This window comes from Mesocricetus auratus, unplaced genomic scaffold (assembly GCF_017639785.1).
Source record: "Mesocricetus auratus isolate SY011 unplaced genomic scaffold, BCM_Maur_2.0 Super-Scaffold_100003, whole genome shotgun sequence".
Classification (NCBI taxonomy): domain Eukaryota; kingdom Metazoa; phylum Chordata; class Mammalia; order Rodentia; family Cricetidae; genus Mesocricetus; species Mesocricetus auratus.
Window position 1 is genome coordinate 8,300,769 of NW_024429188.1, and position 71,294 is coordinate 8,372,062.

Genomic DNA, 71,294 nt, shown 5'->3' on the forward strand with positions numbered 1-71,294 from the left:
GGGACACTAGCTCCTCTTCCGGTTTGTCTAAAGACTGCGCATGCGCACCACTGGCCTTTAAACGTGCACCGCTGGTCCATCCGGTAAAAGGATCCGGCAAACAAATTACAATTTTGTTCCTCCGCCAGTGATCTGGACTATTTTCTCTCAGTCTTGTAAATACTTTTAACTAACTACTCCCGAATAAGGGGCATATATCACCCGATTTATTTCAGTAACCACAGAATGAAGGCTTCCTAGGGTTTATTCTAACTCAAAGTAAACAAAACTCGGAGAGACATCTCGCGGAAGGATCTGGTTTGTTGTGGTGAGGTACGGAGCAGGGGGAGGAGACGCTGACAAACCAAGATGGCGGTGGCGGCGATGAAACCTGCGGCGACTGGGACTTAACTGTAGTAGCAGCGGCTGCAATAGTTGGGAGGCAGCGGTAGGGTGTGGAAGAAACGAAACGGGATTAAGGTCCGGTAATAGGAACCTCAGCCTGAGACTTTTAGAGCACGGCACCCGCCCCCCCCAGGCCCTTGACGGGCGGTGGCCGTCTTGCTTAGGGCCTAGACTCCGAGAAGTGCCTCGGTTCCAGACAGCGGCGGCGCCATGAGTCCTTAAGGGCGGTCTGAGCCCTCCCGATCTCTGGCCCAGTCCTCGGGCCCACCATGGAGCTGGGGTCCGACGATTTCCTACCGCCGCCGGAGTGCCCGGTGTTCGAGCCTAGCTGGGCCGAGTTCCGAGACCCTCTTGGCTACATCGCGAAAATCAGACCCATCGCGGAGAAGTCCGGCATTTGCAAGATCCGCCCACCTGCGGTAAGGCCGGGAGCTGATGGTCGCCAGCGGCGAGCTTGTGGGTGGATCAGGGTAGCCGGTGGTGAAGCCCGGGGCGGAAGGCAGCAGGTGTGGGACGATGGATTGGCTGGGATCTTTTGGATGCCTCGTGAATCGGAGAAAGGGTGCTGGGGTCAGGGCTTCTCTCGGTTTGTGGCGTGAAAGTGACCTGGGCTTTGAGCCCACTCCCACCCTGTTCATGAGACTTGTTCTTGGTACAATACACAGATGCTCAGTGGGCCGGGGAGAGTTCTCAGGGAGGCACGGAGAGTACATCTCTTAGTTCCTTTACCTCAGCTAGATCAAGGCTATTATACAAAGTAATGACTACTGCTCTGTCCTTTAAGGCAGGCTGTGTGGTGTAGTGGAAACCTTACGTCTTTAAAGGGAGACATCTGAATTTAAAACTACTTAGAAGGTTAGCATCTGTATGACCTTGGGCATGTAAAGTTATCTCTGAGCCTGTGAACTGGGTGCTGGGAGTAATTAGATTAAACTAGGTAACATAGTACACTCTGCTAAGTGGTAATTACTGTGACTCTGAAGGTGCTTGATGTGGTCATTGGTTTGCTCCTATGTGTGTTGACTCATGTGTACTCACACCCTGTCAGGCCACTTCATCTATGATAATACCCTGGCCTGATGGATCAGTCAGGAAGTCATTCTCACAGTGGGTTCTCTTTCTGGCTCATCAGAGATGGGTTTAGGAAATTGTTCCGTTTTTTCAGTCAGAACTTTCCTGCACATGGTCTCCACAGACTTCCTATAGAGAAATCTAGACCAGTTCACGTGGTATGCCCTTCTCCGAAGATTTCTACTTTTCCTCTGGCCCAGTATGTAGGTGATCCTTATATAAGATAAGGTTTTCTTCGGTTCCCAGAAACAGAGCGGAGCTATGGACATCTCCTTTGGTTCTGAAATGTCAGCAAAAAAGACCGTATCTTTGGTACTAGTTCTGACTAGACCAGAAGTTTTCCAGAGGCTAGGACAAGCTGCTGCCTCGCCGACACTGAAGGAGAAAATGACCAATGTTTAGTGACCACGTGGGATTTGGTAGGCTGGATTGAGTTTGCCTGCAACGATGTTATTTCTGAGGAGGTGGTTCAGGCTGGAGGAGAGCACCACAGGTCTCCTTATCCATCTTAATGTTTTTGGTGCCCTTCCACTGGCTCATTTTAGCTGGATCCTCTAGGCCCTAGAGTCTAGGAAGTGTTGGGTGAGCAAATTTTAATTTCTTCCTTGTTGGAGCTTGGCCACAGGTGTCTGAGGATGCTTTTCTGTGGTAGTAACAGGCCAGGAGGTCAGCAGAAAGGTTGGACTCTTGGATTGCCTTAAGGAAAATTCCTTGAAGTAGCCAGGAGAGGCATGTCTGACATGGGGATAATTGAGATCCGAATTTCCCTTTTTCTCCCTTGGGCTTTTGGGAAGGTTGGCCATTATTACCCTGCTTTGGGAGACCAAGGTGGAAGGAATGACATATCCATGGTGTGTGTGGCCACAGGGGACTGTCCTTTGGTAGGCTTCTTTTCCCTGCTCCAATAGCATACTTCTTTCCAGGCCAAGAGAACTGACTGTTTTTATTGTTGTTGATGATTTTGTATGCCCCCCACCCCCACTCCTTAAGCCACCTTTAGGCCCTAAAGCATCTGGCTTTCTTCTATTTGGGACTTGAATTACTCACCCAAGTAATGATTGGGCCCAGAATGCAAACCTGTGTGTGAGTAGGTATTGGAGTTTGTCTTAGAGGGGTGGTTTAGGGTTTGAATTTCAGAGCATTTGACTACTGCTACACTTGACTTGGATGAATGGACAATATGGGAGCATCACAACTTCTTGAATTGGATAGCCATCCTGTTTGTCACAGTATTCTAAATGCCATTATCCTGAGCATTGTACTAGTACGGGACTGAAGATGACAGGTTTGCTGGACCTTCCCCATCTGTTGCATCTATAGCTTCTGCTTTAGGATTTCAGCTCTGCACTCACCTGTCAGGTGCTTGATGTTGTACCAATTCTTTAGAACTTGGCTGAGCAGGAAAAAGGGGTACTGGAGTTTTGGGTTTGAGCACTTTTCTGTCTGGGTTATCTGTGCTGATGGGAGTGTTGTAGTCTGGTGGAAGGTGTGAGGGTATGGGGAAGTCCACTGGACTTGTCTAGTTTTTTTTCTCTCCTGCTTTACTTGACCTCAGGCGCTTTCTTTTTACTACTGCGGGTTGGGGAAGAACATGTGTACTTGCAAATGTGAATCCTCTGGTTCCTTTTCTAAGAGAGCACGCATGCAAAAGAGCACAACAGCCTTCTTTCTCCTTTCCCATTCCTTTATGTATTACCTGTGTGTATGAATGCTGGTAGCTTGGTGTAGTGCAAAGAACCCGTGATCAGAGGATGTGGGTTCTAGTGTTGGTTCTGTTGCTAACTAGCTTGTAATTTCTTCTCTGGGTCTTACATTCCCCATTTGTAAAATGAAGACATTGATCTAGGTTATTCTAGGGTCTTTTTACCACTTCCTGCACAACAGAGTTCCAGGAAAGAGGACTGTCTGGGGAAGTATTCATGAGGCTGTTGGGAAGGAAGGTCTTCATAGTTATCCTTTGGATAGAACAGAAAAAGCTCCAACTTGGCATGGTAAAGCTTTCCTTGCTTTCATTAATTTTTCTTGGCTTCCCCTCCATAAATCCTTGCATTTTTTTGCCACAACTGTTGGGCTTCCCACTCCCAGACTTCCTTCCCTGCCTCTTATATCAGCCAAGTATATGAGAGAGGATCCACAGGAAGCCTTTCAGACCTGGTGAGTGAGTAAGAGATGTGGATGCTTGTTCCTTGATCTTCCCTGCAGTGTCTTCTGTGACTCTTTGAGTGAGAGAATAGATATCGACAGCCTAAACTGCTAATCCCTGCCAGAAGCAGAGCTGAGCTACCCTGCATGGGTATTCACTGGTGGGATCAGACTTAGAGATCAATGTCTTGTGAGGAAGCCAGGGCCAGAATTCATGTGCCCACCTTACAGATAAGCTTTTAATCCCAGCACTCGGGAGGCAGAGGCAGGTGGATCTCTGTGAGTTTGAGGCCAGTCTGGTCTACAGAGTGAGTTCCAGGACAGGCTCCAAAGCAATGCAGAGAAACCCAGTCTGGAAAAACCAAAAAAAAAAAAAAAAAAAAAAGAAAGAAAACAGATTCAGAAAGATAAGATCTTGTAGCTACTAACTAGTAGAGCTACAACACGAACCCAGGTCTTTTGACTATAGGTCCTGTGTGGTTTGCCAGAACTCTGGGCTATGTGTCTTGCCTAGAGAAGGGTGATGGTGTGGGTATATGGAAGGTTTGTGGTTAACTTATTTGAGCTTTTTATATTTTTCAAAATCCTAGCACTTGGGGCTGGAGAGATGGCTCAGCAGTTAAGAGCACTGACTGTTCTTCCAGAGGTCCTGAGTTCAATTCCCGGCAACCATATGGTGGCTCACCACCACCTTGAATGAGATCTGGTACCCTCTGCTGGCCTGCAGGCAGAAGGCTGTATACACAATAAATAAAATATTTAAAAAAAAAAGAAAATTAAAACAAAAACAAAATCCTAGCACTTTACTGTTGGGAAAAACATAAAAGTTTAGCAGGGCATGTACATGAGGCTTTGCAGATGGTCCTGAAGTGCTCTTGTGTACTGTTTTAAGTCCTGGGGAAAGTTGGGAGTGGCTCCATTTGGATGTTTGCCAGGTTGATGGAGCTAAGGTGTCTACAAGTTTTAGGAAGTATTAATGGAGCATTGAGCTGCTTTAGGTGTCCTCTGATCTTGCATTAAAGTGGGATAACCCAAGTTCTTTTCCCTTTTCTATTCTCCTAGGATTGGCAGCCGCCCTTTGCTGTGGAAGTGGACAACTTCAGATTTACTCCTCGAATCCAGAGGTTGAATGAGCTGGAGGTGAGTTTTGTGGCTGATGATGGGGTTTGGAGAGGGTTAAGTGTGCTCAGGACATAAAAGAAGCTTTGACCTCCAAATCAATACAGAGAAACCCTGTCTCGGAAAAAACAAAACAAAACAAAACAAAAAAAAAAAAAAAAAAAAAAAGCTTTGAAGCACCAGGTGTAAGGGCAGGGACAAATCACTTTTTTTTTTTTTTGACTTTTCAAGACGGTTTCTCTGTGTAGCCCTGGGTTGTTCTCAAACTCACTATGTAGAACAGTCTGATCTTGAACTCACAGAGCTCCACCTGCCTCTGTGCCCCTCTCCCCCCATAGGATTGAGGGCATGAGAGACTGCCTCCCAGCCACATTTTTAATATAGCCCAAAGGCTGGAGATGTTCTTTTCTCACAAAACTTTTCCACTTATGAATTTTCCCTGTCAATACCGACCCTACCTGGGTCAACAAAAGGTAGCTGTGTGGCTGACTGAAACCTCTTCCTTGCCCAGCTCAGTGTGACCTCATATAAAATCCATGGCTTTGTGCTTCCTACTTCCTCTTTGATACTTGGTATAGTGGATTGTGGGGTTGAAGAGCACAATCAACACAAGAACTGGTCTGTGTCAGAGGCTAGAATGGTTAGAGACATGGACAGGGGTCAGGCAGGTAGACTTTTCCCTCTTCTTTTTCTTCTGTACAGGAAGTCTGGGCCCCGGACAGGTAGTATTTTTCACTGGAGCTTGAGAATGCCCTGGGATGAGACAGTGGGTATCCTAAAGTTTGACATATAGGCAAGGTCCTGGAGTTTCCCATAAAAGATACAAGTTAGGTACATGTTCTTTTCCCACTCCTTCCCATTAATATGTATATTGAGTCCAGGTGCATACCAATACCCTAAAGTTTGCATGTTTTTGAGACCAGAAATCTTCATCATTGGCACTATTGACAATTTGGATCAGATTTATTCATTCATTTCTTTATTTTGGTCATGGGGTACTTGTGTGTGGACGAATATGGAGCACAAAATTGTTCCTATTAATAACTGCTGCCCTGGCCGGGCGGCGGCGGTAGTGGTGATGGTGGTGGTGGTGGTGGTGGCGGCGGCGGCGGCGGCGGCGCACGCCTTTAATCCCAGCATTTGGGAGGCAGAGGCAGGTGGATCTCTGTGAGTTCAAGACCAACCTGGTCTACAGAAGCTAGTTCCAAGCCAGCCTCCAAAGCCACAGAGAAACCCTGTCTTGAAAAGCCAAAAAAAAAAAAAAAAAACAACAACAACAAAAGAACTGCTGCCCTAAACTCAGTCTAGATATTGTTCCAGTCAGAACCAGAGTAATCTGTTGTAAGTAGTATGAGTTCTTGGAGAAATAAATCTGACTAGGTCTGTAGCTGGTATAGCTGTGGTCAGGTATTACTTAGCACTGGACAAGGGCAGGTCTTCTAGAGAGTTCATGCTAATTAATGAGGGGAAGGAGGAGCCGGGATGAGGCCAAATTTGGAAAGGTAAGGGTTCACATAGAAGGTGGTGTTCTTAGCCCCTCAAGGATTCTCACTGATAAAAGCATATGGGGCTGCAGTGAGTGTGCTCAGATGCTCAAATGCAGCAAATCAGTCGTAGCAGAAAGAAAGCTAAGCTTAGAGTTATTTGATATTTAGTGTCTTAGTGCATGTTATGTGACTTAACTCTTCTGGCCCCTTTTCTTCATCTGTACAAGAGATAATAACACACAAATAACCTTGCCAGAATGAAGAGAATATGTATAAAGACTATTATGACCTTCTGGAAGATGAGAGAACGGTGGGGCCAAGCACTGTCGAGAGCCCAGAGCTCATTCCACTGGGAGCCAGAAGATGGGTCCCTGCGGAGTGGGGAGCGTGGGTGGGATGGAGTGTTGGTGGTAATGGATGGGTGGTGGTAGGAGGTGGCCAGTGTCTTTGAGCCATTTCTTCTTCAGGCCCAGACAAGAGTGAAACTGAACTATTTGGACCAGATTGCCAAATTCTGGGAGATCCAGGGCTCTTCCTTAAAGATTCCCAATGTAGAACGACGGATCTTGGACCTCTATAGCCTCAGCAAAGTAAGAACAGTTTTTCAAATATTCTCCAACCCTATCTCAATATAAACCCTTGTTACTCTAGGACCCCTTTTGGTTTGGATGTTGGGTCTCTGGGCTGTAATGGAAGGATAGACTGGTAGCACCCCAGTATATGTCTTCCCACCTCTCGTAGCAGTTGGAGATCGGGAGAAGGGGCGGCTCCTAGTGAAGTGAGAGGCTGCAGTTGTCTTCCTTACCCTTTCTGTAGGCTTGCTTCTGCGTGTTCACACACACAGTGCACCATGTCCCTTCTTGCTCTTCCTTTCAGATTGTGGTGGAAGAAGGTGGTTATGAAACTATCTGCAAGGACCGTCGATGGGCCCGTGTGGCCCAACGCCTCAACTACCCACCTGGGAAAAACATCGGTTCCCTGCTACGCTCTCACTATGAACGCATTGTTTATCCCTATGAAATGTACCAGTCTGGAGCCAACCTTGTGGTAAGGATGCCAGGTTGTGGTGGTGTAAGAAAGTCTTTATCCCCAGGCACATATTGGCACACTTTTTTTGTTTGCTTTTAAAAACTATTGTTTATTTCTATTTGGCATGGGGTCTTGATATGTGGCAGGCTGGCTTAGAATTTACCATGTAGCGGGCTGGAGAGATGACTCAGTGGTTAAGAGCATTGATTGTTCTTCCAGAGGTCCTGAGTTCAATTCCCAGCAACCACATGATGGCTCACAGCTATCTACAATGAGATCTGGTGTCCTTTTCTGGCATGCAGGCAGAACACTATATATAATAAATAAAAAATAAAATAAAAACCTTAAAAAAACATAGAACAGATTTTAAAAAAAAGAATTTACCATGCAGCTATTCCACTTACCATGTAGCTCAGACTGCACTTAAAACTCTTTTTTGGTGGGGAGTCCAGAGGTGACTAATAAGTAGGATATTTCAACTGCCATGCCCTATTGTCTTACATTCTTTTTTCAACACATGGTTTCTCTGTGGCTTTGGAGACTGTCCTGGAACTAGCTCTTGTAGACCAGGCTGGTCTCGAATTCAGACATCCACCTGCCTGTTTCCCGAGTACTGGGGTTAAAGGCGTGCACCACCACCGCCCAGCCAGATTCTTTTTTATTTTCTTTTGAAACAGGATCCTCCTATAGCCTAAGCTGATCTCAAAATTTGTAGGCAAAGATGAGTTTGAACTCTTGATTCTCCTGTTTCCACCTTCTGGGTCACTGAGATTACAGGCATGCCCTACCATGCTAAGTTTAAGCAATATTGGGGTTCAAACTCTGGCTTTGTCCTCAGATTCCTACCTTGAACTTTAGAAAATAATTTATGATGTGCGTATACATGCATGTGGAGGTCAGAAGATAATTTTCAGGACTTCATTCTCTTCTACCATGTGGGTCCTTGGGATTGAACAGAGATTCTCAGGCTTGACAGCAGATACCCATTAAACCATCTTGATGGTCCCTTGGCCTTAAACTCTTAATCCTGTTTTTTTTTTCTCAAGTGCTAAGATTACCAATGTGTACCACCACAAACTACTACTCTTAACTTTTATTTTAAGATTTATTTTTTATGTATACAGTGTTGTTCTGCCTGCATGCCAGAAGAGGGCACCAGATCTCATTACTGACGGCTGTGAGCCTCCATGTCTTTGCTGGGAATTGAACTTAGGACCTCTGAAAGAGCAACCAGTGCTTTTAACCTCTGAGCCATCTTTCCAGCTCCAGCCATGTCTCCAGCACCTATATTACTACTCTTAATAGGACTAGTTCCATGGACTGGATACTGGGAAAGTAGACTTTACCCTTTCCTAGTAATGCTTTTTTGTTTTTTGTTTTTATAGTGTCTATTGTCAAAGTCCTATAGTTAGTTATCTGTAGAACCCCTGGGTTTAGTACCACCAGAGGGGGGAAAAAAGGAAGGAAAAGCCTTGTCAGTGGCAGGAAGATGACTCATTGGGTTAAGATGCTTGCTTCCAAGACTGGTGACATGAGTTCGACCTGGAATGCACATGATAGAGAAAACTGACTTCCAGGGGTTATCCTCTAACATTCACATACTCACTGTGGCATGAATGCCACACACATAACATAGACACACACAAATATGTAAATGTTAAAAAGAAAAGGAGGCCAGGCGGTGGTGGCGCACCCCTTTAATCCCAGCACTCGGGAGGCAGAGGCAGGTGGATCTCTGTGAGTTCGAGGCCAGCCTGGTCTACAGAGCGAGTTCCAGGACAGCCTCCAAAACAATACAGGGAAACCCTGTCTCAAAAAACCAAAAAAAAAAAAAAAAAAAAAAAAAAAGAAAAGGAGAAGGAATTCCCAAAGTATATAAGGGGCTAGTGATAAAGACCTATTGGTGATAAAGAGCTATTGGTGTTGGTCAGGGATATAGGCCACATGGGTATAGGCCACAACTTTGACCAGTGGATGAAGGTGAAAGGAAGGTGTTACTTGGGGGCTGAAATTCCATACCCTGGTCCTTACTCTTTACTTATCTCTAGCAGTGTAACACACGTCCATTTGATAATGAGGAGAAAGACAAGGAATATAAACCCCACAGCATCCCCCTCCGACAGTCTGTACAGCCTTCCAAGTTCAACAGTTATGGACGACGGGCAAAGAGACTACAGCCTGATGTGAGTACTTTTCTTGCCACCTATGGGCCTCTGGGATAGAAAGCCTGCTGCTTGCTGACTGAAACCATGTACACTGTTATACTTTCTCTTGTTTTTTTTGTTTGTTTGTTTGTTTGTGTTTTTTTTTTGTTTTTTGTTTTTCGAGACAGGGTTTCTCTGTAGCTTTGGAGGCTGTCCTGGAACTCACTTTGTAGACCAGGCTGGCCTCGAACTCACAGAGATCCGCCTGCCTCTGCCTCCCGAGTGCTGGGATTAAAGGCGTGCGCCACCAACGCCCGGCTGTACTATACTTTTTATGTCTGCTCTTTGTGCTTAATTTGTTCCTTTCTGCTCATAAAGTAGAAGTCATCTTTTTTTTTTTTAAGATTTGTTTATTTACTATATATATATAGAAGAGTGTTCTGTCTGTGTGCCAGAAGAGGGCACTAGATCTCATTACAGATGATTGTGAGTCACTATGTGGTTACTGGGAATTGAACTCAGGTCCTCTGGAAGCGCAGCCAGTGCTCTTAACTGCTGAGATATCTCTCCAGCCCAGAAGTCATCGTATTTCTATACCCTACCTTCAGACAGAGGATTATGTACCATAGTTTTTTTTTTGGGGGGGGGGGAGGCACATGGGACAATAGAGAACACTATATACATTATGTGCTCATTGAGGGATATTAATTTAGCAAGCCATATTAATGTCAAATCGTGTTTTTTTTTTTCTTTTTGGGTGGGGGTGGTGAGACAGTATCTCACCTTGTAGTGTTGACTGGCCTAGAACTTGCTATGTAGACCAGGATGTCCTCAAACTCTCAGAGATCTACCTGCCTCTGCCGTTCAAGTGCTGGGTTAAAGGCATGTACCTCCTACACCCAGAAATGTTACTCTTTATTTACTTATTTACTCACTCATTTATTTATTTAGAAAGGTTTCTATTGAAGTTGACTTAATTACATTTCTTTCTTCCTCCATCCCCTTCCAGTTATCCTTCTTTAAAGCATGCCCCCTCTTAAATTGATAGCCTCTTTTTCTTTGAGTATATTTTTCTGAACATACATGCATATATGTAACAAATATACATATAAATATGATTTCAAAACTGATCACTTGGCATTGAGCAACCAAATAAAGGGGCTCATCCCTGTGAGACGCTAATTGTCCTCCTAGCAATCAGTATTTGCCTGTAGTTCTTTGTCTAGGGATGGGACACCATGAAATTTCCGCCCCCTCCATGTTAACATGTCCATTAAAGTGGTCTTACTTCTTTAGTCTTTTTTATTTTGTTCTCTGCGTAGACCAGGCTGGCCTTGAACTCACAGAGATCTTCCTGCCTCTGCCTCCTGAGTGCTGGGATTAAAGGTGTGCTGCACCACCACGCCTGGTTTATGCAGCTATTTTTAGGAGAGACTTTCACAGCAGACTTCTTGGTGTTCTGGCTCTTAGAATCTTTCTATCCCTCTTTCACAGTATTTCCTGAGCCTTCGATGTAGGAACTGTGATGCAGATTTACCCACTGGAGCCAGGCTCTCCACAATCCATTGGCCTCTCTTCGTTATGTCCTGTTGTGGTTTTCTGTGATGGTTTCTGTTTGCTGTAAAGAGGCTTTCTTGATAAGGGATGAATAACTGTTTTGAATTGCTACGCTTATTTAGAAAAGGTGGTTTGAGTACCACTCTATTTAAAATATGCTATGTCTAAGTTATCAGGTAGAAGTAATATTTTTATTTTATAGTTGGCAAAACTGAGATTCTGCTTTTAATTTTCAGTTTTCTTTTAAATTCTTAAAAACTTTTTTTTTCTTTTTAGAGTTTTAAAACATTTTATGTGTATGGATGGTTACCTGCATGTATGTATATCCATGGTGTGTGCCTGGTCCCCATGAATTCTAGAAGAGGGTATTGGATCCCATGGAACTGGAGTTACAGATGATTGTGAGCTGCCATATGGGTGCTGGGAATTGAACCTGGGTTCTCTGGAAGAGCAGCCAGTGCTCTTATCCACTGAGCCATCTCTCCAGCCCCTAGATTTCTTTTTTGATTATGTGTATGCCCATGTCCCTTCTACCATCTGGGTCTCAGAGATTCAACTGGGTTGTCAGGCTTGATGGCAAGCAAGCACCTTAACCTGTTGACTCATCTTGCTGAACATTTTAACGAAGAGACTTAGTTGGGACTTATCCCTAGTCTTTAAAAAGAAACTCTAAATTCTTGCCCTGGCCCATCTGTGCATGAGTTCTTGGCACAAACTTAGTGGTGTGTCTGTGTGTAGATATAGATATATAGAATTAGTATGAGCTTTTCTTTTAGGGTTGGGCAACCTGCTCCAGATTGTAGTCTTGACTCATTTTCTGCTTTCTTTGTAGCCGGAACCCACAGAGGAAGATATTGAGAAAAATCCAGAACTGAAGAAGCTACAGATATATGGAGCAGGCCCCAAAATGATGGGGCTGGGCCTTATGGCCAAGGATAAGACTCTGCGGAAAAAAGGTAAGGCCTAAGATACCGGGGATGGCTTCATATGGAGGGAGAAGGACTGCAAATGTCTCAGATTTAAATTTGGAACCGCTTTTCTGTCCTACAGATAAAGAAGGACTTGAGTGTCCCCCCACTGTGGTGGTAAAGGAGGAGTTAGGTGGGGATGTGAAGATGGAATCAGCCTCGCCCAAGACTTTCCTAGAAGGCAAGGAGGAACTGAGTCACAGCCCTGAGCCCTGCACCAAGATGACCATGAGGCTGCGAAGGAACCACAGCAATGCCCAGTTTGTAAGGACCCAGCCCTGACTTCCTAGAGCTCTGCTTCTCATCCCTTCAGTGAGCATTTCTCCAGCATGGCACTGGACTAGGTTGCATTAAGTAGAAAAGTGGGTCTAGAGGGCCCTGCCTGCAGGTAGCTTACTTAACCGGGGAAAATAAGACCAGCTAGTTTGGAACAAAGAACAAGAATCAGTAAATAGCTACTGTCCACATAAAGTGCTAGAAGAGTCCAGAGAGGACTCCTGTTGTCCAGTGCTTCGGTGCTTCAGGATAAGGCTAAAATTTCCATTATCTTCACTATCATGCATAGTCCAATTCCTGCTGATCTCTAACTTCATTACCCAGCACTGCCTACCTAACTTCTCTGCTATAGCTGTTCTGAATTACTTGTAGGTAGATTTGTTTTTTGTTTTCTTCAAGAGACAAGCCTCTAGTTCTTTTGTAATCCTGTATTCCTTACACATGGGGTTTCTCAAAGAATTTCTCTTTGTGCTCCGCTCCAGTTGCCAAGCACTAGCTAGCTTCCTTTCAAGTTTCAGTTAACTTCAAATGTCCCCTTCAGGGGAACTGGAGAGGTGGCTTAGAGTCAAAGCACTGGCTGCCCCTATAGGGTTCAATTCCCAGCAACCACATGGTGGTTCACAGCCATTTGTAGTGAGATCTGGTACCCTCTTCTGGCAAGGAGGCATACATGCAGACAGAATACTATTTCTATAGTAAATAAATCATTAAAAGTCTCCTTCCTCAATGTCCTCCCTCATCTTTAAGTAATATGAGTGCTGCTTCCTTTCTCTAGGTTCCCACAGTATTTCTTATTGGCTGCTATGGCAGTTTTCTATTTTTATGAGCACTACAGTGTACTGTGCTATTTGAAGACAGATACCAGATCTTTCTCATCTCTGTGCCATAGAATTCGATGTTTCTTGAATGGTTAAAATGAGAAGGTTGAAGATTAGTAAAACTGCTCTTGAAGGGTGGTAGTGGTGTGAGCCTTTAATTCCAGCACTTGGGAGGCAGGGGCAGGCAGATCTCTGAGTTCAAGGTCAGCCTGATCTACAGAGCTAGTTTCAGGACAGTCAGGGCTACACAAAGAAACTCTGTCTTGAAAAACCAAGAGAAAAAGAAAAGATAAGAAAAAGACTGCTCTCATATCTACTTGTCTTGGGGAGGTAGTACATGTATGCCACTGAGCCCCAGGTCTTAAATGACTCTCTTGTAAAGGGATATGAACAACCAAGCCAGCAAACACCTCTGGCTTCCAGTGGGGAACTCTCTGGAATAGGATATTGTCTGGTGTTTAATGACTGGGCAGGGCCTATATTGATAACCCTTTGGTTCTCTCTGGCAGATTGAGTCATACGTGTGCCGAATGTGTTCCCGAGGAGATGAAGATGACAAACTTTTGCTGTGTGATGGTTGTGATGACAATTACCACATCTTTTGCCTGCTGCCTCCTTTGCCTGAGATCCCAAAAGGTGTCTGGAGGTGTCCAAAGTGTGTCATGGCGGTAAGGCCTTTCCAGTCCCAGTCTACATGGGACATCTTATTTCCTTTGCATAGTCTAAGGGGAGCCTCCTACCTCAGCTGTAGTATTACATTTTGGGACTCTAGAGTAAGGCTAGGCTTTGTAGAACTTTATGAGAAAGAGGAAGAGAAAATGTAGTTTATGCTCCTGTCCTGTGGGAACTCCAGACTACCTATGGGGTATTACGATTAGATGGACTGTGGTGATGAACTATGTGTATTGACTTGTAAGCAGATGTTAGAAACCCTGGATTGTAGTAGTTGACCATAGGAAAGGTGGATTTGTTTGTTTGTTTGGTTGGTTTTGTTGAGATAGTGTCTCACTATATAGCACAGACTGGCCTCAAATTCACACCAGTCAGTCTTCCTTCCTCAGCCTCACAGAGCCTGGGATTGTGGGTGTGAACCACCATGCCCAGATCAAGGAAAGTTCAGAGTAGTGGTTAGTGAAGATAATCAAGAATGAGCTTTATATGACAGGGTTAACTATCTATAACAGACCATATAGCTATTTATTGAACCCAGGGCTTTGAGCATGCTAAGGAAGTACTCTCTGCTGATGAGCTATATCGCCACTTTGTGTCTTATTTTTTATTTTTGTTTTGAACTCACTTTATGACCCAGGCAGGCCTTAAACCTTTAGTCCTCCTGGCGGATCTCTGTGAGTTCGAGACCAGCCTGGTCTACCGAGTGAGTTCCAGGACAGGCTCCAAAACAATACAGAGAAACCCTGTCTCGAAAAACAAAAAACAAACAAACAAAAAAAACCTTTAGTCCTCCCAAGTAACTGGAATTGTGAGCTTGCACCATCAGTTTTGGCTAGAAATTAAAAAAAAATTTCTTTTGACTCTCAAGTACTTTCTTTTTTCTGTCATATATATGTGTATATATATAATTATCCTTAAGACACTTAAAATACTTTATAAAGACTTTTATAAGTTCATACCCTTTCTGTATTAATGAATTAAAAGATAGGAAGTTTTCATCAAGAGGGTATATTGATTACTTGCTTTCTTCCTGTTAGGGTATTTAGATGTGGTTTTCAGTGATCGAGGGTGTGGAAGAGGTCCATTGGTGTTACAGGCAGGGAGACAGGATTTTGCAGTGCCCAGGGCAGATAGGTGCAGTGTAGTAAGGAGGAGCCACACAAACAGCAGTGAGGCCCAGTACCCAAGATGTCTGACAGACTCATTTCATGTCTTTCCTACCTTCATATTCTCCAGGCTTATCTACATTTCCCTCTGGGTTTCTGGAGGGCATACATTGACAATCTTACCTTATTCTCCACAAGACAGGTGTGCAAGTGCATGCACAAAAGGGCTGAAAAAGGACTAGGACACTACAAAATAGTGTCGGTAGTCTTGGAGATTCTAATGGATAATTATGAATGCCAACAGTATTGTAGATGACGAAGACAGACTCTGTTTGCCTTTCTTCTCAGTAATGATGAGCCAGTGGACCAGACTGACATTTATTTTTCTTTCTTTTTGGGGGGTGGTAGTGGTGTTACTGGGGATTAAATTTAGGCCTTGTGCATGCTAGGAAAGTAATCTCCCACTGAGCTACATCCTTAGTCCTTTTTTGTTTGTTTGAGACAGTGTCTGGTTATGCAGTCCAGGCTGGTTTGTAACAAATTATGTATACCTAGATGGCATCCAACATAGATCCACTTGTTTGTGTTTCCTGAGCGCTGAAGCACTTGGTTTTTTAAAATCAGTTGTTACGTCTGGGAGGTGGTGACACATGCCTCCCTCACCTTTAATCCCAGCACTCTGGAGGCAGAGGCAGGCATATCTCTTGAGTTCAAGGCCAGCCTGGTCTACAGAGGGAGTTCCAGAAAGACTCTAAAACTAGATAGAGAAACCCTGCCTCGAAAAACCAACCAATAAATAAATATTTAAAATTTGGTTGTTGAGTAGCCCAGGTCATAAATCCCTTGTCTTGGATTTTCCAAGTGCTAGAATTAAGATGTGAGCCAAAGCACCTTCAAGTTGGGTTTTGTTTGTTGGAGACAGGATTTCCTTAAAAAGTATCTTGCTACATTGCTCAGGCTAATCTTGGGTTTGTGGGCCTCAAATGATCCTTTTGCCTCAGGATCTGAGTAGCTAGGATTATAGGCTTATGCGACTGTATTTGGCTTGGAGTTTGGGTGTTTGTTTCAGTGTTGAGGAATGATCCAAGAGTTTCATAAATTTTGGGCAAGTGTTCTAAAAGTTGTGTTTTGATGTCAATAAAAGTAAGGAGGAAAGGGACTAAGAGTATAGCTCAGTGGTAGAGTGCTTGATTAACATATATAAGGGTCTGGGTTCAAACCCCAGCACCCAGAAAAGAAACAGTATTGAAGGACATTCCCATGGAGAACGAACTCTGAGTATGATAATAACTTTCCCATTGCTATAAAGGCATCTGAAAAAAAGAGTTTATGTTTATTTTATTTTATATGTACGAGTGTTTTGCCTGTGTGTACCTTGCGTGTGCCTGGTGCCCACAGAGGTCAGAAGAGGGTTGTGGATCCCCGGGAACTAGAGTTGCAGATGGTCGTGAGCAGTGTGTGTGTTGGGAACTGAACCTGGATTTTGTGCAAGAGCAGCAGGAACTTTTTAACTGCTGAGCCATCTCTCCAGACCCTGGGAGAAACTGTAAAGGAAGAAAGATTTTGGCTTACAGTTGTAGGGATTTCAGTTCATCATGGTGGGGAAGTGTTTATGGTACAACTCACATTATGAGAGCAAAGATACTGACTCCAAGAACCCAACTCCTGACCTACTTCTTCCAACGAGGACCATATCCAAACCCTAACAACGAGCAGAAAGAAGTAAGATAGAAATGCTAGTGTGGCATGAGTAGATGTACCTCTATTTTTTTGACTTGTTCTCTCTCCTTTGGGTTTTAGGAGTGTAAGCGGCCTCCTGAAGCCTTTGGCTTTGAGCAAGCTACCCGGGAATATACTCTGCAGAGCTTTGGGGAGATGGCTGACTCCTTTAAAGCTGACTACTTCAACATGCCTGTGCACGTAGGTGATGGAGGGCTAGGGCAGTGCTGGGACTACTTTCAAGGGCACTGGTACTGTACCTCCCCTGAGTTAATGTGGGCAGGATAAAATGGGCTCACATCATCTGCCGTCTTTGTTCCCCCAGATGGTACCCACAGAACTTGTAGAGAAGGAGTTCTGGCGGCTGGTGAATAGCATTGAGGAAGACGTGACTGTTGAGTATGGGGCTGACATCCATTCCAAAGAATTTGGCAGCGGTTTCCCTGTCAGTGACAGTAAGCGACACCTAACCCCAGAGGAGGAGGTGAGTGGGTGATTATCATGGTTGTATATGTCTGTATAGTGTCTGAAAGATAATTATGCCTGCCTCAAGTAGTTGCTTTGAGATTTAGATAAAGTACTATATATAAAGAACACAACCTAGGTAGTATCTGAAATGTGCGTGTATAAGATGCTTCCCCCCCCCGAGCCCTATTTCCTAATTTGTAATATGGGGTATACCTGCCATGCAAATTTGTTACAAGAATTATGTGAAAAGTAGGTAAAGTGACCTAAGGACTGCTTGGCCCTTTCATATATATGTGTTCAGTAAGTAGGATTTGTATACACAGGTAGAATTGAGAGACCAGTCTTGACTGAGGGAAGAATGTATTTGGGTTCAGAGTTTTTGTCTTTATTGTTGTTTTGTTTTTTGTTTTTTCTTTTTTTGGCTTGTTAGGCTTTAATTTAAACTTGAAAAAATTGGGCATAAAAATACTAAATATAAACCAGGCACGCCTTTAATCCTAGCACCCAGGAGGCAGAGGCTGGCGGATCTCTGTGAGTTCGAAGCCAGCCTGGTCTACAGAGTGAGTTCCAGGACAGCCTCCAAAACAATACAGAGAAACCCTGTCTCGAAAAACCAATCAATCAATCAATCAATAAATAAATAGATAAATAATTTTTTTTGTGGAGTAACGTGATGTTTCTAAAATCTAAGCACTCAATTTTTTATATTCCACATTAGAATGAGATTTGCCTTCCTGTGCCTGGCTTATTTCGCTTAATGTAGTGATCGCCAGTTCCATCTGTGCTGCTACAAATAACATTTCATCCTTTTTTTAATGGTTGAATAGTAGTATAATATAGTGTATATTATATATTACATTCTTTTGAATGGTAGACAACTTAGACTGGTTTCCTTTTCTTGGCTGTTTTGTAAATAAGCAAGTAAACAAAGAACAAACTCCCATGTTACAGTAAACATGGGCGTGCAAATAGCTTTGCAACATACTGATTTTGTTTCTCTTGGTTATGTAACCTGTAGTGGAATTGCTACGTTATACGATAGGGTTTTTAAAAAGATTTATTTATTATGTATGCCAGAGGAGGGCACCAGATCTCATTACAGATTGTTGTGAGCCACCATGTGGTTGCTGGGAATTGAACTCAGGTCCTCTGGAAGAATAGCCAGTGCTCTTAACCTCTGAGCAGTCTCTCCAGCCCCCATTATATGATAGTTTTGTTTTCAACATGGTTTTAAAGAACTTCCATACTATTTTCCAGTGTGGCTGTACTGATTTATATATTTAAAGATTTATTTATTTATTATGTATACAACATTTTGCCTGCATGTATGCATTCAAGCCAGAAGAGGGCACCAGATCTCATTACAGATGGTTGCTGGGAATTGAACTCAGGTCCTCTGGAAGACCAGCTAGTATTCTTAACCACTGAACCATCTCTCCAGCCCCCTTGATTTATATTTTTACTGCAATATTCAGGGCTTCCCTTTTCTCCATATCACTGCTAGTGTTGATAATCATTTTGCTGTGCTGGAGATTGAACACAGGGCTTTGTATATGCTAAGTAAGTATTCTGCCACCTGTTTTCATTCCTTGTCTATTTACCTTTTTTAAAAAATTTACTAAAACATTGCTATAAAAAAGTTATAAAAATTATTACACAAAACTGTGGTTATGATAAGAGTCATTTTTACCGAAGCCAGGTAATATGTCATTGTGGGTTTGGCTTGTGTTTCTTTGATTAATGATAGAGCATTTTTCATATACTTGCTTGCTGCTTGTATGTCATCATTTTAACAATTATTGAACCTTTCCATTGTTGATGACTATTTATATCTACCTATTGTCTGTTTTAAAATCTGGTTATCTGTTTTGTTGTTATTGTTTGGTTTTTTCCCCTGTGGTTCATATCTTGTTAGGCAAATAGTTATGCTGTATATTGTCTTTTTGTTGTGTCCTTTTTGTGTTGTTGGGGTGTTTTTGTTTTGTTTTGCTTTTTTTTTTTTTTTTTTTTTTTGGACATAGGGTCTTGCTGTATAGCCCTGGTCTGGTTCTTAGCATAGGCTCCTGTTACACTTGTGGCAGTCTGTCTGTCTTCTTAGCCTTCTGAGTGCTGGGGTTGCAAGCATGTGTCTCAACCTGTCTTGCCTTGGTTTCCTTTGCTATACATAAGCTTTTTTAGTTTGTTGCAGTGACATTTATCTTTTTGTTGCTGTTTCTTGTGCTTCTGAACTTTTGTACAAGAAATAGTTGCCCATTTCAATGTCCTGTAGCATTTTCCACGTTTTGTCTTACAGATTCCTAGTTTTAAGTCTTATATTGAAGTTTTAATCTGTTTAGAGTTAAAATGAGATGGGGGCCTAGTTTTTTCTTTTGAATATAGCTACTCAATTTGTCTAGCATTGTTTATTAGAAAGACCACACTTCCCCAGTATGTGTTCTTTTGTTTTGTTCATTTGTTGTGTTGTTTTGTAGAGACCAGGTTTCACTATGTCTCCCTGGCTGGCCTACAACTCACTGTGCAGACCAGATTGGGCTTGAATTTGCAGAGGTCTGTCTTCCTCTGCCTCCTGAGTGCTAGGATTAAAGGCATGTACTGTCATGCCCAGTTTCCATTTTATTTTTTGACATGATATTTCAGTGTAGCCTAGGCTAGCCTCAAATTTGTGACCCTCTTGTTTCAGCCTCCCGATTGCCATTATAGGTATGTGTCACATCATGTCCCTAGGACTTTTGTTGAAAATCAATTGGCAGAGCAGGCCTTATGGTAGATACATATGCATAATCTTCCTGGAATTAAAGTGATTTCAGTTGAAATTTTGCGTGTGTGCTTTTTGGGAGAAGTATAGAAGACTCATACATTGTTAGGTATGATGCCAAACCATATACAAAAACAAATAACTTAAAATTTAAGGTCTTGTGGAGTGTGATCACTTACTCTTAGCCCTGCTCAGGCAGTGTTGTTATGACTTTGATGTTGGTCTGGGCTACAGAATGAGATCCTGTCTTAAATTTTAAGCAATGGGGCTGAGGAGATGGCTTAGTAGGTAAAATGAGTGCTGTGCAAGCGTGAGGACCCAAGTTTGGATCTCTGGCAATCACATAAAAAAGCCAGGTGGGAGCCGGATGTGATAGCTTGTCTCTATTACTCTAGTGCTGAGAGAAGGGGGGCAGAATCAGGGAGATCAGCAGAATCATTTTAGCCAATTGGTGACCTCTGGATCAGTGAGAGATCCTGTCTCAAATAACATAAAGAGTAATAGAGGAAGATACCTGATGTTGACCTCTGGCCTCCACATGTATGTTCACACATGTACATCCACAAAAACATACAATATACACTGTACATACACACATAAACACATACTCTCACACAGTAAATAAAACAAAAATGCTGGTCTTGGTAATTTAGGCCTGTAATCCCAGCTACTCAGGAGATTGAGGCAAGAGAATCACAAGTTCAAGGCCTGGCAGGGCAACTAATAAGACCCTATTGCAAAATAAAAATAGAAAAGACTCAGGCTACAGTGGTGGAACATCGCCTCGAATTTGTGAGGCCCAAGGTTCAATCCTCAGTACTTGGGAGAAAATTTCAGTTCTTTAGCATAATCCTCATCCTTCTGTACAAACGCTTGCTCTGACAGGAGTACGCTACAAGTGGTTGGAACCTGAACGTGATGCCTGTATTAGAGCAGTCTGTATTGTGCCACATCAATGCAGATATATCTGGCATGAAGGTACCCTGGCTCTATGTGGGCATGGTCTTCTCAGCCTTTTGCTGGCATATTGAGGATCACTGGAGTTACTCCATTAACTACCTCCACTGGTGAGTGGGGCCATGGTGAGTTGGGGAAGCAGTGGGGCATGCTCTCTACCTAACTGTATATATGACCATTGTGTATCCCCTTTTAACTTGAGCAGGGGTGAGCCAAAAACCTGGTATGGGGTCCCATCACTTGCAGCAGAACACTTGGAAGAAGTGATGAAGAAGCTGACACCTGAGCTTTTTGATAGCCAGCCTGATCTCCTTCACCAACTTGTTACCCTCATGAATCCTAACACCCTCATGTCTCATGGTGTGCCGGTGAGTACCCAGAAACATAAGCAAGGGATAGGAGTGATATGCTGATGACTTTTGTGGTAGTATTTGTAGTCTTCATTTGAGGTTTATCACTGCTCTTTCTTCTTCCTGTTCTTCCTTGATTGGGCTGCAGGTTTGATTGCTCTGAGATCCGTGGTCATCATGGTTGATGGGCCATGAGTTTGAGGGAAGTACCTTAGAGATACCGTATTATCATATCTAGGTTCCAACTAGTGAAGAGGGAAATGGAGGAAGGACTGGGCTAGAAAGTCTTGCTTTTCTTTTTAATTTTATTCATTTTTATGTGTGTATATGTGTGTCTGAGTGTCTGTATATGTAACACATGCATGTAGTGCCCATGTAGGCCAGAGAAGGCTGTTAAATCCCCTAGAACGGGAGTTATAGGTGGTTATGAGCCACCATGTGAGTGTTGAGAACCAATCTCAGATCCTCTGGAAGAGCAGCAAGTGCTCTTACCCGCTGAGCACTTTCTTTCCAAAACAAGAAAGAAAAAAGAATACAGGGAAATGGAGTTCTTATTCTGAATAGTCAGATACTACCTACAGATAGGAGATTCATGTTTTTATGAAAGAAGGTATTCAGTTCTTCTGCTCATAAAGAAATCATTTTTAAAAAAGATTTATTTATTGTGTATGCAGTGTTCTGCCTACATGTATGCCTGCAGGCCAGAAGAAGATGCCAGATCTCATTACAGATGGTTGTGAGCCACCATGTGGTTGCTGGGAATTGAACTCGGGACCTCTGGAAGAGCAGCCAGTGCTCACTGTGCTGTCTCCAGCACCACAGTATTTTTCTTGTTGATGACTTAACCAGCTTCTCTAGCCAGTTGCTGCTTCGCTGCTGCCTCTGAGTGTCTTGCCCTTCTTATAGACTGAGTAGTTCTCAGTACCTCTAGGCTCCTTAGATTGGCAGTATACATTTCAATCGAAATCATCTGAGTTTCATGTTCCTCCTTGGCAGGCTACAGCTATGTTTAGGTCTTTGTGTCATGTCATGTTGTGTGTGTTTCGCTTGCCTCCCACTACGCTCCCTTTGGGGAAAGGTCATTTCTTTTAAAGAATACATCTCCTTTCCAAAACATGGAAAATAGGCCATTCCCTATTCCCTCCACCCTAAACATTTGTTATATTTCTGTGGTTTTTTTTAAATGTAAAGTTTGATGTAGCAGTAAACTGAATTTTATAATCTCTTGTATATGTGATCTAGAACTGCAGTGTCCAATTTGATAGTCGTAAGCCATGTGTGGCCACTGAGCATTTCAAATGTGTCTAGTCCCAGATGAAACGTATGGAGCATAAAATGGATATTGGAATTCAAGACATAGTATTAAACAAAGACTATAAAGTATATCATGAATACTTTTATATAACACTTACATGATGTGATGACGACATTCTGGGTTTGTTAAATAAAAAATTGAAGTTATTTTACCTGTTTCTTTTTACTTTTTTAATGTGGCTACTAAAGAATTTTCAAGTGGCCAGGCTTTATGTTATGTGCCCTATAATCTGAACTGTTTGAGAAACTGAGTCTAGAGGATCCTAATTTCAAGGCCTGCAGCTTGGTAGAACATTTGTCTAGCATTAACAAGGCCCTGAATCCAGTACTCAGTACCAGGAAAGGAAGAACATTTTTTTCTAAGCACCTTTGTACCTGGTATATTTCTCTTGAACAGTGCTGCTCTAGTATGGTTTTATGACTACCTTTGTCTTTTTTTAAAATAGCTTTATTGCAATATGGTTTACATGCTATAAAAATCACCCATTTTAATTATATAATGTAGGTGTCCTTACAGAAGTTTTCTGTCATCACTGCAATCCAATTTTATAACATTTTGCCATCCCAGAAAAATACTTTATACTCATTTACAGTCTCTCTCCATTCTAACCTGTAGAACTAGGCATCCATTCAATTTTTTTCTGGTTCTAGATTTACCTTTCTTGCTATCTTATCATACAAGTAGAATACTGTTTGGTCTTTCATGGGAGGCTTCTCTCAATGGGTTTTCAAGGTTCATCCATGTTGCAGCATGTATCTGAACTTCATTCTTTTTATAACCCAATAATACTCACTTCACTCTTTGGGTTTAAATTTTTGTTGTTGTTATTTATTCATACTTCTCATTTTTGGGCCAGTGAAATGTCTTAATGGATCTTACCTAACCCAGCCTAGAGACCTGAGTTAGATTCCCAGGACCCACATGGTAGAAGAAAAGAACCATATTACCCCTTTTTAATAGCTGTAGAAAGGAATGACTGCTTCTTGTTGTTCATTTTTGTTGTCGAGAGAGTACTGCAGTGTGTAATAAAATAGCCCAGGCTAGCCATAAACTTGTTAGGTAGCTCAGGTTGTCCTCAAACTTGAGATTCTCATGGACCACCACATCTGGAAAAAAAATTTTTTTTAACCACCACATAGGAAACTAAATTAACACTGGCAAAATGGGCTTAAGAGGAAATCAGGAACATTATTTTCCTGGGTCTGCTGTCTGAAGGTTCTCTGGAACTTGGCTTTTCCGTCCATATTAGAGAATCTAATATCTGTTGATATTGCTGAAGTTCTTTCTGTGTGCAAGGCCACTGGTCACCACCCTGATGGTCAATAAAGCAATTCCTGCCTTGGGTGTGTACCATGAGTGGAAGACAGAGAACAGTAAACAAAATAAGTCGAGAGACATCATAGAACACCGAACTGGGCCACTTAGGACTGGAGTATCTGAACCAGGTTTCTAAAGGTATTTATATGTTTAATTTGTTTCCTTAAACAAGAAGTTTCACAACAATTTTAAAGATGAACATTCAGTGCCCAATGCACAGTCCTTGATAAGAGATTAAGAATTTGCCTGCCAGACTCCTGACTTCTTTATCCATGTAATCATGGAGTTTATTCCAGAGGAGTTTGGGTAAGGCATGCCATGGTCAGAGTTGGATCTCCATTTATTTATTTTGTTTATTTATAAAACATTTCTGGAGGGTTAGAGAGATGGCTCAGCAGTTAAGAGCACTGGGTGGTCTTCCAGAGGACACGGGTTCAATTCCCAGCACTCACATGGCAGCTCACAAGTGTCTGTAATTCCAGTTCCAGAGGCTCTGATGCCAATGCACATAAAATAAAGTAAAAAAAAAAAAAAAAAAAAAAAATTCTAGTGATTGCTGGTGAAAGCCATAGCAATAATAAAAGCAAGAAATGTTTCAAGACTTACTGCTTTAAAAAGAAGAAAATATGATGGTGATACACTATTAATGGGAAGATTTATATTAGATGTTGGTATGCCTCAAATTATTCTGGAATCCTAGCAGAGGAATTACTGGGCTGAAAGAAACTAGTTTCTTGGTATGTATAGCTGTGTATATAGCTCAGAGGTCACGGCTTTAATTGTTAGCACCAAGTAAATAAATAATAACAAACAAAGAAAACATGCTTTTTCTGGGAGAATTTGGTTCTTATCCTGGCACTTAATCCTTTTACTTCATGGTGACTAGCACTGAATGTTCTTCTTGGTTAAAGAAACAAATAGCTGGTGGTGGTGGCTCATACCTTTAATCCCAGCATTCAGGAGGCAGAACTCACACACAGATCTCTGAGTTCAAGGCCAGCCAGGACTACACAGAGAAACCCTGGTTGGGGGGCATGGGAGAAAGAAAGAAAGAAAGAAAGAAAGAAAGAAAGAAAGAAAGAAAGAAAGAAAGAAAGAAAGAAAGAAAGAAAATATAAATGGCTACTTCCTTCTTATTGGAGCCCAGTAAAATGACAAAAAGGAATTTTAAAAGATAAATTATAGAGGTAGAGAAAACAGGAGACAATGTTTAAATTCTGTTTTTTTTAAATTGACATTTAAAAATTCCTTAGGGTGTGTGTGTGTATGAAAAACATACACAAACAGAAAGTATGAGTGTTTTTTACTTAATACAGAAAGTGTGAGTATTTTTTTAAGGGGGTAGGGGAATTTGAGAATTTGACTAGTATAAGGAGAGAGAGAGAGAAAAAAAAACCTAGAATTTCCCAAACTAAATGGTTTAGCCAGATCATTCATCCTTCAGGGAAGCTTACAACTTGATAATGTCACCTATGTACTTTCTTGGAGCTTCCATTCAGTATTTTTTTTCCTCTTAAAAAATAACTAGGCAACTGAAGATTATCCAACAATCAAAATGAAACAAAAACCCTGGAAAAAAATAGAACCAAATAGTAAGAAAGCAACTTTGAGAAATAGACTAGGCAGGGAGGGGTAAGCTTTAAAAGGAAAACATTTGTACCTTCAAATATCTGTTATTGTGTTCTGTGGTTTTAGTTATTTATGGTCAATTGCAGTTCAAAAATAGTAAGAAATTCCAGAAATGTACAATTGTTTTAAAATGGCATTCTATTCTAGTAGAATGATGAGATCTCATGTTGCTATGTTCGTGAGAAAGATAAGAAGTCTGCTTACAGCTGGATGTGTTCACACACCTCTAGTCCCAGCACTGGAGCGGCTGAAGCAGGATTATGAATTCAAGGCTAGCCTAGGCTACATATGTGGTAATAACCCCATATTCAAAAGCACCCCCCACCCTCCCCCACACAAAATAAAGCCGAGAGACTTGTAGAAAGGTAAAAATTGTATAGGAAAAGGTATTTGGACTTCCACCAAAAAGTTAGGGCTCAAGTTAGTTGCTGTATAGAAAACTGAGCCAATTGAGAAAGTAGATGCTGTCCTCTGGAGCTGGACTTACTGGCAATTATGAGCCACCAGTGTGGGTGCTGGGAATCCAACTCAGGTCCTCTGTGCGCTGCTCTTGCAGAGGACCTGAGTGCAAGAGCAGCGCACATTCTTAACTGTTGAGCCATCTTTCTAGCCCAACAATGCTATGTTCTTGTTGTTTTAAGGCAGGGATTAAACTCGCATACCTCTATGCCTGGCTGACAATGATACTTTTAATGTAGTTTAGATCCTTACTACTACTACTATTATTATTACTTTGAAACAGGGTTTCCCTGTGTAGCCCTGGCTGTCCTGATGTTGGGATTAAAGATGTGTGCTGCCACTGCTCAGCCGAGATCCATATTATTTAGAATGGTTAAGGCTAATATTCAGATAATCAGAATAGATAAACATGGACCCTGGGAAAAAGAATAACAGCACTTGCTGGTTTTATGACCGGTATTATAGAAACATTTGATAATAAAAACAAATGAATATTAATGTGAAATCGTGGTCATCTTAATGCAAAGTGATGCTTATAATCTTATTAAAATAGTAACAGGAAAGTTGAAGTGATTTGATGCATGTTTCCTGTCTCTTGTGACTTCAATCACTTTTCAGAACAGAGGCCTGGGATTCTTTTGTCATACTCAGTTCTCTGAAGCTTTCCTTTGTCTCCTTTAGGACCCTGCTTTAGGTCAGGTTACTGACAACTGGAAAGCCTTGATTTATCTCAATGGTCTTAGCCTTTTTTAACCCCCTTAGGTTGTTCGAACAAACCAGTGTGCAGGAGAATTTGTCATCACCTTCCCTCGTGCTTACCACAGTGGTTTCAACCAAGGCTACAACTTCGCTGAGGCAGTCAACTTTTGCACTGCTGACTGGGTGAGTCTGGATCGTGGCGGTTGGTAGGAGAAGCGGAAAGGCTGTGGGGAAGCCAAGGCACCGACCGCCTCCTTCAGGCTTGAACAAGTTCAATTTTGAACCTGTCCACAGCTGCCTGCTGGGCGCCAGTGCATTGAGCACTACCGCCGGCTACGAAGATACTGTGTCTTTTCTCATGAGGAGCTTATTTGCAAGATGGCTGCCTGCCCTGAGAAGCTGGATCTGAACCTAGCAGCAGCTGTACACAAAGAAATGTTCATTATGGTGCAGGAGGAGCGGCGTCTACGAAAGGCTCTACTGGAAAAGGTGAGTGGTGGTGCTTTTGATCAGTCATCCTAGCCTGGTAAAGGTTGGGGAAGGAAGACCAGGGTAACTTCCAGGGATAGATGGAGCTTTTATTCTTGGAGTGTAGTGAAAAGAGCTAAGTACATCTGAATTGAAAACCACATTCTATTGTCAATGCTTCAGTGCCTGGCAACCTTACACAGGTCAGTGTACTTCACTGAGGGTAGGCTTTGCCATCTGAAAAATGGAATTCTATTTGTCTTTTTAGGTAGCTAAGTGAGCTACAGATATTTGTGTTTAATAATTGTAGGCTATGGTTATAGCAGCTATTATTACCCTTATGCAAATGACCCACTAAAGTAGACAGGCACATGAAACCCCCATTGCTTATCACTTTGGTCACTTCATCAAGTTACTTAAAATGTAAGTGATAGTCTCACTTTCCCACCCTGTAAGATGGTAATAAATTCCTAAGCTTGATTTTGTTTGTTTTCAAGACAGTCTTTCTATGTAACAGCCCTGGTTGTCCTGGAACTTGCTCTGTAAACCAGGCTATACTCTAACCCAGAGATCTGCCTGCCTCTGCCTTCCAAGTGCTGGGTTCAAAGGCATGGGCCACCACACCCAGCTTAAGCTTGTGTTAGTAATGGTGGTTGTAAAGCTTGAGTGAGTTGATGTTTATAAAAGAATCTATTATTACCTTTGCATTGTGGTAGCAGCTAATGTTAGTAATATTAATGCATGAAGAAAATGAAGTATGAGATGTTCCTTAGGAAATTCTATTTTATTTACTTACTGAGACGGGGTTTTGATCCTTCTTCACAATCTCCTGAGTCCTGAGATTAATAGGTATATTCCACCATACCTAACTGTTTTCAAAGATGTTTTGCTATTGTTATAATTTCTTTATGACTGAGTGTAATGCGCACACCTTTAATTCCAGCATTCCAGCAGCAGAGGCAGGCAGATCTCTATGAATGTGAGAACAGCCTGATCTCTATAGTGAGTTCCAGGCCAGCTAAGGCTACGTAGTAAGATCCTGCCTCAAAAGAGGGGAGGGTTCTCTTTCTTTTTTATGTGTATGGGTATTTTGTGTGCACTATGTGTATGCCAAAGAGGGGTATTAGATCCCCAGGAACTGATGTTACAGTTATGAGCTGCCACGTGGGTGGGGACTAAACCCAGGTCGTCTGTAACAGTTATATGCTCTTAACTGCTGAGCTGTCTGTCCAGCACCCCCAGCTATTTTCTTAATTTCCAATGTTTCATCAACTTGGGTAAAATAATTTTGTCTAATAGAAAGTGATCCTACTTCAATAGATTTTCCCTAAGCTTGTGTCAGTTGTGTGGCTGAGTGGCTTTTGCTACACCTGCCTGGTTAGGGAACTGCTGTAATGAGGATCCTCCATGAGATGATGTAGGAGGTTTAGTATTATTGCTTAGTGGCAGAGTGCTACCCAGCATGTGCAAGGTACTGGTTTCATCCCCAGCATTGCAAAAGAAAGAAAAGATTACAAAGGAATGCTGGTCCTAAGGGACCCTGAGAGGCCTGTTTTCTGGGGTAATGCATTTTTAGTTTAAAGTTCTTATGCAGGCTGACTGTGGCAATGCATGCCTATAATCTCAGCATTTAGCAAGCAGGGAGAATAGGATTGCCCTAAGTTTCAAACCAGCTCAGGCTACATAGCAAGACTTGTCTTAAAACATACACACACAAATACATACTCATAACTTTGCTATGTGTGTTAGCTATAGTAACGTTGGAAGTCTGGGGCTTCTCATTTGCTGTATTAGTTGGTAAATCTCCTGGCTTTATCATATATATACTTACTTTCTATGTTATTAAATGATGGCCCCATGCTATGCCACAGTATGAAAAGAAACAGATCAAGGTTGGAAGAAAAGAGAACTGCTTTCCCATTTGGACAGAATTTTGTACATTTGGCACTTAGCTCAGAGATGGGTTCTGGAAATCCTAATCTTCATATCTTTAAGATATGATGTGTTAGCCGGGCATTGGTGGTGCATGCCTTTAATCCCAGCACTTGGGAGGCGGATCTCTGTAAGTTTGAGGCCAGCCTAGTCTACACAGAGGCACCCTGTCTTGAAAACAAAACAAAACAAAAAAAAGATACGATGTGTTTTTGAGTATTTTTATGGAGATGATTTATGTATACATGTCTGTGAGCTGAAGAAATCGTAAGGGCTTCATCCTTCTAGCATTCTCTAGCTTTTGATTCAGAATTGTCTGCAGTCAAATCCTCACTTTGACAAGCTCCTGGCTTTCTTGGTTATCCTTTAGTAAAATGAGATGTGCTTATGAGATGCATATTCTTACCTAAAAACTAGAGCTAATATTTGTTGAGTACTTCTTAATTCATAGTGTTAATGTATTAAGGCCTTAATTGAAATACTTGGGATAATCGAGCAAGGATGATAGTTACTGCTGACAAGAGAAGCAAGCAGACCCAGAAGGATTTAAATAAGTTTCTCATGATGAAAGGATGATCACAGTCCCATTAGCAACAGCTTGTTTTTAAAGTTGGTTTGTAAGACAACTATTGGAGCCAGCATTTCTTCTTAAAATTGCTCATAATTGTTGTCTTTCAGTGACTCTAACCTATATGTATATTTGGCTTTTCTTCATTTTAGGCATGGAATGCTCCTTTTTTTTTTTTAATCAAAACAAAACATGCAGTTACGTTTCTATAAGTTCTATTGGTGCACTATGTTTCCATTTGCTAAGCAGTAATGTCTGGAACATAGTGAAAGTTGAGTGACTGAAGCCAGCATTGTTTCCTAGGACAGACCTTATGTCTCTATCTCTCTGTTTAAATCCACATTCTATCTCATTTACAGGCCTTTTATTCTCATCCTAATCTTTTTTTTTTTTTAAGATTTATTTATTATGAACACATCTTGACTCCATGTATGTCTGCATGTCCGAAGAGGGCACCAGATCTCATTACAGATTGTTGTGAGCCACCATGTGGTTGCTGGGAATTGAACTCAGGACCTCTGGAAGGGCAGTCAGTGCTCTTAACCTCTGAGCCATCTCTCCAGCCCCCCCCCTTAATATTTATTTATTTATTTATTTATTTATTTATGATGTATACAGTGTTCTGTCTGCACACATGTCTGCAGGCCAGACGAGGGCATCAGATCTCATTATAGACGGTTGTGAGCCACCATGTGGGTGCTGGGATTTGAACCCAGGTCCTCTGGAAGAGCAGCCAGTGCTCTTAACCGCTGAGCCATCTCTCCAGCCCCCTAATCTTTTTTTGTTTATTTTCATTTTAAATTTTTTTCTTTTTTCATTATCGGGTGGGTGCATGTGTAGTGGTGAGCCTGTAGAGGTCAGAAGACAACTTATGCGAATCCATTTTCTCTTTCTCCCTAAAAACATGGGTTCTGGGAATTGAACTCAGATTGCCAGGCTTGTGCAACAAGCTGGGTTATCTTGCTTGTCCTTGGTTTTATGAGACAACAGCTAACTGGCACTGGGTTCACTGTAATCCTTCTGCCTCATCCTTCCGAATGCTGAATTATCTGAATCTTACCCAGACTTTTTTCTTTATAATTTTTTATCCTGAAGTCCACATTGATCTGATCAATTGTGATCTGTCAGAGTTCCTACCTTGAGATTGTGGATTAGAAAGAAGGCAGATGTGAAGTTTGACCTTCCGATCTCCATGACCATCATCATAGTTCTTCTGTGATAGCTGAGATGGGGGTTTCTGCCGCCCTGTCTGGCTCTGAATAATGTATGGGTTGAATGTCCCCAGGGTATCACCGAGGCTGAGCGAGAGGCTTTTGAGCTGCTTCCAGATGATGAACGTCAGTGTATAAAGTGCAAGACCACATGCTTCCTATCTGCCCTGGCTTGCTATGACTGTCCAGATGGCCTTGTCTGCCTTTCTCACATCAATGACCTCTGCAAGTGCTCCAGTAGCCGGCAGTACCTTCGGTAAGTCTAGGGCCCACCTGAAGGAAGTAGGAGAGTGCGAACTTGGGCTAAAATGTGCTTTTTCTGGTCCTTTCCCAGATATCGATACACCTTGGATGAGTTGCCTGCCATGCTGCATAAACTGAAAGTTCGAGCTGAGTCCTTTGACACCTGGGCTAACAAAGTACGAGTGGCGCTGGAGGTGGAAGATGGGCGCAAGCGCAGTGAGTGATGGGCCCACCACAAGGGCGGTGAGGGTGGGGTTGGAGGGACTACAGCCAAGTTCTAATGCCTTTTCTTGTGTATTCCTGGCTTTTCCCTCTGCCTTTACATAATGCTGCTTACTCCTTGTTGTCTCGTTCTTCCTCCAGGCCTTGAAGAACTCAGAGCTCTTGAGTCTGAGGCCCGTGAGCGAAGGTTTCCTAACAGTGAGCTGCTCCAGCGCCTGAAGAGCTGCCTGAGTGAGGCAGAGGCTTGTGTGTCCCGGGCTCTGGGACTCGTCAGTGGCCAGGAAGCTGGGTATGTTGCTGTGAGCTGTTGCAGCACCGATAACTTGCTGCTACTGAAAAGTATGTTACAATGGGTGGGTTCTGAATACAGTTGGGTATGTGGAAATTGGCAGGAAATTGCCAAGTGGGAGATGACCTGAGAAGTACCGCAGAGTGCAAGGAAGACAGGCAACTTTTCATGGAGAAGAAAGCGCCTTAGCAATAAGAGAGCTTAGAAGTGTTTGCTTATCAGTGTCTAGAAGATTTGAGAGGTAGGTTGAGGGGTTTTGTGGGCAGGGAAGAGTGTGAAAGGTGTAGGGACTTGAATAGGACACAAACAAGAAAACCTGAACATGGTTGCAGCAGAGGGTAGATTGTAAAGTGTAAGCTCTGGCAGTGCGTGTAACTTAATGCTTACCTAGTATGTGAGGCCCTGGTTCTATCTCTGACTCCATGCCGGTCAGTGATGGATGTAAAGTCTGGTTTCTGTTACCATCGGTTAGTTTAGAAGCTCCTTCACCTCCAACTGTTTCCCTCTCTCCGTCTATCCCTTCATCCTATGAAGAACTTAGATTTAAAAACTCTCCCTGTAGCTTGGGCAGTTGCGGGAGCATTGAGGTACAAGATCAAAGTAGAACAAGATATGATGAGGAGTGGCTTTGGCACAAATGGAAGGAGGGACCTGGGTTTGAATCTGAAATCTCACACATGAAACTCCATAGCCCCGACAGGGTGGCTGGTCTACAGATGACCCTGGCAGAGCTACGGGCTTTTCTGAGCCAGATGAACAACCTGCCTTGTGCCATGCACCAGATTGGGGATGTCAAGGTGAGGAGAGGTGGGCTTAGGTAAGACAGAGTGCATGTGTGAGAAACAGTGGGAAGTGTGAGCAAGGGTTTAGATTTGGGGCTTGGGACAGGGAGCAGGGATGTGAGTGCAAGATGCTGAGTGAAGACAGTTTGCTCAAGGAAGTCAAACAGGAGGCTCTAAGGGTGTTTGTTGGGCCTGAAACAATGAATGGAGTTTATAAAAAGAAAAGGATGGAGAAGACGGGACCCCAGAGTGAGCATAAGGGTTTAATATATATAGCACAGTACTTCTTAGGGTAGAGGATCTCTTAGTGCTTTGAGAACAGAGTCCCATGTAAAGATAAATTAAAACTGCCTAGGGATGTACATTTTAATACATTCCCCAGGGCATCATAATGAGCAGTCAAGTGTTTGAGGGAACTACTGTTTTAGAGTTCAGCCCATGGTAGATTTCCTGTTCTCAGAAGGTTTAGTTGGGAGGTGCAGGAGCAAGGATGTGTAGTGGGACCTCTTAAGTGGCCTCAACTGAAGGATTTGCTCTTCATCCTATATTTTGGTAGGGTATTCTGGAACAGGTGGAAGCCTACCAGTCTGAGGCCCGTGAGGCCCTGCTCTCCCAGCCGTCCAGTCCAGGGCTGCTGCAGTCCCTGTTGGAGAGAGGGCAGCAGCTGGGGGTGGAAGTACCTGAAGCCCAGCAGCTCCAGCGGCAGGTGGAACAGGCGCGGTGGCTGGATGAGGTAAAACGCACTCTGGCTCCCTCTGCCCGAAGGGGTACCCTGGCCATCATGCGTGGACTGTTGGTTGCGGGCGCCAATGTAGCCCCTAGCCCTGCTGTGGATAAGGCCCAGGCAGAGCTTCAGGAGCTGCTGACCATCGCTGAACGCTGGGAAGAGAAAGCCCACCTCTGCTTGGAGGCCAGGTAAGTCCAGCCCTTCCCTTCCCTGCCATTCTTTGCCTTGAAAATGTAGTGGAGAATCTGAAGAGAATAGCTGGGGCTGACCTTGGGCATCACACCTAATCCCTGTATAGGTATATTGAGCTTCTCTGCTCTTTTGTTCTTGTCTCTCTCTTTTTTTTTTCCCCCCCTTTTAAGTCTGTGTACATAGAGGCAGAGGCAGAGGTAGGCTGATGGAAAAGCAGAGAACGGGGTGTGTGTCTGTGTCTATGTGTATATATGCTCAGAAGCACAGGAAACAAGTGAATGAGTGGATATAGATAAAAAGATGACAGACACGGGTGTCTGACAGACTTCAGCCACAGGATATGCAGTGGTTAGTATGTGAGCTTCTGGTAGGCTGACAGTGGCAAACATAGGTACAAGAGCTACGGTGGAGGCTATGTGCGTGCATGCAATCTGAAGAAAGCAGAGCCTGGCAACCATCTTTACCAACATAAAATCCTAGAAGTATAACAAGAAGGAACAAGAGCCTCAGCTCTATAGCTACTGATCAGGCTGGGCTCTGATCCATAGGCTGTGCCAAACCAGCCTGCTCCCCCTAGCCCCTTCTTTTGTTGTTTTTAGGCAGAAGCATCCACCAGCCACACTTGAGGCCATAATCCATGAAGCAGAAAACATCCCTGTTCACCTGCCCAATATCCAGTCTCTCAAGGAGGCTCTTGCTAAGGCCCGGGCATGGATTGCTGATGTGGATGAGATCCAAGTAAGAACCTCCCCATCCACACCTAGACCTTCCATGTAGCTGGAAGAGATCATATACAGGGTTGTGCTGTGTTTGCATAGCTAGGGAGAGGAATGAGGTACCACATATTGTGAGGAGGCAAAATGTGTTTATAGAGCAATGTTCTTGAGAGAGGGACTCAGGAGGCTGGCCGGAAGAAAGTGGGGTTCTGGTCAGGGTAAGGATGGTAGAACATGAGAATGGGAACGGACAGGTACCTACCAGGCAGTAGGTAGAAAACGAAGACCGAAATAACATAGTTGGTTCGCTGTACCTGAAGACTGGCTGGCTGCTCTGACAGAGCCAGTCAGTAGATGCTGATGTCGTGCATGGTAGAAGGTATTCCTGAGGACCGTATCAGTTGTCTGTGCTTTGAGACTGTGAGGACAGACCATCTTCCCAGCTCAGGCCAGACCTGGAGAATTAGTAGATAATTGCAAGTTCATCTTGCCTTTCTCTCTCGCCTGTTCCTAGAATGGTGACCACTACCCCTGCTTGGATGACTTGGAGGGCCTGGTAGCTGTGGGTCGGGACCTCCCCGTGGGGCTAGAGGAACTGAGACAGCTAGAGCTGCAGGTACTGACAGCACACTCCTGGAGAGAGAAGGCCTCCAAGACCTTCCTCAAGAAGAACTCCTGCTACACATTATTGGAGGTGAGGCCTAGTACTTTCACCTACACCCTCCTTTTGCCTGGACTGGCTGTTTAAAGGTAGTTTATATGAGAATAAGAGTTTTTGAGGGGGCACGGGAGAGGGGCGGAGAAGATACGGGAGGTAGTAGGGAAGCCTGGTCATTTGCCTCTGTCTGCCTGCCTCAGGTGCTCTGCCCGTGTGCAGACGCCGGCTCAGACAGCACCAAACGCAGCCGGTGGATGGAGAAGGAGCTGGGGTTGTACAAATCTGACACAGAGCTGTTGGGGCTGTCTGCGCAGGACCTCAGGGACCCAGGCTCTGTGGTAAGAAGCTTAGATACAGATGGGTAAAGAGCCTGGTGATGATTGTCTGAACCTTGTGACCATGGGCAGACCACTTGCTCCTTGAGCTCAGTTTTCCTGGTTTGGGAGTGGGGTGTTGAGGCTAGAAAACGAAGGAATCAGGTTGTTTCCATTCTTCCCCTTTCTTGGGCACGGCAGATCGTGGCCTTCAAAGAGGGGGAGCAGAAGGAGAAGGAAGGGATCCTGCAGCTTCGTCGCACCAACTCAGCCAAGCCAAGTCCACTGGCATCATTGACCACAGCCCCCTCTACAGCCTCTATCTGCGTGTGTGGGCAAGTGCCAGCTGGGGTGGGGGCTCTGCAGTGTGACCTGTGTCAGGACTGGTTCCATGGGCGGTGTGTGACAGTGCCCCGCCTCCTCAGCTCCCAGAGGCCCGGTCTTACCTCATCCCCACTGCTGGCCTGGTGGGAATGGGACACCAAATTCTTGTGCCCTCTATGTATGCGCTCACGGCGCCCACGCTTGGAAACCATCCTGGCACTGCTGGTAGCCCTACAGAGACTGCCTGTGCGGCTGCCTGAGGGTGAGGCTCTACAGTGTCTCACAGAGAGAGCCATCAGCTGGCAAGGCCGTGCCAGACAGGTTTTAGCTTCTGAGGAAGTGACTGCTCTGTTGGGACGGCTGGCTGAACTCCGCCAACGGCTACAGGCTGAATCCAAGCCTGAGGAATCCCTTGCTTACTCTTCAGATGCTGGAGAGGGCGCTGGCAATACGCCTAAGGTGAGCCCAGCTCTTATCCTCAGATTTCTGTCCTAGCCTGTGCATAGGCTCCAGCTCTCTCCCCGTGCTCCAGTTTTACCTCTCCTTTGGCCCTGCCTTTGGTTCCATCCTTTATCTGTCCACACTCCTAGACCCTGCTCTCTGCTGGTACCCATGTTTGCCCTTCCTCCAGGAGGTAGTCTTTCAGGTTTGGCTGGGTGAAGGAAGAGTAGGGCCTGGCTCTTCAGTTCAGTTACCCCCTGCCTTTTCCTCATCTTGATATTTGATAGGTCCAGGGGCTGTTGGAGAATGGGGACAGTGTGACCAGTCCTGAAAAGGTAGCCACAGAGGAGGGCTCAGGTAAGAGAGGTAGGTCTAGCTGTAGTGTGAGTGGGATGTTGAATGGATATTACCAGTGTGGCCCCTGATGTCCTCAGCTCTGTTATAGTGGGATAGGATAAGACCAAGGGCAGCCTCTAATCCAGCCTATCTCCACAACTTTCAGATCTGGAACTGCTATCCTCACTGTTACCACAGTTGACTGGCCCTGTGTTGGAACTGCCTGAGGCAACCAGAGCCCCACTTGAGGAACTTATGATGGAGGGGGATCTGCTTGAGGTGACCCTAGATGAGAATCATAGCATCTGGCAGCTGCTGCAGGCTGGGCAGCCACCAGACTTGGAGAGGGTCCACACACTTTTGGAGGTAAGGAGAGGGGTCATGACATGAACAGGCCAGGCCAAGTAGACAGGGAACTCTCAGGCCTTGACTACTTGCCTGTGCTTGTCTTTTGGGGAGGGCGGGTATGGATAGGATGGTATTACGTAGCCCTGCCTGGCCTGGTAACTTACTGTATACTCCAGGCTGGCATTGAACTAATGGTGGTCTTCCTGCCTTAGCCTTGCAAGTGCTGGGATTACAGTCACTCGACACCAGGCCTTATTTTAAAAACCTGCATTTCTGCCTTCTGCGTTCACAGCTGGAGAAGGCAGAGCGCCATGGGAATCGGACACGAGGCCGAGCCCTAGAGAGGAGGCGGCGGAGGAAGGTGGATCGGAGTGGGGAGGCTGATGATCCAGCCCGAGAGGAGCTAGAGCCAAAGAGGGTACGGAGCTCAGAACCAGAAGCCGAGGAAGTCCAGGAGGAAGAGGAGTTGGAGGAGGAGACTGGGGGTGAGGTCCCTCCTGTACCCTTCCCCACCAATGGCAGCCCCAGCACCCAGGAGGACCAGGATGGCTTAGAACCAGTGTTAGAGGCTGGTTCAGGCACCTCAGCCCCTTTCTCTACTCTGACTTCCCGGCTGTTGATGTCCTGCCCACAGCAGCCACCTCGGCAACAATTGTGACAGTGGCTGAGCCTAGCACAGACCCCAACAAAGATCCTTCCTTGGCCTCAAGGATCCTTTCTGACCATCAAGCCTGCTTCTTGGAGGTGGGCGGGTAGGTGGAGAGACTCCCCCTTGACCACCATCCCCAAGACCGTGACTTTTATACTCTGACTCCAAGGTATTGTTCAGACCTCAGCTCCTGGGGGCCGGCCCCTGGAGTCCTGCGTCCTTGGTAACCTCTAACCAGCATTCCCAGACACCAGAGGCAGATAGACAGGTGGGCAGGGGGTCGACTGGGGCTAGGCCAGCACCATTCCAGAGACAAATCCAGGGCACATACAAACGGGGAGACCTCTCCCTTCTCCCTAGCTCTGGCCCTGGGTCAGGCCATGCTACACTAACCTCCCACCAACCCACACGCATTTTTGCCTCCCGCCTCCTTTTTACTTCCTTTCCCCGGCCATTTTCCCTTCCCCTTACTGTCCCACCCAGGAGGAGGAAACTTCACATAGCTGTCCTCAGTTTTTATTTTAAATGAATTTTGTTGGGGTTGAATAGGGCTGCCTATGGTCTGAAGGCTTTTGGTGCTTGTCCACACACCCACCTCAACCCTTCCTGCCCATCCTCCCCGTCTCCTCCTCCTGGGTTCATGCTGTAATAAAAGAAGATTGTTGGTGTGTAATTAATTTGTTCAAAAGGAAAAAAAAAGGCGAAACAAACTTTGTTCCAACTAAAGCCTATTTTAATTTTATTTTATTATTTTCCTCGTTAGAAATAAAGCCCTTAGGAGTGTTTTTTGGAAACATGTTTCTGAAGTGCATTTCTCTTCAAAAGGAGAGCAGAACCTTCCTCGCCTGCTAATGGAACAGCTACACGCTAGTGGTGGTAGTGCCAGGGCCGAGTCCAGGGAGCTAGGGCTCTGAATCTGAACTTCCCAGCTTCTCTCCAGCCTTGGAAAGATACCCTGTCCTCCCCCAAGCCGTTTCCGTCTTCAAACTGGTGGCCACTGGCCCTCTTGGCAATTTGCACAGCAGCTTTCCCTAGCTTTGTGCTCTTATTTTCCTATTCTCTGGGGAACTTTTTCTCCATGGCTTTATTGAAGTATAGTTTCCATGCTATAAAGTTGAGCTGTTTTAAATATGTAATTTGGTGAGTTAGACCATCCTTGATGTTTCTCTGTTAGTTTCTTTCTGCCCCTAATGAATGTGTGGTTAATTTGTAATTTCTGTGTTACTGTTAAACTGCTCTATTGAGATGAAATTTGGGTACCATACAAGTCATCCAATTCAGTGGCTTTTAGTATATTTCAGTCATTGAATGAACCTTCATTGCAAAACAATTTTAGGATGTTTCTATGACCCTTAGAAGAAACCCCACATTCCCTAGGCGTTCCCTCCCTGCTCCCATTTGTCTCTTCTGGACATTTTATATAAATGAGACTATACAATATATGATCCTTTTGTGTCTGCCTTCTTTGACTTGGCATAGTAGCTTCAAGCCTACTAATAGTCCCACAGTAGTTAGATTTTCACCCTTCTGAACCTGAAAGATGAAGGGACTGTGTTTGATTAGGAGCTGCCCTCCCGAAGTGTGTTTATACATGATTTTTGTGGGTATCTGTATGCATTCCCCTGCCCCAGTTAAGACCCACGAGGTTGCATCATATTTATTAAGGAACCATAACCCTCCAAAGACGAAGAAGCATTCTTTGTGGTTCTCAGTGATCTTTGTTGAGAGTTTATCTAGGGAATAGAGGAGGAAGCAAAAGCTTGGAGGTGCTGCCTCACTAGCCAGCTTCCAGGCATCTCTCACTTGTCCAAGGTTTTTCCTCTTAAGGTTGTATAAGGCATTAGAGGCTAAAATCAAGTCCCGAGCTCAGGAACACAGCACACCAGCACTCTTTCTTCCTCATTTATATGTTCAGAAGGACCATTTTGCTCCATTTCTCCCCTTTCCAGTATTTCCGGTTGCTAAAAATCTAGTGTTAGGAGATATCTCACCCTCTTTTGGTGGCTCTCTGGTGGGAGCATGGCTTAGGCCTGCCTCATCCAGTCTTTTAGTTTATGTTGAAAAGTAAACACCAGTGAATAGTAAATGCCCCTGCCCTGGGTCCATTTTGATCCTAAGTTGTGATCAAAGGGAAAAGGCTGGCCCTTTGCCCACCCATTGGAATTAATCCTGGTTTCCAGTGGGGGTTGGAGGTAGCAGAAGAGACACCTGGGACAAGTACCCAAAGGAGCTGGATCTTGACATTTCACTACCATTGTACTCCAAGCAGCCAAAAGAGGAAAAGGTGGTACCTAGAACCCACAGCGGCTCCTAGCCTAGTGAACTGCTTAGGACAAGGTAGGGGTCCTTTGTGGTATGGATCTATTGCTTACCAACTTTCAGACATCCTTTCTCAGCTTGGCACTTCCTGCCTTATCCCTCTCATAACCCTTTCATAGTATACGTATAGCCATCATGGATGCAAAACTGTTTTAGTTAGGGTTTATATTGCTATGATACAACACCTCACCCAAAAGCAGCTTGGGAAAGAGAGGGTTTATTTATTTCATCTTACAGCTTGTGGTCCATCATCCCGGGAAGTAGGCAGAAGCCATTAGAGGAGTGCTGCTTACTGGCTTGCTCATTGTGACTTGCTCAGCCTGCTTTCTTATAGCACCCAAGACCACCAGCCCAGGGGTGGCACCGCCCACAGTGAGCTGAGTCCTCTAATATCAGTCATCAGTCAAGGAAATGCACCGTGGACTTGCCTAAAGACCAGTCTGATGGCATTTTCTCAATTGTTTCCCTCCTCCCTTAAGAAAGCACCAAACAAGTGGGAAATTTTTACCTCAGAGTGGTTTAGTTTACAGATACCACCTTGTTACTACATCCTACCAGACAGATCCACTCCTGTCAGGATAGCACCTGGGTATGCAGGGTATGGAAAGAGGTACTGCTGCTATTCTGGACAGATTCCTCTTGCCCGCTCTTGCTTCCTTTCTCCCTCCCTCTCCTCTCCTCCCCTCTCTTTGAGACAAGTCTCTGTGTGTAGCCCTGACTACCCTGGAACTCGCCCTGTAGACCAGGATGATCTCAAACTCACAGAGATCCGCCTGCCTCTGCCTCCCGAGTGCTGGGATTAAAGGTGTGCGCTACCACATCCAGCATCTAAATGCCTCTCTTGTCCCAACTGTCCATTTCTTCCTGCCTCTAGCTTTTTAGTGCCTCCACTGTGCCTTAAATTATGGCCAAAACACTAGGTTTAATGAGTCTTCCCTCCTACCTGAAACTTCCTGTGTTGAGAGTCCCTGGAGGAAAAAAGCAAGAACCAGGCCTGAGTCCTCTGATACTCACTTCAAGGCTAGAAGTGGGGGTGGGAGTTTTGCATAGTCAGTTCAGAAAGAGTCAGCTACAAGCAACAGTTACAACCCTACACTGCATGTGAATTCTGTCCCTTCTGTACTGTATGGCGTTCACTGGTCCAGGATGACACTCTGGAAGTGGGGCCATGGTCACCAGAGCCCTGAAAGAGAAACATTAATCATGTGTCCTAGAAGACTAGAAATTACAGTAGCAAGACAGGTAAAGAAAGCACAGTCCTTGCCCCTGGGGCACTTAAATCCTGGGTGTCATGCTCCATGTAAGACACTTGGCAAAGTTCTTAGTAGGCACAAAAGGAATAGGTTGTGATTCTTTTTTTCTTTTTCTTTTTTCCCCCTTTGGTTTTTTGAGGCAGGGTTTCTCTGTGTAACAATGTTGGTTGTCCTGGAACTTGCTCTGTAGACCAGCCTGGCCTCAAACTCACAGAGATCCACTTGCCTCTGCCTTCCAAGTACTGAGATTAAAGGTGTGCACCACCACTGTCTGGCTAGGATTGTGATTCTTAATCTGTAAATTTAAAGCTCTATTCATATCACAAGAGCTCTAAGTAATTGGTGTACCACCAGGATATTGTTTATAGTGGAAATTTACTGTTAAGTAAACTGGAAACTCAGCAGTGTTGGCTTGATATGGCTCCGGTGCCTGTCTGCGCTAGGTATGCATTGCTATAAACAGTAGCTTGACTGGCTCATGTCTCTAAATCCAAGTCCTTGGAGGTAGGAGCAGGAAGATTCCAAGTTTGAAGCTACGCTGAGTTGTACCCTTTCTCAAAAACAAAAAGCCAAAGCTACCATAAAGCAATATTTGGTTCATATCCTTGGGTTAGAAATCTGGGTACAATTTAGCTAAGTTTATTAGGGTCACTCACAGGCATCAAAGTGTCAGCACCTCAGTCATCTCCAGGCTTACTTAGAAGTTATCATTGGCTACTGACAAGATTCAGTTTCCTACTGGCCATTGGACCGGGTCCATTTAGTTACTTGCTTTGGGGTGGATCTTTTCACAGGATAGCTCACGGCATGACAGCTTGCTTCATGAGATCAGTTAAGATGGGCGGCAGACAGAAATGAGTCTTTATCATCTAATCCCAGAAGTGACATTCCATTGATTTTTTTGCAATTGACAGTATTCATTAGTAGCCATTAGGAGGGAGAAGGGGGAAAGGTCTAGACTATATTCAGAAGGAAGGAATTAAGATTAAATGCTAGAGGGCGGCATTCATTGAGGGGCCATCTTGGAGCTGAATCACCATGGTTCATTCTCTGGTACTTATTCATATCCCTCCATATATAAAATATATTCATTCCTTAAGTCACATCCCATTACATCATCACCCCTAACGTGCTAAATATGATTGAATTGCTTTGGTCATAATCCCTACATACAGCTCAAGTACTGTTTTTCAATGTGGGTAGAATTGAAACTTATAAACAAGTCCCCCATCCCTAACACTTCCTAAATGTAATGGCGGGAAAGGCATATACAGGATATGTGTATACCTGTGGCACTTGGAAGCAGCAACTACTGGTCAGTAACAAGTGAAATTCAGCAGGGTAAATGAAGTTCCTTGATTTGACTCCAAGACCCAGAGATGATTTTTTTGTTCTCTAGGCTTTGCTTTCTGGGCTCTTGGTCCCATCTTCTGGACTTCCTTTTTCATAAGAAGTAGTATATGTTTGCAACTGAGAATTTTTTTCTACTGTTTCCTGCCAGAATTTTGGAGGACCAGTGGCGACAGCTTCTTTTTTAAAAATTTTCTTTTTTTTTATTATTATGTCTATAGTGTTCCGCCTGGATATATCCTTACAGGCCAGAAGAGGGCACCAGATTTTGGCGGATGGTTGTGAGTCACCATTTTGTTGCTGGGAATTGAACTCAGGACCTCTGGAAGAGCAGCCAGTGCTCTTAACCTCTGAGTCATCTCTCCAGGATCAGTGGCTTCTTGTAGTGTCTGTATAATCGGTTACCATTCAAGACTTAGAATTCTTTTGGCATGGTGAATATTCAGCAATAACTATAACCAGATTGGCCTTCAGAGCAGCCCTTAGAGCTCATGCCTGCCATCATGGCCACTTTGTTCAGGAACCTGTTGGTAAGAATAAAGGCGGCAGGATAGAGATTGGCCACATCCACAGAACGGAATATCTCTTCTGAGATCTTCCTCAGTAGTGGTGTATGTGGGTCATGAAAATTCTCACGTGGTGTGCTCATTCCAAGATGGACAGCCGTCCACATGGGCCCTTGTTCTCAGATGTCTTTTCAGCATTGCAGTCTTGTTCTTTCCAAATCCTTGACTGTATCAGCAGACACGAATCAGCTGACAGCTCCCTGTGCTTTTGATCACTTATATGATGCTATTTTTCCTACTGGGAGGATTTCCTACTCACTTTTCTTCAGAGTCAACCCAAAGTGGAGCTGTAACTCTGAAACTAGCCAATTCTAGCACATGCCAGCATGTCCAGCAGAGCATCTATAAGCCAAGCTTGAATATTGTAACCCTTAGTTGTCTGACCTTGAGGGACCCCCAAGAGGACTTGGATGGCCTTTTCACAGGTGAGAAAAGGATGACAATGTAGCAGGTGTGAGCTTCCAGAACCACACATAATTTAGTGGCCCTAGTGGAACAGTTAACACAGATTACTGTTTGATGTCATATGCTTAGACGTTCATCCAAAAAAATAATGCATCTCCTTTTCTATTTTTAGTTTTCATTGTTTCTGAGATCTTGCCACTTGCAGTTTTATCCTCCATTTTTGTTTTGTCTTTTAAATATGTTGTATCTTGGGCTGGTGAGATGGCCCGGTGGGTAAAAACACTTCTCAGGCCTGGTGACCTGATTTCAATTCCAGGGATCCACGTGGTAAGACAGAATTAACTCATGCAAGTTGTCCTGGTCTCCGTGTGTGCACACATAAATAGATGTAATAAAAACAATTTTTAATGTTGTATCTCTTTATTATTTTCTGCTAATTCCCAGAAATTCTTAGTCTGATCTTTCTTTTTTATTTTATAATATTTTTTATTTAACTTTTTACACATGTTACTCCCAGTTCCCTCTCCCTCCCCTCCTCCCCTGGCCCCCCAATCCCGCTAGTCTCTCACCCCACTCCATTTCCCCCATCCCCGCTCCCCAGGGAGAGTAAGGCCTTCCATGAGGAATCTTCAGAGTCTGCCATATCAAGGGCAGGGCCGAGGTCCTCCTCCCCCTAAACGTCCAGGCTGAGAGAGCATCCCTCCATGTGGAATGGAGTCCATTTGTATGCCAGGGATAAATACTGTTCTACTCTCCCAGGTCCCACAGATTGCCGAGGCCTCTCCTCTGACACCCAGGTTGGGGGGGGGGGGCTATGGATCAGTCTGAGTCCATGCGTTCCCCTTTGTTTAGGTCAGCTGCCTCTGTGGGTTTCGCCAGCCAAACCTATGGGGCACATTGAAAGTGTCTGATCTTTCACTGCTTGTTCTGCCATGCCCCTTGTGTTTGTTTTTCAAAATACAGTATTTTTATTTGTTCTTTGAGAATTTCATAAATGTGTGCAATATGCTCTGATTATATCCCCTCCACTACCCCCTCAAATTCCCCAATATAGCCACCTCCAAGCTTCACATCTTCGTTTTATGTGTGCAAGAGCCCTTGGGGGTCAGAAAAGCCATCTGATCCCCTGGAACTGGAGCTACAGATGGTTGTGAGCCACTGTGTGGATGCTGAGAATTGAACCCAGGTCCTCTGTAAGAGTAGTAAGTGCTCTTAACTGCTGGGCCATCTCTCAAGCCCTGTTATAAAAAACAACACGCCTTTGAGTAGGATTAGTGCTGCCTCGATGTGCATGGGTGTAGGGCCCCAAACATTGGGACATGAGCAACCTACAAGTAGCCATAGCAAAAAATAACTTCTCTCTTGGCATGGCCCTTCTGTATGTCATGTATATTGTGTGCATTTAAATAACGTATTCAGAAACTGGAAAAATCTGGGCCAATAAAATGACAGAGGACAAAACTTCATGTGTAATCTGATCCCACTCTAACTGGTGAACCAAAATGATAGCCTGGGCCATCAGAGATTAGCACAAGTAGGATTTACTTCGTTTAGGCTGTCATCAGTTTTGGTGCTAGGAAAACCATACTAAACCATTACTACAGTTCTACACAAGTTAATAAATTCTGGTTACTGCATGGCTCTGGTACCCATTATAGAAACCAAACTCAACCTGTTTCTGGAGGTGAACCTACAGTCTCCACTGAAATCTTCAAAGCATGGCGTTGCTGTAGTCTACATCCTAGTCATTCAAAAGTGGAAATGACCAAGTGAGAGGTTTTTAGGAAATCAGACACCGAGCATACCCAACTGCAGGGCACACTGAAATGTAGTCTGAATTTATTCTCAGGAAGGAGAGGAAAATGACTTAATGACTACCAGGCCAGTCTCAGCTATGCTTCATAATGTATTTCTTACAGTTCTTGTGAAAGGAATATTAATATAGTGAGTAAGTTGAATGATTTACTATGGTTAATCAACTCTTAAGAATTTTTCGCCTTAAGCATTTGCATTTCTCTATATTGTCTCACACAAGTTCTGAAATTCATTTTACAAACATTGTTACAGACAGTTGGACAATTGTAAGCTGTCATCGTATGGGTGCTGGGAAATGAAGCCAGGTCCTCTGCAAGAGCAATAAGTGCTCTTAACTGCTGAGCCATCTCTCCAACCCTATCTTTTTAAAAAACAGCAAATGGAGTATAATTAGTGCTGCCTGGGTGTGGATGGGTGTGGGGCCAATTACTGGAATATGGGCAGTCTAAAAGTGGCCGTACCCCCAAAGGAGAAATGCTGTGTATATTGTATATATTTAAATAATGTACCCAGAAACTGGAAAAATTTGGGCCAATAAAATGACTCGTTAACAAACTATTGTTGAGTGTAAGTTTTGGATAACCAATAAAACAACTTTCAGAAATACTCAGTGCCGGACATGGTAGCACATACCTTTAATCCCAGCACTCAGGAGGCAGAGGCAGGTGGATCTCTCAGCATGGTCTACATAGAAAATTCCAGGATCTCAAGATACATAGTGAGACCCTGTCTCAAAGCAAAAAAACAAAAAACCTCCAAGAAACAAAGAAATACTTATAGCTGCTTCAACTAATAAATTATACTTAGTATATATGTGTATTGTATATAGGATTGCTAATGTCCATCTCCATATTGAAAAAGTATCAAAAACAAAGATAACGCAAGAAAAGATGGTTACAGAAAATGACATTAATAGAGCAAAGGGAGAAAACATGAGCACCTCAGTTAATACAGAAAATACATTTCAGATGCAGGACAGGTGTAAAGCTAATACATTCCAGAAAGTTGCAGGATGCAAGAGAATAGGCAAACCAGTTTTTACATGTTACTGATTCAAAAAGACATTTAAAGCAATTCTATTTACAGTAGCATCTGAAAGAATGAAATACCTAGGAGTACACTTAATTATGGAGGAGTATGACACTGAAAAACTGTAAGACCTGGAGAGGTGACTCGGTGGTAAAGAACACTGGCTGCTCTTCCCAGAGGACCCAGCTTCTACACCCCCATGGCAGTTCACAGCTCCAGTTCTGGGGGATCTGATGTCCTGAGCTCCAAGGGCCCCAGGCATACAAGTGCACAGGCGTACATGCAGGCAGAATACTCATAAAATACTAAGACACTTTCTGGAAAATACTTACAAGGTGCTTGGATAAAAGAGCTAAAGAAATGGAAAGATACATTCATGGGTTGGAAGACAGTGTTAATATGTAACACTAGCCAAAGTGAGCCACAAATTCTATGCAGTCCTATGAAAATTCAAACAGCTTTGTTTAAGAAATGGTGTCTTGATGGGAGATGGCATTTCGGGGTTAAGGAGAAACTTGGTACCAGGGAAACTCCCAGGAATCCACAAGGACCCCAGCTAAGACTCCTAGCAAGAGTGGAGAGGTTGCCTGAACTGTCCTTCCTCTGTAATCAGATTGGGGAATACTCCAACTATCATAGAGCCTTCATCCAGTGAAACCAGATGCAGAGATCCACAACCAAGCACTCGGTCGAGTTCCGAGAGTCCTCCTGAAGAAAGGGAGGAGGGATTATACAAGCTAAGGGTGTCATGATAGAGGAACCCACAGAGACAGCTGGCCTAAGCTCGTGGGAGCACATAGACTCTGGACCTACAGTTATGGAGCCTGCATGGGACCGACCTAGGCCCTCTGCAAGTGTGTGACAGTTGTATAACTAGGTGTGTTTGTAAGGCTCCTAGCAGTGAGATCAGGACTTGTTTCTGGCGCTTAGCTGGCTTTTGGGAACCTGTTCCCCATGCTGGATCACCTCACCCAGTCTTTATGCAGGGAGGAGGAGCTCGGTTCCACCTCAACTTGATGTGCAATATTTTGTTCAAGCTCCTTTCTGAGGGGAGAGGGGGGAGGAGGAGTGGATGGGGAGGGGAGTAGATAGGAATGGAGGAGGGGAAGGAGAGGAGGAAGGCGAAACAGTGGTCGGTATGTAAAATAAATGAAAAATGTTAATTTTTAAAAAAGAAATAGAAAACCTAGTTCTCAAATTCACACGGACTTGCAAAAGACCAATACATTAAACACCCAAAATAATCTTGAAAAAGAACAAATGGTGCTGGAAGTTGAACTCATCTAAATTCTCCCAGCCAGCCATTTAGTCTCTGACAAGGTACACTACATAATAAGGAAGAGAATAGCCTCCCTCACATATGTGCTAGGGATTTCCACATGCAAAATAATGAAATTAGATCCTCTACCTCTCACCATATATCACTCAAAATGGATCGATTATGTAAATTTAAGAGATAAAACCAAAAAACCTCTGCAGGAGGAAATGTAGTTGGTCATGACCTTAAATTTGGCAATGGATTTTTATTTTGGTTTTGAGCCAGGGTCCCACTATATAGCCCTGACTAGCCTAGTGCTTGCTGTGTAGACAAGACTGACCTCAAAATCGCAGAGATCTATATACCTACCTGCCTCAGTTTTCCAAGAGCTGGGATTAAAGGTGTGTGCCATCATGCCTAGATAGCAATGGATTTTAAAATAGAACCCGAAAAGCATGAGCAACATCACATGGATTGTGCTTCATCAGCATTTGGTTTTACAGCAAAGGAAATTATTAAAGAAGTGAAAAATCAGCCTACAGGATAGTGCACAAGTGCGTATGTGTGAGTATGTGTAATTTTTAAGTTTTTTTTTTTTTTGGAGGGTGGTTGAGACAGGGTTTTTTCTAGCTTTGGAGGCTGTCCTGGAACTCACTCGTAGACCAGGCTGGCCTCGAACTCAAGAGATTCACCTACCTGTCTCTACTTTCCCTGTGCTGGGATTAAAGGTTTGTGCCACCTCCACCCGGGCAAGTTTTATTTATTTATTAATTATGTATACAGTGTTCTGCTTGCATGTATACCTACTCGCCAGAAGAGGGCACCAAATCCCGCTAGAAATGGTTTGTGGAGCCACCATGTAGTTACTAGGAATTGAATTCAGGAACTCTAGAAGGGCAACCAGCAGCTAGTGCTCTTAAATTTTGAGTCGTCTGTCCAGCCCTCAAGTTTTGTTTTTAATTCTGTGTCTGTGCAGATGCACTCGGAGACCGGAAGAGACCATCTGACCCCCCTGGAGCAGGAGTCACAGTCAGCTATGAACCACCCAATCAATGTGGGTCTTGGGAACTGAACTTCAGTCTTCCACAAGAGCACTAAGTTCGGACTCTTAACTGCTGAGTCATTTCTCCAGTCCCTCGAATATATTTTTAATTCATATATCTGCTAAGAATTTATTGTTTAGGCTATGAAACAAATTTATCAGCAAAAAGACATTACAATTTAAAAATGGACGAAAAAATTTGGGTGTAGCAGCATATGACTAATCCCAGTACTCAGGAAGAAGAAACAATAAGATCTCAGATTAGTAAGCCAGGGTGGTCTACATAGGACAAAATAAGGGCATGCAGGGCCTGGTGGCTCACACCTTTAATCTCAGCACTCAGGAGGCAGCGGCAGGTAGATCTCTGAGTTTGAGGCCAGCCTGGTTTGCTTAGCAAGTTCTAGGCCAGGAAGGGGTACACAGTGAGACCCTGTGTCGAAAAACAAAACAAAGTAAGCGCAATAATAAAAAGGGATGGAGGCTGGAGATATGGCTTAGTGGTTAAGAGCACTTGATGCTCTTGAACAGGACCTGAGTTCAGTTTCCCAGCATCCACAGACTATCTGTAAGTAGTACCAGTTCCAGGGGATCTGATGCCCTCTTCCGACCTCCACTGGCATCCAGCACACACATGAAGCACATACATGCATACAGGCAAAACACTCATACACATAAATAAATGTGAAAAAAATTAGGACTGGAGAGGTGGCTCGGCAGTTAAGAATGCCGGCTGTTCTTCCAGAAGATCGGTGTTCGAGCCTCAACATCCACAAAGTGGCTCACAACTGCTTGTATCTCCAGTCCCAGGGAATCTGATACCCTTTTCCAACCTCTGCAGGAAACGGGGCGTATACATGATGCACAGACACACATGTTGGCAAAACCCATATGCAAAGATTTAGATTTTTTTATTTTTTGTCATTTTTTAAAATGAATTTTTATAAGGGCAGACAATTTGAATAGGTATTTCTACAGAGAAGACATGAAAAATACAAAGAGGCACATTAAAGGATTCTTAGTGTCTCACACGCACATTTTCTGAGATGAAGTCTCTCTGTGTAGCTCTGACTGCCCTGGAGCTTGTGTATCCCAGGCTGGCCTTAGACTTGGATCTTTCTGGCTCAGTCTTCCAAATGCTGGGATTACAGGCACATAACCTACTTCTAATATACAGTCTTCTTATTTATTTATTTATTTATTTATTTATTTATTTATTTATTTATTTGGTTTTTCGAGACAGGGTTTCTCTGTATTGTTTTGGAGGCTGTCCTGGAACTTGCTCTGTAGACCAGGCTGGCCTCAAACTCACAGAGATCCGCCTGCCTCTGCCACCAGAGTGCTGGGATTAAAGGTGTGCGCCACCAATGCCCGGCTCATTCTTATTTTTAAGACAGAATTTCACTATGTAGCTCAAGTTAGCCTTGAACATCTGATTTTCTCGCTTCTTTCAAGTGTTAGAATTATGGGCATGTGCTTGCCTTGCCTGGTTATAATATATATTCTGGTTAAACCCAGAATATAGTAAGAACGGAAGATGACACAGAGATTGTTGGTGAGAACATAAAATGAGGCAGCCACTGTACAAGACAACAGTTTAGCTCCTCAGTATATACTTAAAATAACTGAAAAATGTAACACAAGTAGTTATATAGTGATGTTCAATACAGTATTATATACAACAGCCAAAGGGTGAAAATGCATGTATCAACAGATTAATGTACAAAAAAGTGTGTTATGTGCAAATACTGGAATATTATTGGGGCAAAAAGAAGAATGGGGAATCGAATTCAGGCACGTATCAGAAGATAGATGCATTAGTAATCAGCTGACATCTTCTCCCAAGCCTTTTCAGCTGTCCTGTTACTACCATTGATGCAGCTACCACAGCTTTTATGGAGACAGCATGTGCTTTGCCACTGTCATGACTCTACTGCCTCTTCCTTCTGCTGTCTCCTCTTCATGCTACTAATTTGGTCACTCTCCTAATGATCCAACAACAACAATAACCAAGCAAGCAAGCAAACAAACAAAAAAGCCCACACCAGTACTTTTAATGTTGCAACCCTAGAGGGACAGCATAGGAAAGTTTCCCCCTGATAATTTGAAAAATGAGCCAAACAGTTTGCAATAAGCATAGAGGGTGTGTGACATCAATCCCAGGCCTACTTGAGACACTAGAGGAGGTGCTCCCTCTCTGGCGTGGGTGAAGATAACTACTGGAGTTCACCAAGGCTTGTGATAATTAAAAAGACCAGCACAAACTATTAGAAAGCTGCTGGACAGTGTCTTCTGGGGCTGGAGTTGTCCTTCTGTAGCAAGTGGCTGTGTAGGTTCCTCTAGGCACCCATGGAGTTTTCAAAGCAAAGAGGCTGAGGAGAGGGTAAAGTATGCGGCTGCCTCTGTTTGCCACAGCCAGGCATAAGGGAAGGAAGGGCCTCTCAAACAGCTTGATCTCGAAAGTGTTCCCAAGTCACAAGACGTTAAACATTAAAGGTTTTTAGAATGAAGACTTAACGGAAGACTGGACAATTCCAATAGCATTTAACAGGATTGCTGACAATGCTTAATATGCTTAACACCATGCCTGAGGATTTCCGGGAGAGATGGATCTGTCACAGATGAACCTTGAAAAGCATTCTAAACGAAGTAATCCAGATACAAAAGAACAAAAATTTTGTGATTTCCTTTAAGTGATTATTATTTGAGCTTGCAGATTCACAAAGACAGAAAGTAGATTAGAGGTTTTAGGCTGCGAATATAGTGGATTGATGGCTTGGTGCATGCAGTTTCTGTTTGAGAGGTTTCTGTTTGGGGAGATGAAATGTTTTAGAGATAGATAACAGAGATGGGTGCAAAACGTTTTGAATATAACTATTGGCACATAGTTGTACAATTGAAAATGGTTAAAATGACACAAAAATGCTGGGCTCAATCTAGTATCATGTCTCTTTCTCCGCCCATGTCACCTTTCTTTCAGACTGTCATTATGTGTGTGTATATGTATATGTGTTCTCCCTCATGGTTTGGATTCTACTTCCGAAACATTCAGGATTGAGAAAGATTGCCAAATCTCTTCTGTTTTCTTTTTCTTTTTTCTTCTCTCACACAATGCATCCTGACTGCAGCCTCTCCTCCACCCACTGTCCTCCCTTCCTTCTCCCAACACTGGGATTAAAGGTGTGTACAACCGTACCTGTCTCCTTACTATTTTTATTACTTAACAAGTTCATATATCATACATATAATGTGTTTGTACCAATCAAATTCATCCCCGATTTCCCCCTCCAATCATTCCCTTCCCACCACTTTCCCTTCCCAACTTCATATACTTTGTTTTCAAATCCACTTAGTCCACTTAGTACTGCTTATTTGGGCATAGGAGTGGGAACATCTACCGGAGCATGGGAGCACCTCTAAGACACATCCCTGAAAAAATGCCTCTCATTCTGATAGCCAGATTGCTAATATCTTCTCAGCTAGGAGTGGGACTTCATGAGCCTTTCCTCCTTGCATGCTGAGATTTTTGCTAATTTGATCACACATAGGTCTTTAGCATGTAGTCACAGAAGCTGCAAGTTTATGTGTTCAATGGCCCTGCTGTTCCTGGAAAATACTGTTTTGCTGCTGCTAACAACTACCTCTGGTTCTTATACTCTTTCTACCCTCTCTTCCATGATGATCTCTGAACCTTGGGGGGTGGGGTGTGATATACATGTCTCGTTTAGAGCTGAGCATTCCAAAATCTCTTATTCTCTACATAGCTCTCTGTAAATTCTCTGATGAGGGATGAAAAGTTCCCTAATCTATAGGTATAAAGTTAAGGACTTAGGAGGAAGTTTATTATTTATTACTATGTTTATCTAGGAGAAGGGTAACATTAGTTCTCCCTTAGGACTTAGGCTACCTTGGGTTTTGTTTGTTTGTTTGTTTGTTTGTTTGTTTGTTTTGCCCAGCCATGAGTTTCATCTTGTGGAACAGACATTAAATCCAAAAGTGAGTGGTTGGTTACATCCGTGATGTTCATGCCACTATCACCAGTGTGAATAACTTAACCAGGCCAGTAGTTATTGTACCTCACAGGGTCCACTGGAGCTCAGCTAGGATAGACTGCTGATTACTTTTCCTCCCTCAGCAGTGTACATAGAACCTTCCAGGATTATGAAAGATAACTAGTAAGGATTAAGCTTCCAGGTCAGTGCCAGCCTGATTTCTTCATGTCTTATGACTGAAATGTGTGGTGTCTTCAGCAACAGCAACTTACCATCAAGTTCTGTGTGGTGATCGAGAGCAATGGCAATAACTGCAATGGTTAGGGGCAAAGGAGAGTTGGGGGCAGGGAACACAAGTAGAAAGGAAAAGAAAAAGTGGGCTCCCTGAGATGGTAGCCTTTAGTTCCTAGGAGACATTGTGAGGAGAAACAGCAAGAAGGCATGAGAGCAAGTATGGAAAAAGGACCATCCGGGAAATAGGAAGAGCCAGGGGCCCTGTAAAGTATCCAAGACAGAGCAGACTCCAGCATTAGGGCCCTTCCCATACCAAAGACATAAATCCATTAGTTTTCCTTTTCTCTGCAGCTTGGTCTTGTATTTTCTGGATGTTCAATTCTTTGCCATCCTGGGAAAAGCTAAGTGATCTCCCAGACAACCTCCAGCATTCCCATTACATTTCTTGGGGTCTCTCACCTGGGATTTAAGACCTCTACCCAGAGTTGCATACCTGACTGAAAACTTTGGAGGACTCAGAAGTGGTAATGACCCTCTGACACTCCACGGGCCCCTCCTGAATGAGGGGACCCTCCTTTGCTATGATTAGCACAGTGGAAACCCCAGGCAGCCCTCACCTCTACTGGGAGAATAGGGGATCAGGCTTTGATGGAATGGGGCACTTTGATATCATAGAGCTGAATTGAGATGTCTGGATAGAGATTCCTCCCTCAAGAACCAGGGCAGAGACTTGTGCCACAGCCCCTAAACCAAGAGACACTGCAAATCAGATCCCAAGAAGCCAATCGTCTTTCTGGGCAGGAAGAGTGGGAAAGGGCAGACTCCCACTGGATATGCCTGGGAAAGATCCATGAGGAGAGTTTCTCCTCTGTTAACTTCCTCATTCCACACTGGTCTCTTAGCCCTTGAGCTGTGAATAGCTAAGCATAGGCACCTGGGGTTAGGCTATCTGGGGGAAGGGAATACTTACTCAACTTTCTGTTCCTTGGGATGTTCTAGCAGTTAGGCAAAACCCAAAGTAGTACTGAAGTTTTCTAATGTAGAGGAAAGAAAGTGAGGGGGGCTGGAGAGATGGCTCAGTGGTTAAAAACACTAGCTGGTCTTCCAGAGGTTCTGAGTTCAAGTCCCAGCAACCACATGGTGGCTCACAACCATCCTAATGAGATCTGGTGCCCTCTTATGTCAAGCAGCGGTACACACAAACAGAACACTGTATGCATAATAAATAAATCTTAGAAAGGAAGAAAGAAAGAATGTGATACCAAACTTGAAGCAAGTTGGGAAGTGCCTGAGATTCAAATGGAGGAGGCTACAAGTGAGCTAGGTCAGGTTCTGCCTCTGTGCAGGAAAGATGCATTGGGTCCTGGCACTCATGAAGGACATTAGCTGGTTTGTCCAGAACCCACATGGCTACTGCTGGGCTACTACATGGGGAGCATCAGGACATGTGTCCACACCACACATGTCCTTAGGCTCCTCCATGTCCCTGTTACGACAGCAAAGCTCTCTCTCTGCTGGTCTTGCAAAAGACACTGGGCTTTGGAGGTCTTCGAGTTGATGGGTGAGTGGAGAAGGAAACAGCAAGAGTGCTGGCTGTGAGGTTGTAGGTGGGGCTTGGTGGTAGAAGGCTTGCCTGAGCTCACGCAAGGCCGTGGGTTCCATCCCCAGCCATGTGCCTCTATCACTGGGAAGCTCACATAAATCTGCAGCAGCTCAGACAAGCTGCTCTAGGAGCCATTAGAGGCACACAAGGATCAGCCCGCTGGGTGGGAAGATGGAGGTGAGGGCACTTTTGGGTCTTAATGCTGCCTCTTCCTGCCCAGCATCTCTAAGTTTGCTTTTCTCTAATCGAGATAGAATAGGCATTCTCACTACAGATTCTGCCACATGGTGGTCTGGGTACTGCTGTTTTTGTTGTCATTTTTCAATGGCTGTGACATAAGCAGGCTAAGGAAAAGAACATTCCATATTCTCCAGATTATGGGTACATGTGATAAATTATTCACCCTGAGTCCTTATTGTTCTTGCTTGCAGATTATAGGTTTGAGGGAAAAGGGCCAAAGGAGATGCTTACTCTATAGGGGTTTTGTTTTGTTTTGGATGGTGGATAATTCATTAGGGTCACAAGATACAAGCTTTTTTTTTTTTTTTTTTTTTTTTTTTTGGTTTTTACGAGACAGGGTTTCTTTGTATTGTTTTGGAGGCTATCGGTCCAGCCCGGCCTCGAACTCACAGAGATCCGCCTGCCTCTGCCTCCCGAGTGCTGGGATTAAAGGCGTGCGCCACCACCGCCCGGCTAGATACAAGCTTTTTAGTAGTTGGTCACCCCAAGTCTAGACAGGAATGGTGTGATGGTTAATCTTGGTTCACAACTTGTTCACATCTGTAATTCACTAAAGTCCAAACATGGAGTGCACATCTGTGAGGGAGTTGCTTAATTTGAAGTGGGAAGGTCCACTTCTAATCTGGATCGGTGAGGTAGGAAGACACGTCTTTACTCCAGATCTTTTTAGCTAGGAAAATCCACCTCTAATCTGGGCCAATGCCTTCTGGGGAAGACTACATCAGAACATGGGAGAAACCCAGCAGTGATGGCGCATGCCTTCAATCCCATCACTCCAGAGGCAGAGGCAGGAGGATCTCTTAGTTTGAGGGCCCCCTGGTCTACAGAGCTGCACAGAGAAAACCTGTCTCAATAAACTAAGACAAATCAAAACAAATAAGAACACGGGGTCTGGCTCCTGCTCTCACAGCCACCGCAGTGCATTGAGCTCCATAGAGACAGCGCCGGGGCAAGCACGAGCCAGAGGGACCCTGGGCGACTCTGTGCCTCGAAGACGAACATCAACTAAACATGGGCAAAGGAGATCCTAAGAATCTGAGAGGCAAAATGTCCTCACATGCATTCTTTGTGCAAGCTTGCTGGGAGGAACACAAGAAGAAGCACCCGGATGCTTCTGTCAGCTTCTCAGAGTTCTCGAAGAAGTGCTCGGAAAAGTGGAAGACCATGTCTGCTAAAGAAAAGGGGGAATCTGAAGACATGGCAAAGGCTGACAAGGCCCATTATGAAAGAGAAATGAAAACCTACATCTCCCCCCAAGGGGAGACCAAAAAGAAGTTCAAAGACCCCAATGCATCCGAGAGACCTCCTTTCGCCTTCTTCTTGTCCTTCTGTTCTGAGTATCGCCCCAAAATCAAAGGAGAACGCCCTGGCTTGTCCATTGGTGATGTTGCAAAGACCTGGGAGAGATGTGGACCAGCACTGCCGCAGACGACAAGCAGCCCTACAGAAGGAAGACTGCCACGCTGAAGGAGAGTACGGAAAGGATGTTGCTGCTTACAGCCCTACAGAAGGAAGGCTGCCACGCTGAAGGAGAGTACGGAAAGGATACTGCCGCTTACAGCCCCACGGAAGGAAGGCTGCCACGCTGAAGGAGAGTACCGAAAGGATGTTGCTGCTTACAACCCTACAGAAGGAAGGCTGCCACGCTGAAGGAGAGTACGGAAAGGATACTGCCGCTTACAGAGCTAAAGGAAAACCCGATGCAGCGAAAACGGGGGTGGTCAAGGCAGAAAAGAAGAAGAAAAAGAAGGAAGAGGAGGATGAGGATGAAGATGATGGGGAAGAGGAGGAAGAGGAAGACGAAGATGAAGATGATGAATAAGTTAGTTCTAGCAGTTATTTTTGTCTATAAAGCATTTAACCACCACCCCGTAAACAACTCACTCCTTTTAAAGAAAAAAAAATTGAAATGTAAGACTGTGTAAGATTTGTTTTTAAACTGCACAGTGTCTTTTTTTTTGTATAGTTAACACACCACCGAATATGTCTTTAGATAGACCTGTCCTGGTGATATTTTCGCTAACCTTGCCTGGTACAGTCTGGGGTTGTAAAGTGACATGGAAATTTAAAGCAGGTTTTTGTTGATGCACAGTACAAATTAGTTATATATGGGGACGGTAGTTTTTTTCTTTTGTTTTTTTCATCTTCAGTTGTCTCTGATGCAGCTTATACGAAGATAATAGTTCTGTTAACTGAATACCACTCTGTAATTGCAAAAAAAATTGCAGCTGTTTTGTTGACATTTTGAATACTTCTAAGTAAATACAATTTTTTTATAAAAAAACATGGAAGACAGAAGCTTTCTTTGCTTGTTAGGTCTCAGCTGTCTAACAAGTTCATTCCTTCACTGGCATTAGAGCCTACTTCAGGATTCCATCGAATTCTAAAGAGCAGCTGAGACACAGAGCCATGTGGACGGAACAGTTACTGTATTGGACCTTCCTTCCATTCATACACAGCTATTGCTGGACTAGCTGAACCACAGCCTGTAAGTATTCTAATAAAGAGACAGAGACAGGCACACAGAGAGAGACACACAGAGAGAGATTCATTCTGTCAATTCTGTTACTCTAGAGAATCCTAATGCAGAGAGCCTCAGGTTAGACATCGATAAAAACAAATAACTCTGTTGGCTCGATCCTCCTTGGCTATGGGTATTTTTTTTGTTTTTTTTTTTTGAGACAGGGTTTCTCTGTGGCTTTGGAGGCTGTCCTAGAACTCGCTTGGTAGTCCAGGCTGGTCTCGAACTCACAGAGATCCAGCTGCCTCTGCCTCCCGAGTGCTGGGATTAAAGGCGTGCGCCACCACCGCCCGGCCAGCTATGGGTATTTACTGCTACTCATTCATGATCTTTCAAAGTTACCTTAAAAAGAAATTTTGTTGACCCCTGTTCCCAATGCATGAACCAATTTATGATAAGACTCATTTGGATAAATCTATACGAGTAAGGACAGTGGCTCTCAACATGTGGGTCACAACCCCCTTGGGAGTCAAACAACCCTTTCACAGTGGTTATATAGCAGATAGTCTGCATATCAGATATTTACATTATGATTCACTACAGTAGCAAAATTACAGTTATGAAGTAGCAACGAAAATAATTTCATGGTTAGGGGTATTAACCCCACAAAAAACTAAGACAAAACAAAACAAAACATAACAGAACAGAACACGGAAGAAGGAAACTCTCTTTGTCTGCTAGCTCTTGCCTGTCTAGCAAGTCCATTCCTTCACTGGCATTAGAGGAACTGTATTAAAGTGTCACAGCATTCGGAAGGTTGAGAACCACTGAGTTAGGAGGACAGGTGGTCTGGATTTAGCCAGTTGTCCCTGGACTCAACAGCAAGTCTCCTGTTCAGTGTAATCACAGAGATTAGTTTTATAAAGAAACAAATGCCTTTTGTGTAAATTGTCATATGATGTTTGAGCTCACTGAGCAGTGGGCCCTGGAGACAGCATTTGGCTGCTACTTTAAACCCAAGCATATTTGTCTCAAAAATGTCCTCCAAAGACTGCTTTCCTGAGTGAGACTGGTCCCCTGACTCTGTGACAGGGAGAAAGAACAGCAAAACAGCCAAAGAGTAAAGACATTGTGACTACTACTTATCGCATAATATAAAGCCGTCTCTCTTTATCTGCCACTTATGCTCATTCCAAACCAAAAAGCACAGCTATGGTAGATGACTGTATGTATTGTATGTAGACTGTCTGTATAAGGTTTATCTGGGAATTTACCAAGCCCTATAGTCTAACAGTATGTTCTCAGGTAATATGAACGTAGCTTGGATTCAACTTTCTTTTATTAAGGAGCACTATCTTCCAAGGCAAACAATGGCCCTCCTCATGACATCAGCAGTGCCTCTTTGCAAAAGCACATCGTGGCTAGGCTTCTTGACTCTTGACTCATTAAAGTTATTCTGTCTCATAAAATGGCTGGATGCTTTATCCAGAATGGAAAAGACAGCTGTAAAGGTTAGGGAAGTTACAAAGGCCTGAGCAAGATATATAAGATATGTAAAAAAAACCAATGTTCAAGATATATAAGATATGTAAAAGACCAATGTTCAAGATATATAAGGTATGTAAAAGACCAATGTTCAAGATATATAAGGTACGTAAAAGACCAATGTTCAGTATATTAATGTCACACTTCTGCTTAAGTCAATGGAGTTACCAGTCCACTCTCTGAAACAATGACAAGAACTGGCTTAAAGAACAAAAGCACATGTTTAATCAAAGTTTATTTAAGCGTTTGGTTTTTGCCCAAGCTTTATCTAAATATACAGGAGTTCAAAGTTCCAAACTGTTGTTCCAAACTGTTTTAACTGACCTCCTGAGTATTCAGTAGTGATAGTCGGAAGCTATACTAATGTGGTCAGAGGGATTAAAATGGAGAATATTTTTCCTCTTGTCTTTAAGGTCAACCAGGCCCCAGGGGACTGTGGGGACAGCTCTCAAATTGTTTTGTAACTATAGAGAATCTACTGTTACCTTGTTATGGAAGTTATGGAGATCCCACCCAGTGAGCCCTAAGCAGTGTCTAGTCTACAAAGAGGAGGGCCAATACAAAGAAAAAATTTTCTTCCAGGCCTTCAAGTGAAATCATGGTCAAGCAAGGTCTTTGATTTTATCTCCACATAGATAGAGCCACTGCTAAAAGGAAATCTACAAGAGCCAGAGGTTCCTCTCAAGTCCAAGTGGCCTCAGAGGGCTAGATCCTCAATTGGCCTTGACAATAAAAACGTGATTAATGTTGATCACTTGTGTGGACTTACACACCTAAGTGCTGCCCAAATATAGGACATCATGACCTTGGCTCAATTAAATACTGCAGTGTCTATCTGCAGCCAAGAGAGACAAACACACTATTTCTCTCTCTCTCTCTCTCTCTCTCTCTCTCTCTCTCTCTCTCTCTCTCTCTCTCTCTCTCTCTCTCTCTCTCTCTCTCTTCCTCCCTTCCTCCTTCCTTTCTTTTTCTTTTTTCAGTTTTTCGAGACAGGGTTTCTTTACTTAGCCTTGGCTGTCTTGGAACTCAATTTGTAGACCAGGCTGGCCTTGAACTCATAGAGATCTGTCTGCCTCTAACTCCTGAGTGCTGGTGGTGCATGCCTTCAATTCTAGCACTTGGGATTTCAGGGCAACTAGGGCTGTTACACAGAGAAATCCTGTCTCAAAAAACCAATTATTTGCCGGGCGTTGGTGGCCCACGCCTTTAATCCCAGCACTTGGGAGGCAGAGGCAGGTGGATCTCTGTGAGTTCGAGGCCGGGCTGAACCGGCAGCCTCCAAAACAATATAGAGAAACCCTGTCTCATAAAACCAAAAAAAAAAAGTTTGAATGTGGCCCATGAGGAAAACTCTAGCACTTGTGATTCCAGTTTAGGCAAGCTTGAACTTGCCATCATCTTCTCAAGATCTTTTCCTAAAGACTCACAATTTCTTGTCACCAAGCATCTTTATGTGAGTTAAAATATGAATTCTTGTTATATCCAGATAACAGAAAATATTCTCTTTCTGTAACATAAAAAGTTTGAGGACTGACTGCTGCTTCTGGGAAGCTAAATATTCAAAATCTGATCACCATAAAAAATTCACAATTACCCCCAACACACATTAAAAAAAAGCCCACTAGTAGCCCTCGCTTTGTAGACCAGGCTGGCCTCGAACTCACAGAGATCCGCCTGCCTCTGCCTCCCGAGTGCTGGGATTAAAGGCGTGCGCCACCACTGCCCAGCAGCAATGACATTTTAGATCTAACATTACACACCCGGCTCTAATAATCATTTTAAAAAGAAAATTCAGGAAAGAAAAGAACAAGCTGAAGAGAAAGGACCAGCCCTAAGGCTCCGAATGTTTTCCGGACATTTCTCTTCACAGTGTCTTTCAGGAACAAGAAGCTGCCATCTCAGGAAGCTGGCTCATTTTCACTGTCCTTGTATCCCTGTGTCCTTATGTTATTTGTATCCCCCTGACGCTCCTTCAGGTCTCACTCTCAGAGTTCAACACCAAATGCTGTGAGGGAAGGGTGCCCTTTCTAGCTGCTTCATGCTGAGAAGGGGATATCTATGCAAGAGAGAAGGGATTCTTATGAGGTGGGATCTTGGGCCCACCCAAAGGGCCATGGTAAGATTCTGGTGAGCAGTGCATCCTGGGCTTCATCTGCAGGACCCTTTCATATATGCATATGTGTATATTTTAGGAAGCTTCTACAGTAGTAGGTCTCTGTATGGCTTTTCTAACCGTCTTCAATGTTATTAATCCCTCCCTGTTACACCGGTCTCCTATACTGCCCTCCCATCCTCCACCCATTTAACCCTCCGTGTTCTATTATTCTCCCTTCTCCCTTCATATTACCTGCATTTTATCTCCCTTTCCTTGAAATAAACACTCATATCTCTTTTAAACTTTAGTATTTGTGCTTTGTCGAGATGGTTTTGTTTAGCTCAGGCTGTCCTTAGACTCTTGACAATCTTTAAGCCTCAGCCCCATACCAAAATTACAGGCATGAGCCACTATGCCAAATTTAGATTTTTTTATTGTTACATTTTATTTAGTGTGCACGTGTGTGGGTATGTATGTATGTCATAATGAGCCTGTAGAAGTCAGAGGACAGCTTGCGGGGGGATGGTTCTCGCCTTCCATCATACAGGTCCTGGGGACTGCACTTATTTTGCCAGCCTTTACCCACTGAGTCGTCTCCCTGACCTCTAATTTGTTCTTAGTCTTCTCCCGTATATTACATCCTGACTGCAGTTTCCTGTCCCTCTTCTCCCAGGTCCTCCCCTCCTGGATCTACTGCCTCCTCCATTTCCCTGCAGAAAGGGGCAGGCCGCCCAGGGTATCAACCAAACACAGCGTATCAGGTTGCACTGTTCCCACATCCCCCTCAGTGTCCCCCAGTTCCAGTCATCTCTCCCAGTACTCTCCCTCCATCACCCCCTTCCGCCAGACCCCCCCTGTTTCCATCCCCACCTGCCCCCAGTCTACCTGCAAAATCTGTCCTATTTCCCCAGGGAGATCCATGTGTCACCTCCTTGAGCCCTCCTTGTTTCTTAGTCAGAGGACAACTTGCAGGGCTTAGTCCTCTCGTATGGCTTATGGGCATCAAACTCAGGCCTGTGTGGCAAGAGCTTTCACCTGGTGAGCCATCATCGCCAGCCCTGTTATTTATTATTTGCTTTGTGATTCTGAGGATCACGCAGACTCCCATACATTCTGGGCAAGCAAGCAGTCTAACACTGAGCCACCTCTCCAATCCTTAGTATCTATCCTCTAACAGGAGACAGAGCAACCTGTGTTAGCCTGAAGCCAGAGTTCCCAGGTGCACAGTTAGTCTTGACCATGTGCAGCTGCAGCAGGCGTAAGTGTAGACGGGCCTTTGTCCCATAGCAGTCTCCCAAGGATGCACGCTGATTGTAGGAAGGTTACAAACTAAATCAGAGCCGCCTGTTCCTCACCAACCACACAGTTACCCGAAAACCACCTTCTCTGTTCCACACACCAGCCCTGCTGGGGATGTATTTCCCCAGACTCACCTGCCACTGAATTTCCCTAGAAGTAGCTCTTGTACATTTGTAGGGAGCTGAACTTGATGTTGGACCAGATTTGTTGTCTATCCTCCCTCCCCTGGGATTCTTCACTCCATTAAAACCAACAGTGCAGTGCCCCTTCTGTAACCAACTAGGTGTGTGCATCCTACCTGTGTTTTCAAAACTAAACAAGGGTGCTGCATGACTTTAATACCAGCACTTGAGAGGCAGAGGCAGTCAAATCTCCCAAATCTCCGTGAGTTCGAGTCCCATCTTGGTCTACAGAGCGAGTTCCAGCACAGCCAGGACTGTTACACAGAGAAACCTTGTCTGGGAAAAACAAATAAACAAAACAGAAGAAACAAAATGTTATTTACAGATCCACAGATTTGATAAGTAAACTTTCATTAAAAGCTCCTGGTGTTAACTGCCGAGCCATCTCTCCAGCCCCAGATACTTTTTTAAATAATTAAAATATTTTATTATTACAATTATTTGTGTGTGTGTGTGCAAATGCATGCACTCACGTGCACATGGATGATGGTCAGAGGAAAACTTGGAGGAATTGGTCCTCTCCTTCCACCACGTGAGTCCCTGGAATTGAATTCAAGTGCTCAAGTTTAATAATGGTCAGCAACTTTCTCCGCTGAGCCATCTCAGAAAACCTCAGTTTGGTTCCCACACACACCTCAGGTGGCTCAGAACTGCCTGTAATTCCAGTTCCAGGAGATCTGAGGCCCTCTCCTGACCTCCACATACCTGCACATGTATTCACAAACCCACCCAGAGACACACACATAGTATAAGCAATAAGTCACCAGGCATGGTGGCACATACCTTTTAATCCAGGTATTAAGGAAGCAGAGATAGGCAGATCTCTCAGTTTGAGGCCTGGCAAGAGCAAACTCTTGTTTGTTTTTGAGATGGGATATCTCTGTGTAGCTTTGGAGCCTGTCTGGGAACTGGCTCAGTAGACCAGGCTGGCCTTGAACTCACAGAGATCAGCCTGCCTCTGCCTCACGAGTGTTGGTATTAAGAGTGTGTGCCACCACTGCCCGAAGAGCAAACTCTTAAAGCAAACTGTAGACTTGGTTTATATGTCCATGTAGATAAATGGATTTTAAGAAAATGAACCATTGTGAGATGGAGATAGTGGGGGAAATTGTGTCTCTGTGTGAACAGGAAATGTATTGAAACTCTGTACTTTGTAAAGTTTACACTCAATTTGCTATGAACTCATAACTGTTTTATTTACTTACTCATTTATTTGTTTTCAAACTTTTGAGAGAGGTTCTTGCTGTGGATCACTGGCTGGCCTCAAACTTACGGTTCTCATATTTTGGCCTCCTACATTCTGGGATTACAGGTAGACATCACCACACCTAACATAAAACTGCTTTTAAAAGAATTTGGTTCAGTCTGTGAGCCCCTATGAACCCTGGTTAGTTGATTCTGTGGGTTTCTTATAGGAGTGGCTCTGACACTTTTGCCTGCTTTGGGGACCCTTTTCCTCCTACTGGGTTGCCTCACCCAGCCTTAATATGAGGGGAGGTGCCTCAAGGTGATATGCACCCTAATATTTGAGGACAAGATGGAAAGACTAACTCCATTCCCTGAAGAATTTCTTTCATGGCTAGTGTCAGAGGTCAAGATTCTTTTTCCACACATGGGACTGGGAGAGACTGTAACCTCCAGGATTGTCACAGCCCCAGAGTGGGTCAATAGGATGCCTGCCATATAAACTCCAAGGTCTTAGAAATTGGAGGCTAATATAGACAAACTATGACAGTCATGCCGGGCAAAGTTGTCATTAACTTTTTAATAACTCCAACTTTTCATATCTGTATTTTAGTATGTGTAAAAGTGTACTAGCATGCTCTCATGGAGAGGACGGTGAAGGGTTAGTGTCGTGAGGCAGATGGCATACTGGACTGTTTTCCAACTATGTATCATTGCACATAATGTGCCCTTTGCCTGAATCACACACCCTTCTCCCCCTTACTAACCAACTACAATACTCCTACTCATTTAAGGTTCAGTCCATACGCCATCTCCTCCAAGAAACCTCCTTGATCTCCTGAGCTGGGCTGAGTGTTCTGTAGCAATTCTTGATCGACTATGTCCTTCACTGTTACCATACTGTTTACCCTGAGATCAGGGTTATATCTTCATTATGTCTTATCCACCTTGGTGTTGTCAGTGAGGAGCAGGAGCCCTAAAATGTGGTAGGAGGTCAGTCAGACTTTGTACTGCTATTCAATTAAACCTAGTGTGCTGATGTTTACTGAACTGATATTGGCCAGGAGAGGGTGGTCTCTAATGGCATGCTGCATGGCTGTGCATACTAGCATTTTGATAAAGTTAGTGGTGACAAAAGTATGTGTGTGTGTGTGTGTGTGTGTGTGTGTGTGTGTGTGGGCAAAGGTTGATGACTGTTAGACAACAGTATTAGTAGCCTAAAAGTCATGCCCATGCAGAAACACTAGAGCCAGCCTAGAACCAAAGGGGGTCAGGAGAAAAGTCAGGACTAAAACTTCATAGCCTGCTGCTACCTTGACATAGGGAAGAGGAATCTTTCAAGCTGAAAGTTGCCTTCTGTGTTGTTTACCTGTAGCATGGTACCAGACACTGTACACTATCCTCTCCTCTCAAGTACCACTGATAAAGTCTAATGGGAGGGACCTGCTTGGCCTGAGAACCAAGAAGCAGTGCCTCACAAGGCAAGAGAAGGGAAGAGAGCCGGGCTTTGCTTGCACAAAGTAACAGGAGGGTATGACAATTTGAGGGCTGATTAAAACCGAGCCAGTCCTGTTTGTTGGAGCAGGTAGTGTAGACTCAAGTCACAAAGAATACTGGGTTTCTTGGGTGGTGGTGGCGCACACCTTTAATCCCAGCACTTGGGAGGCAGAGGCAGGTGGATCTCTGTGAGCTCTGTCCACAGAGCGAGTTCCAGGACAGCCAGTGCTGTTACAGAGAAACCCTGTCTCGGGGGAAAAACCCACAAGGCTTTGCATGATACTGCCATTTGTGAACCTGCTACTCCAGATAACCCAGGAGTTGTCCTCCATGTGCCTTTTTACCCACCACTCTTGTGAATAATGGCATTTATGCTCCCTATCGTGCCAGTAAAGGCCTTTATGCTTACTCTACTCCTCTGAGTATTTCTGTGGACATTTTTCATATTAAATAATAAGGTCAGTCATTTATTCACTTTATTCCACAAATATTTTATTGAATGTTCACTGAATATTATTACACACTGTTGTTGACACTGGGGGCACAGCAGTAAACAACATAGAAATCTCTGCTTTGAGGTGCTTACAGTCTATTTGGTAGACACAAACACTAACCACAATAAATAAATACAAAATATACCAAGTAGTGATTGGTGCTTTGTAGAAGACATACCATAAAATAGGATAAGACACAACATGGAGAGTAATTGGGCCACTTTATATATGTTAATTAGGAAACACTTCTCTAGGAAGGTACCATTTGAACATAAAGGAAATACTTGGTCAAATCATCAGATTATTTGAGAGGAAGGGTGTTCCAGGGAGTGAAAACAGCAAATACAAAGGTCCTGGATGGAAGGTTCCTAGCATGCTTGAGGAATAGGAGAAAGGCCAGCATCGCTAGAGAAGAGCGAGATAGCAATGAGCTCAGGGAGGGAAAGGAACTAGACTGTGTAGGAACATCTGGGCCATGGAGACGACTCTGACTTCTGTACTGATGGAACTGGCGGACGTGGAAAAGTTTTGAGCAGAATAGAGGCATAATCTGATTTGGGTATCACAAATAATTTCTAAGAAGAATTTTTAATTCTTGTAGAATTACTAAGAATTAGTGCCAGGACTGTTTCACAGAGAAACCCTGTCCTGAAACACCAAATAAAATAAAATAAAAATAAAAAATAGTAACAGGTGCTTCACAATCAAGGTGCTATAATCAGTGTGCTGTGTTGCTCAGATTTGAACAATATTTATAATGTCACACTCATGAAAAAGCAAGTACTGATTTAACAAAAAATCATACTTAATAAATAGCAGATGTAATCACAAAGGTGAACAAGCAACAAGAGACTTAACTGGAGATAACTAGATAAATTAGAAAGTAAACGAATAGAAGTAACTGGATTCTGAGGAAAAAAAACAAAGAATCCAATAGTTGAGAAATTTCCAGAAATTATAAAAAAAAATCATGCTTCTACTAAGCCATGAAACACACACAGTTCAAAAGTAGAATGAATAAAGAGAAACAAGTCCAAACACGTTAGAATGAAACCACAGTACTGCCTGCGCACCCCACTCAGAAAACAAATGAAACCAAACCACGACTAGACTGACAGTGTGCTTTTTAAAGGCAACAAGGCATACGTCTCACAGCCAAAGAGAACGGATACGTGTATTTTAAAATTGTGCAAATTCGTCTAAGGAGAAAGATAAAGCTTTTTACATACAACAAAGACTGGTGAGTTTAATATCAAGAGATCTGAACTAACAGAATAAACACTGTATTCACAATGAAAGAAAATGATGGCATTAAGGGGGTCTGAGATGCAAGAATGTATGCATGTAAATCAGAACAAATACTGCCATTCTACATAAAATAATACAGATAATACATAATTGTGAGATTCCAAAAGAAAAAAACAAAAGCCAAGGAATAAATTTACATACTTGAAAACAAAATCAAGTGGTCAGGAGAGGAATGACTAAAATCGTTAGTTTCTAAGCTTCTCACATTCTTCAAGATATACTGAAAATGTTGTTTAAACTTTGTAAGTTAAACACACATGCTAGAATTTCAAGGATAGTCAAAGAATAGAAAAATAAATCCTAACAGGAAGAAAAAAACTTAAAACTAAAAAAGCAGGCGAGAAAAGAGAAAATTAAATATACAAAAAGCAATGGAAAACCAAAAATATCAAAGTGATGGTAGACACATGTTCAAACATCCTGCAGCAAATGTAAACTAAACTTGCCAATTTTTAAAGGCAGAGGTCATCAGATAAGTTTTTTTTTCTGAGACAGGGTCTCACTGTATATAGCTCTTACCGGCCTTAAACTCACTGTGTAGACCAGGCTGGCCTCAAATGCACAGAGATCCACCTGCCTCAGCCTCCTAAGTGCTGGGATTAAAGGTGTGCATCACCACACCCAGCCTTAGATTAGATTTTTTAAAAAAATATCCAACCATATGCTGTTTTCAAGAGATATAATTAAAACACAAAGGTGTAAAAACTTCTTAAAAGTAAAAAGATAGAAAATTATGCCACACAAACCCCAACAAGAAGAAAAGCTTGTGCTGTTACATTAACAAGGTAATCTAGCAGAATTCCTCTATTATTTAGGAATAGAGAGGAATATTACACATTTACGAGAAATATAACAATTCTTAATTTACGTTAAAAAAGGAAACTATAAGAAGAAAACAGACAACTTCAGTGTCAGAGTTCGTTTTAAAAACTATTGGTAGGTCATAACAAAAACAATCAGTTTAGATAAATACAACTTGAATAAGATAGTTGCTAGTAGACACACATTATCTTGGAAATTCTAACAATATCCAATAATTAGAGGACATACATTATAGAGCACATAGGAAACAATAATAATCATCAATCATGTACTAAGCAATAGAACAAGTCTCAATAAATTTCAGTTATCACATAGACCACATCATCTGAACATAATAGTAGATTTCAATAGTAGAACAAACTTAAAATCCCCCCAAACATTTGGGAACTTAAAAACATACTTCTGTATAATTAATGAGTCAGAGAAGTAATGATAATAGATATGTTGAAGTTATTGGAACTGAACAACAATGCAATTACTACCACATATGATCATGTAGGAAAGTAACATTAGCAGGAAATTTGTAGTTTTTAAATATATAAATTAGAAAACAAGAGAGGCTGAGAGCTAGGCTCAGTGCCTCATGTCTGTAATTGCTGCACCAGGGACACTGTCATGAAACTGAGCTTAGCCTGGACTCAAAGAAACACAAACAGCAAGCAAACAGAAAAAGGGGAAAAAAAAAGACTGAAAATGAACGAGCTTAATATACGGTTTAAGAAATCAGAAAAATAACAGCAGAATAAATCCAAAAAATGTGGAAGGAAGGAGGTCAAAAAAGATAAGAGCAGAAATGAAAGAAATAGAGAACAAAGACACAATACAGAGGAGCAACAAAGCCAAAAGTTGGTTCTTCGTGAAGACTAATAAAATCGACAGGCCTCTGGTGAGATTGATCAAGAAAAAAAGGGACAAGGCACAGATAACCAGTATTAGCAATGAAAAAGGAGACATTGCTACAGATTATATATAGCAGAGAATTTCAAAATGGAACTTCAGGCCAGTGAATTTGAAAACAGACAAAATGGAACAATTCCTAAGAGACTATATCTAAAACTATAACCAAAAGAGACAAAATTAAATTCTCAGTAGTACTATAACTATGGAAGGGACTGAAGCAATACTTAAAACTCTTCTCACCGAAAGAATAAAAATGATAATAGTCTACCGAGTTTTCCAGTGGGGATGTGGACTAGAGATAGGTGAAGAGATACTAATCTCTGCAGCCCTAGGGGAGTCCAGGTAGGACTCAAGGCAGTAAAGAGCCTATGAAGATCACCTGTTTTTAGTGGAGCCTTCTCCGGAGGGATCTTTAGAGGGTGGCCCGGATCACGTGACACGGACCAACAAAGCTCTTTGTAGTCACTGTGAGTGGCGAGCACAGCTCTGGCCCTCAGTGGCTGTTCTGTGGTGAAGGTGCTAAGCAAGGCCAGCGAGGAGCTCTGCCATCTGCACGGCCGCCTCTGGAGCCAGCTTCTGCGTTCTTCTGCTCATTGAGTACGGAGGGCCGGTGGAGCAGTCGGAGGAGTCTGTGTTGCAGTTTCCAAGGAACACCAAGCACAGTGCAAGCTGTAACTGGCTGGGATGGGGTTGGGTGCAGGGGAGCCAAGCTGGGGCTTCTGGAGGGTGTAGTTCCAGGCAGAGACCCTGAAACTCTGTCTTCATGAATATGAGGTACTCCTGATGAGCCCTTTTAATGACGTCCAATCTAGCTGCAGGGTGATGGTTCTAATTGTGGTGGAGGTTCTGCAAATAAGAGCTTCATCATTATTTTGAAATAGTTAATACAAAAGAGATGAGATGGATTTGAAATCTACTCACATTATCATGGAAATTCCAACAATTTATTTGTCAGTGAAACGAAATAAAATCTTTCATTATTTTAGCTGTTAAACATCGTGGAACGATTTAAGAACTGGTTTTAAGTATTTTATCTGCTGTTGGTGAGTGACTGTTAAAGATTTGATGGACACATTATTACAAAGTCTTGGTTAGGATTTGTGTATACCCATTTCAGATATAAACTGTAACATAAAACAAGCTGTGAAAGCACATTTCAAATTTCTCATTTAAAACAGAGAAAAAGGGAGGAGCTGGAGAGATGGCTCAGCTGTTAAGAATACTTGCTGCTCTTGCAGAGGACCTGGGTTCCATTCCCAGTAGCTGCATGACAGCTATAAATCATAACTCTGGTTCCAGAGGATACAACAAACATCTTCTTCTGGCCTCTGCAGGTACTAAGCGTGCACATGGTGTACATGCATACATAATCCTTAATTAATTAATTTTTATTTTATGTTCATTAGTGTTTTGCATATATATGCACCATGTGCATGCTTAGCGCTTGTAGAGGCCAGAAGAGGGAGTTTGGTCCCGAGTTTTTAGCTACCATGTGGTGCTAGGAATTGAACTTGAGTCCTCTAGAAGAGCAACAGTGCTGTTAACTAATGGGCTACCACTCTAGTCCCCATGTATAAATCTTTTAAAAAATGCAAAATTGTTCTAGTATGAGAAAAGTCTATAAATTTAATTGGGCCACATTATCAGGCTATTGGAGACAAAATATATTCATTCTAGGAAACAGAAGAGGTATTTGATTTTAAAAATAGTCCAACACACTTTCATGGTTTAAAACAATAAAAACTTCTTAGTATAGAGAAATAGGATGAAATTTGCTTAACCTGATGAAACCTGTAGAAACCAGATGAGCAATATTGTTCTAAATAAGGAAAACTTAATGTTTCCTCGAAAATATACAATTGAGGAATGCTTTTATAAACTTTCTATTCAAAATTGTACTAGATGTTCTGGACAGCTCATTAAAACAAGAAAAATATATTAAAGGCACAAAAACTAAAAAGGAAAAAATACCTTTCATTATTAATAGTTCACAAGGATGTCAATATAGAAAATACAAAAGAAGCCGGGTCCTGACTGTGCAAGTCTTTAATCCCAGAACTCGGGAGGCAGAGGCAGGCGGATCTCTGTGAGTTTGAGGCCAGTCTGGTTTATAGACCGAGTTCCAGGACAGGCTCCATAACTACACAGAGAAACCCTGTCTTGAAATAAAACAAAACAAAAATATGAGAAAGAAGACATCTTGAGAAATGGCTGAATCAAGGACTGCCTTAGAAAACAGCAAGATGACTCTAGAGTAACTTGTAGTGCAAGAAGGCAAAGAAGTCCTTAAAAACCAAGAATGAGGGGCTGGAGAGATTGTTCAGTGGTTAACAGTGCTTACTGCTTTTGCAAAGTACTAAAATTCAGATCCCAGCATTCATAGCAGGTGAATCACAACAGCCTATGACTCCAGTTCCAGGGGATCCAGCACCCTATATTGAGGCAGAGGCAGAAGCAGGCGGATCTCTGTGAGTTTGAGGCCAGCCTGGACTACAGAGCAAGTTCCAGGACAGCTTCCAAAGCAACAGAGAAACCCTGTCTTGGAAAAAAGACACTTATGCTTTGGACATAGAATCTGTGTGATCTGAGCTGGATCTGCCCTGAAAGCCTCCTTCCTAAGGAGTAACTTCCTTTAGGACTGGAAGGTACCATGCAAGGTTCTAAGGGAGGAAAGCCATCAATAGTCCTACCCAGCTGTGATGCCTATGAACCACAACACTGACAGCATGACAAGATAACCCTAAAGGTGTGATAGTGGCATTCACTATCTTGGTGTAACCAATAACTTTCTAATTGGACTTAAGGCCCACTAAACAGAGGGAAATCATGCCCAATACTAAAAACTACCCACCTTTTTGGAGCCAGTGAGGTCATGGATCTTACAAGAGAACCTCCTCCTACCACTTTACTAAACCAGCATAATTCCTACTGCATTCTAAATACTTATCCTTACGCCCGCAGAGAATTGTACCTCTCACACCTCATCAAAGAAACTTCTCTTTCCAGCACATGGAGAGCATTGTAGAAAACCACAGCCAGTCAAAATACAAAATAAACAAACAACCAAAAAAACTGATCATGGAGTACCCAGCCACAATAGATACATCTACAGCACAACTTGTACAACTAGGGCTCAGGGAACATCATGGCAGAAAGATTCTAAGAGCCAAAGGACTAGAATATCTGCTGTGAGATTGTGTCACCTAGAAATCATATGGTGGCTTCACCCACAAAGTCTCATTAACATGGCTGCCTAAATAAGACCTGAACAAGTACAACACCAATAGACATGTTAACATGGAAGGGGGAAATCATACAGGGCCCCATCCCTAAATAAACAACTATGCAATGACTAAGAAATTCTGAGAATATAGTCTTCCCCAGGGATGAGTCCCCTAATTGGTTATCCCAAACCAATTGGTCAGTCTTGAAATCATATACTTTTAAGTAATACTAAATAGACTGAGTAAATTGTATTCGTGTATTTATGCATATACATAGTTATGTAGGTAACAACAACAAAGAAAAGGAGACCATGAACT

The 71,294-nt window shown here is 43.3% G+C and overlaps 1 protein-coding gene, 1 long non-coding RNA gene and 1 pseudogene across 7 annotated transcripts in view; 2 read left to right on the forward strand and 1 right to left on the reverse strand.

The window, feature by feature from the left end:
- The first annotated feature begins 307 nt into the window (after positions 1-307).
- On the forward strand, positions 308-38,301 carry Kdm5c (lysine demethylase 5C). Of its 6 annotated transcripts, none has more exons than XM_040744016.1 (26): positions 310-803; positions 4,660-4,737; positions 6,671-6,793; positions 7,080-7,250; positions 9,281-9,415; positions 11,766-11,889; positions 11,984-12,165; positions 13,505-13,663; positions 16,574-16,693; positions 16,818-16,976; positions 20,601-20,782; positions 20,878-21,040; positions 26,505-26,624; positions 26,736-26,930; positions 30,695-30,876; positions 30,955-31,079; positions 31,227-31,374; positions 32,066-32,171; positions 32,713-33,071; positions 33,675-33,813; positions 34,306-34,485; positions 34,650-34,787; positions 34,965-35,546; positions 35,816-35,894; positions 36,031-36,230; positions 36,505-38,301. In XM_040744016.1, exons 1-26 carry the CDS (start codon positions 654-656, stop codon positions 36,868-36,870), a joined length of 4,665 nt encoding a protein of 1,554 aa, XP_040599950.1. In that variant the 5' UTR covers positions 310-653; the 3' UTR covers positions 36,871-38,301. The 6 variants fall into 6 exon arrangements, with proteins under 6 accessions (XP_040599956.1, XP_040599955.1, XP_040599950.1 ...); XM_040744019.1 differs by having other exon boundaries at positions 35,816-35,885; XM_040744018.1 differs by having other exon boundaries at positions 9,284-9,415.
- A 16,671-nt stretch (positions 38,302-54,972) lies between these two features.
- Positions 54,973-55,786, forward strand: LOC101836500 (annotated as a pseudogene).
- An 8,912-nt stretch (positions 55,787-64,698) lies between these two features.
- Positions 64,699-71,294, reverse strand: part of LOC110339269 — a 13,979-nt gene continuing 7,383 nt past the window's right edge. Inside the window, exon 2 of the long non-coding RNA XR_002381385.2 lies at positions 64,699-68,598. This is a non-coding gene — a long non-coding RNA (uncharacterized LOC110339269). The remainder of the gene's footprint in view (positions 68,599-71,294) is intronic.

Bases quoted from the DNA above. Each gene is read 5' to 3' on its own strand.
- Kdm5c (XM_040744016.1), top strand. From the start codon at position 654: ATGGAGCTGGGGTCCGACGATTTCCTACCGCCGCCGGAGTGCCCGGTG. The intron at 11,890-11,983 runs GTAAGGCCTAAG...TCTGTCCTACAG, and splicing joins TAAGACTCTGCGGAAAAAAG to ATAAAGAAGGACTTGAGTGT. The intron at 34,788-34,964 runs GTAAGAAGCTTA...TGGGCACGGCAG, and splicing joins TCAGGGACCCAGGCTCTGTG to ATCGTGGCCTTCAAAGAGGG.